The sequence below is a fragment of the Simochromis diagramma genome, unplaced genomic scaffold, assembly GCF_900408965.1.
Source record: "Simochromis diagramma unplaced genomic scaffold, fSimDia1.1 OVJJ01000669.1, whole genome shotgun sequence".
Taxonomy (NCBI): Eukaryota; Metazoa; Chordata; class Actinopteri; order Cichliformes; family Cichlidae; genus Simochromis; species Simochromis diagramma.
The window spans coordinates 2,731,272-2,803,360 of NW_024387458.1; the positions used below are offsets into that span (position 1 = coordinate 2,731,272).

Below are 72,089 nucleotides of genomic sequence, written 5' to 3' on the forward strand. Positions count from 1 at the left end.
ACACGGTTAGATTTAAACACATCGGTGTGGACAACAAAACCAGGCCTGAGTATATCATTAATAATAAGACAGGACTTTATAACAGTGGAAGGCATGTGAGCCAAATTTGGCCCTCCGGAAAAACTATTTCGCTCTGAATTTGAACTTCATTATATTTGCCTTTCGTCCCAAATCTGTGGTAGTTTAGAAATGTAAACACGACCCTGACTTAATGTCCGTAAATATGAATTTACAACTCGCTGCTTTTGGTTTTATAAATCACATGTTTTACAGCCCTCTCAAACATGCCTGCATCCACGGAAAACTGGGTCCCCCATCCAGCCACACTGACCTGGAATCATAAATCAGTTTCTGACCGTGCTGTAAAAAATGTGGGAATATTAAAATGCTCTTCATCTAGTTTCCTTTAAAGAAGATCTTTTCCTTTCCTTTCTTTTCCTTTAAAAAAAAAAAGCTTGGTTAGGTTATGATAAGTGTATTTGGAGGTTCAAAACACAAACACTAAAAACACTTAACGCTGCGTTATTAACTCAGTAGAAACTAAAACCTCCCAAATGCACCCATTTAAAAAACATTTTTAACCTTTTATGCAGAAAAATGATCTTATAGGGGACCTGCCTCACTTTTCTGTGCTGTTAAGTGATGGATGCTCATATTAAAAATGAACTAACAATATCAAGCAGTTTTTTTCTTTTTTAGATTACTTTATGCTTTTTATTTGACATTCACACGCTGATGGATGCATCGAAGAGCATCTTGGGGTTCGTGTCTTGGCCGAGGATATTGGGCGTTCAGACGTAGATGACCTGCTTTCCTTTATGAGCCACAGGAAGTAGAACAGGTTGCTTTGAGATCAGCAACAACGGACAGATTTTGATTTCACTTTGACTAAACTGCATATTCGACACAGAGGGAAAGTAAATGGATCCATAATCTGTGTGTAAATATCAAACTGTAATAGTAACTGCCTCTTATCAGCTATGCTACAGTGCATACATGTAAAGTAAATTATAAAGTCACCGCCCTGTGTGAGTAACAGAGCAGTCAAAGCTTTAATTAGTGTATCTTAATAATTTATTACACAACATAAATATACATTACTAATCATTAGTACACATAATTATAATTTCATTGATTTTTAACAGTAAAAAAAAACCTCTAATTAATTATGCATGAGAATTAAAGCAGCTGCTGCACTTTAATGTTAAGGAATCAATAATGACAGTTAATAGTTTTGTCCTTGTTAGTTTGAAAAGGGGACACAGGACTCAGACGATACCAGTAACCAAAATAAAGCAGAGCAGTGTTTGTGATCCAAACCACAAAGAGAAACTGACATAAGATATGACAACACAAAGGAAGAATATTCATCAAATACACAAAACAGAAAGCCGACACCATCACAGTCTGTTGATACGGGATTAAAACCTTTGCATCTTTTCCTCTTACCTTTTTTCACTATTTTTTTCACCCTGACAGCTTTATTTCTACTTCTCTTTCTTTTTTCTTCCCTTTTTAATTTCACATGGCCATAATTAACTTTGAATGAATATAGATGCATATGATTACCTGACTTTTCGTCAGTTAGTATTTATGTTCTTCCTGTTCTTATGATGAGGTCCTGTTGAATTTCTGCTGTGTGAGAATTTCACAATGCATAAGCATCTGTATCCTTTTAGGTTTGGCTTTATTTGTAGTGTTATTTATAACTGGCAGGGATCCTCACCAGGCTGACCTCAGGTCTGAAGCGTTTGGAGCAGATAGTGTCTCAGCAAATCAGACCCTCTCTTCCCCCCTCACCCGAGCCCCACCAGTTTGTTTACAGAGCAAATTGGTCCACGGAGGATGCCATCTCCATCACCATCACCCTTCATAGAGCACTGAGCCATCTGGAGAACAGGAAGCACTACATGAGGATGCTCTTCGTGGACTATAGCTCAGCATTCAGCATCATAATACCAAACATCCTCACCACCAAACTAGAACACCTTCAGGGCACCCGCATCTCTGCCGATGTCACCTGGACCCATGACACCAGTCTGAGCCATGGTCTGAGTGGCCCTCATCACTCTGTCCACTCACATATGGTCTCTGTACTCAGACCAAGTTCTTTTGCACTTCCAAGGAGTTTGTCCTCCAATGTGTGCCTTTGTCCTGTTTTATACATATTCCTCTGGTTTGTATATATTTCTTCGGTTTGTTATTTATTCCTGCACAGTTGTTGTGGAGCACCCATGATGTCATGTACAACGACAATTAAGGCCTATTCTATTCTATTCTATTCTATTCTATTCTATTCAGACTCAAAGTCTCCAGCTGATCTGCAGCTACATGATCTGCTACAGTGATAAAGTGCTGCACTCCTTTCCATCCCTGGTGTTTCCATGCAGTGATCCCGCACAGCAGTCCTGAATGTTGGCTGCAGTCAGTCTGCTCTCTAGTGGACGCAGCATGTAACTACAGTAAGTGTTACCGTCTTATACAGTAACACTTATACGTCTTTACTATGATTGACAATTAATAATATTTGTAGTTTGTACGTTTGTTAAACAGAGATCTCATTTCACCCAGTTAACTTGCTGTGATTCTTTAATAATTATAATTATAATTAATTATATATAATAATTAGGAGATTATTAGGGTATCAATACTAAGCATTTGCTAATTTTTCTAGTTAACAAGTTTTTTTTTTCTTGTAGATGGTTAGAGCAGTGAGTGTGAATTTAAACAGCTTTGTTGGAAGATAAATCGAGGTTATGCAACCAAGTAAGCACAAATGAGGAGGAAATATTTTCAGGGATTTCAACTCAAAAATGCTGCAAAGGTGAGCAGAGCCACAATGCATGGAAATATGCATCTGTGGTGTTTTGAGTACATTGAGTGCAAATGTCAGAATCAGAGAAACCCATATTATTCAACCCGTGTTATGTGATTAAGATTTTGCATTGAATGAGTGAATTTCCATGTCCAAAAATCAGGCTCCAAAGACAGCTGAAAGGACCTTTGGGAGATGGATAATGATTCTGTGACTGAAATTACTCTGTACAGTTTTGAGAGAGTTTTGTTTGCTTGTTAAAGATTTGAGATCTCTTTTACAAATGTAGATGTTTGTAGAGGGTGAAGGGTTGTGAAGTGTAGGAAACCTTTGATTGTTGCCCAATCCAAATCTTTGAATGAGATTAGAGGCTGTCATGAGCTTATCATCTGGAAATTGAAGCAAGACTACAGGTTTCCAATCTCAAGGGTTTTCCACCAAGCTGTCAAGGTGGAGATCACCGGGTTCTTGAAACACTTTAATGGAGTTTAATAGAAGAAGGATAAAGGATAGGTCTGGAAGTCTGACGCTGTTACAATCTATCCAAGAGTTGGGGGCTTCACTGAGATGAGTCCATCTGATGATCTGGTTAGCTAGTATTATTAAAAATGAAGTGCCTGCAGACCCATTTTCTCTCTTATAAGTCTCTCTTGTACATGAGACATTGGGTCGCAATGGGACTACCTGTATAAATACCTGGAGTGACGTTTAGGTGAACTAAATCTGACAGTCTGGACGAGACATTTATAGCTCGGTACCTGCTGTTGCCTGCTGGGAATGAGCAGTGTGGCTGTTGCTGTGCAGGATTCCAGGATTTCTCTGTTATTGGAAGAATTATTGATTTAAACCAGTTTATAGAAAGTCTGATATTTTTGTTGTTATGTAGTTTGTGGGTTCTTTTAGATACAGTAATATATTATCAGTGTCATGGTCCCTGTGTCTCACTCTGTTGGCATATGTTTCTCTCTCTCTCCTCTGGCTCCACCCACACACCTGTGATCGTTTCCTCACCTGCCGCTCACTAACCTGACTCTCATGGCCACTACTTAAGGCAGTGGCTCACTGCTTCTCATCGCTGGATCATTGTGCAACCTGCGTTAGTGTAGCTCTGGCTTAATTCAACTCTCTCATCTCTTGTGCTTTTCTAGCGCTGATCTAATCCTCTGTTTCCTCTATATAGATTACCCTGGACCTGTCCTTGTTTCCCTTCCTGGATTCCTGAGCGTGAGTGTTTTGGCAGAGTGGCGTGGAGCGAGAAGGAGCATGGCGTGTGTGATCGCAGTCGAGCGTGCATTACCCTTCCCTCCTTCCCGTGGACCCTTGGTGCCCTCTACCCTGCACACTGTATCTAACGCCTGGTGTTCTCTAAATAAACCCTTTGACTTTTATTCCAAGTTCTTTGAATCTGCACTTGAGTCTGTTTGGCCCACATGACGATCAGTGTAGAAATTAATTTTGTGTTCTAAACTAAATAGATTTTGATGCTGAAATTTTGACGTACTAAAATGGCAAGCAGTTCTATGTGGTGACTGTAGGTTTGCAGTTAAATATCCAAGCAGGAAGGACCGCCAGAGTTTGTCAAAGCCTTTTTCTGCATTAATATTGCTGTTGCTTTGGCTGATGAGGTTGAACGGTCCTCTAACATTGTTTTTCGCTTCCCTCTTTGTATCTGTTTAGTCTGATTCTCTCTTTATGAAAAGGTGTTGTACTTGTTTACGAAAGCATTATTTATGGAAAGAAATGTTGCTGAATTAAAAGAAGGCTGTGAGGATCACAGGAGGAAATTTTATCTTTATCACTTTATTATGTTATGACATAAATCAGAGATACCTGGAAGCCTGGAGGCAGACGACCAGCCCGACTGGTTGTAAATCTTCTAAAGGATGGAAATGTTTGCTCCCATGAATGTGACTGGATATAATTTAAGTAAATAATGTTACAGGAAGGCGAGGCCACTAAAAGGCTACTATCACTGACTGACCTGCTGGCAAACATCCAGACACAGAGACCTCGTTTCTATCCAGAGTCAGACCGTGATAAGAACAGTCACATGATCACATCATTTAGAATCGACTGCACTAAACACGATAAACATAAACAGCCAAGACATCGGCTGTGGACTCTGAGTTTTAGTTTGCTTTTATACATATTTAAAAGGAGATTATGAGGAGATTAATTAGAGACAGTTATCGATGGTTTAACTTACTCACGGTCCTGATGAAGCGTGCCGTAGCCTGGAGCTGTGAATAAATTGCTTGTGTCTCTGTGTCACGCACATGTGGTGAACGGGGTGAACAGACTGACACACTTTTGTAAATGCAGGCGGGAGGATATCCCTGATAAAACTGCTACGCTTTAAACATGTCAGTTCACCGGTCTTTATTTGACTTGATAAATAACTAAACACTGTCAAGTTTCATTTTTCATTTAAAGCCTGAACCATGAAATAATTACAAAAAAATGTAAAGTTTTTGAAAGTGGAGGATTTATTCTAAAAAATAAAAAAATGTAATATTAACCTGTAAATATGTCTTTTAATTTACATCATATTTGCTACTTCTGCCTTTTTTTTTTTAAATGTATTGCTTGAAAATGTGTTGTGCAATTTATTTTGGGGTCATTTTTGGGGAAAAAAAACTACACTGATAATGAAAAAGACTGAAAAACTCAACATCATAATGTCAGACATCCTCACCACCAAACCAGAACACCTTCGGGGCACTTCCTACTGCTATCCTGTGTAAAATATTAATAATAGGAGTCACCATCTTAAACCATCTCCGGGGGGTTAGATTGACTCTGGAGGTCAGGTTATGGGATACAGCTGTTACAGAGCCTCCAGATGTTTTTTGGCCCATTGTTGCCCTGCTAATCTCCACCAAATGAGACTGTGTGTGTCTGCAGGGGGCTGCAAACACCCTCACTGCTCTTCCTCCACATGCAGATACCATCCAATCATGTTCTCTGAATCACCCCAAAAACACACAAAAATACAAAAATACCAGAACTTCACTGCTCTAAAGTCTATGTATTGTGTTTCTGTCCTTCTCCTCCCCCCCCCACAGTGGTTTCTTTGCAGCCGTTCTGTCACAGAGGCCTGATTCAATCTCCTCGCAGCTGATGTGTCTGCTGCTTGAACTACAGGAAGCATTGATGTGGTCTCTGATCTGTTAGCGGCGGCCCTGTGGGATTTTGTAATTTTCTGGACTGATTGACTTTCATGTCTTAAATGAAGGATTTGAGTCGTTCTGGACATAATGGATTACTACAGTAACTGAATAGGACTATTTAGTCCACCACTAAAGCTTGACAGCACCACTAACAGTCCCGTGAGCCCACTCCAGAGGTCTCCCACGCCTCTGTTTGCATTTGGACTCCTAATAAGAGTTCTTAAGTGATTCAGTTTCACTCGGGGCCAGGCATATGTAATTTATTATCATGCTTTAATTTAGTCTAAATGAATGTAATGCGTCCTACGCAGCCTTCTCACATATAGGTTGTTTGTAATAAGCCCTGAAACAATCATCAGTAAGTAAAAGCAAAATAATGTGCTCTAATTCTGCTTCTTCAAGTAGACTTGCATTCACAGCAGCTTCACAAGCCCTGAATCTGACATCTAAATCAATAATTTTGTTCTTGCAGCTCCTTCTTAGCCTGTTTCCCAGATCCCAAGTTACCTGCTGCCATAAAACTGGCTGCACATATAAATGAAACTTGCCTTCACAGCTCCATCACTTAGTAACATACTGTGCTGTTTTCTGATGCCTCTTTTTCCCCCAGTCTGTGGCTCCATGTCTCTGATTGTGTGTGGTATGTTCTTTGAAAGCAGAACTTCTTAACAAATAAAAATTTAACCATTAGAAAAAAAAAATTGACAGCTCTCTCACAGACTTCGATATTTTCTTCTTCTAACCATCAACATATCTACACACCATTCCAACAAGACAAACACCCACATCATTACTTATTCCTTCAATTTTAAATATGATCATTTTTTCTTTATTAACATGCTGAACATTTTATCTTCGAAGCTGAGCATAAGGATTTGGGTGATTTTGACCAGAGCCAAACGGTAATGGATCGACAGAGCATCTCCAAAAACGCAGCTGTGGTGGGGTGTTCCTGGTTTGCAATCATCAGGATCTATAAAAAGGGTCCAAGGAAAAAACAGTGGTGATGCAGCAACAGGGTCATGAGCAGCCAAGACTCACAGATGCACGTGGGGAGCTGCTGCAGCTCAAACTGCAGAACATTCATGCTGGTTCTGATAGAAAGGTCTCAGACAACACAGAGCATTGCAGTTTGTTATGTATGGGACTGCACAGCCGCAGACCAGCCAGCATTCCCATGCGGACTCCCCGTTCACTGCTGAAGGCACCAAAGATGGGCACTTGGGCAACGGAATATGGCCGTCTGATCACCACGGCCCATCTTGTCAACATCTTGTTGCCAGATACTGCAGCACACCTTCAGGGTCAGGACTGTTTTGTTTTGTTATATATAAGTAAATATAAATAATTAAGATTATATGAGGTGTTTTTGTGTTTTTGTCTGTGGCCTGGAGAGAGACTGATGTCATCTTGACAACTTGGATGATTGGATGATTAACAAATTATCAGATGACTGTGTTTTTTCTTCTTTTTGAACATCCCAGCTCTACTCCCACCAGCCTCAGTTTTGTTAGTTCCCCGCAGCATCACTGCTGGATCAATGATGTCCAGCCAGCGTTGATACCCAAGGATAGGAAAGTCAGGATCAAAGCGGTAGTCATGGAAACAACCCCGGCCTGCTTCCACCCACAAATCGATGGTGTTGGTAGTGGTGGTGGGCTGGACGTGGTGAGGAGAACCCCCAGTCTTATCCGTCATTCGGGCGCAGACCCCATCATCCTCCGAACAACAGGAAGCAGAATTCCAGGATAGACGGGAAAGGACAGTCAGGAGAAAAGATGGTGAAACAGGCTGCTCGCGTCCACGCTGGGATGCTGTTTCTGGCTGTCTGCCTTCAGATGGAGGCTGCCGCTTCTGCTGCAGGTACGTTCAGCACAAATACAGAACATTTGAGACATGCGGCAGTTTCTTTGTGTTAAAAGTCAATTCTTGCTCTTAGAAGATCGTTGGGTTGTCTTTCTGTAATATTGCCTTATTTATCTGTAAATGTCTCTATAAATTGAACTGAATTCATTCTCATGGAAACAGATTTTGATTTTGATTGAGAGCAAACGAGTACTGAGGATGTGTTTTCTAGAAGTACATTTAAAGAGCCAAACTGTGAAAGGAGCAGGAAATAGTTTTCACTGAGATCACTTTTTACATTTTGGCGGCTGTATGAAAGAAAAAGTGACTTGACCTTCTTCTTTTTTTCTGGGACACAGTGATAGCAGGTTTTTTATTTTTCAAACTCAGGCTTACTGGTATTTATTTTTTTTAGCAGTTTTAAACTACTGTAAACTGCTTCTAAGTCCAGAGAACAAAACAAAATATATGTGGGGGACATTTTTTTAAGATAAACACATGATTCAGACCAAATATTTTGTGTAAGCTGCCTAAGAAAGTGCAAAAATCAGAGAGACTGTATTCACTGAGTGAATCTTCAAATATGTAGCCAAACACACTATTTAAAATTCTGTTTGCTGTGGTTCTCTCATCATCTGGACTCTTTTGAGGATGGTCTCCTCTCCTTCAGACTCCTTTGAACATCACAGCCGACAGACAGAAGTTGACAGCGTGCTCTGTTTGTGTCAGCGTGGGGAAGAAAGTGTCAAATATTTATAATGAATCAGAAAGAGCAACTATACTTTGAGAATATGAATCGAGGCTCACATCCCTGCAGTTACAGTAACTCTGTGGTCTAGCAGAGGAAGGAGGGGTGGCGGGGGTGCGCTGCGACGCAACCGCCTCAGCTGAGACAAAGCTTTAATTAAACATGACCCACAATCCTTCGTTATCCAGACAGCGAGCGCAGCTGGGCTGATCAATGGCATGGATTTGGATGATACTACCCCACTATCTGCCCTAATAAATAACTCACACGCAGCTTTGTTTTATTTATGAAATGCATCCAATCCTTTAAATCCACCAGCTCCTTCTGCTTTCTCAAAAAAACCCCAGGCATGGCGAAAGCTGAAGGAGCCCAGGATGGTGGCAGCAACGGGGACACCATCAGCCATTCCTTGGTCCTGGTGCAGCGTCTGGAGGCCCTCCTGATTCAGGGCAATGGAAGCGACGTGTCGCTGCGGGTGGAGACACCCAATGCGGACGAGGTGAAGGTGATCCAGGCCCACGCCCTGGTGCTCTCCCTGCAGAGTCCTGTATTTGAGGAGATCCTGCTGAGCCGCAACAGCAGCATGCTGGTCCTGAGAGAGAGCTCCGACTGTGCCCCTGTGTTTGACAAGTTTATCAGGTGAGGCGGGAACAGAGGATGCCCCTTCCCCCCAGCATCAGGGGAACATACACCTTTGTCCTTCAGGGTCACTTCAACTAAGTTTGATTGAGTTAGCACACCCTCTAGAGGGAGGAAGTGTGAAACTGCAGCTCTAAATATGAGCCCATCAATGAGTACAATGTAAAGCAAATTGACTAATGAGGAAACTGCTGTGCTGTTCAGTAGCATCTGCTGTAGTGTAGCAGCACCGAGAAGCCTGCAACAGCAATCAATAAGCAAATCTATTTTCATCTCAGCTGCTAATGAGATTAATCAAAACACACATTACGCTTATTTTTCTTATTCTGCTTCGATTAAACCTTCTTGTTCTAAAGAGAACCACTTCGTTTTGATGTTAACTTAAGGTGTATTTTCTGTTAACTGCCTCTGGTTTGATGTTTGGATCATTAATCTGCTCATCCAAGTGCTTTTTCTTTAAGGAAAATTTAATAAATAACAAAAATAACTGGATTCGTGACTACGTGAGAGCACTCTGTGAGGGGGAAATCATCATGAAAGGAGGCCACTGTTCTGACTTTTTCTCATTCTCAGTCATTATCAACAAAGAATGCTTTCCAGCTGCTGGAGCAACAAGAGAGGTTTAGAGTCACCTGAGGTCACTATGAGGTCTTTAAAATGTTACGAATCCTGATGATTCAAGATTTTGTATGTGAGGAAAAAGGATTTTTAAGTAAATTATGGATTTAAGGGGACAAACGAAGGCTAACATTTCTCTGTGTTAACCTAAATTGGGATTTATTATTATTTTTTGCTATCATTAACCAGTTAGTTTGCTAATACTCCTGTTCTGTCATACTTTAAAGCAGAGACTGTATATAAAAGATTCAAGCTGTGTCCCAAAACATAGGCCGCATCCTTTGGAGGCTGCATTTGTAGACCGATTACCTCACTGCCAGGCGATGAAGGCTGTCCCAATTCGAAGGCTGCTCCAAACGCGGCCGAAAAATGCGTCCTTCATTCCCCCGAATTTGAACGATGGGTCGGGCTTATCCTTCGTGGCCCAACCTATCCCAGAATTGATAGCGCGGCCCAGCCAATTCCAGTTTCCAACAATGACGGCAGCTACTTAGTTTTATTATTACTCTAATTACACTTTCTGGGTCACAAATAAACTTTTAAAATATGTTCAGACGAAAATGCAGCTGTGTAAACTTGAAACATCTGCTCGTTTATCAAGACATCACATATTTGCATAAGTGCTCTGATGTTTTCGGAGACGTCTGTTACCCATCAGATCGATAGCTATCCGAAGAATCAAGGGTCACTAGAGCCGGTGGGAACAGTGCCCCTCCCCCCCGCGGGTCTGTCGCTACTCATGTTGAACATGATATATAAGTCATTTATATAACTTCAAAATGTTATTGGTTGGCTTTCTTCGGTGTTTTATTTGTTCCTGAGTAAATCGGTTTGGCTGAGATTAAAATGATCAGATTAGATTACATTAAATAAACTTTATTAATCCTCCGTGGGTTTCACACAGCTGAATAAACGCCAAACAGAAAACTGATTAAACAGAAGTGTGAGATGGTTGAGAATTTACGCCAGTGTCCTGCTATATTTTAGATGGCAAGGAGCAGACAGCTGAGTTTATTAAACACCACTGAGACAGCGGTGACGCTAATCTGAAGGCTAGACCCTCCCATTTCACAGCCTCGCACTTCCGGCGTTATCGGTCTTTGAAGGACCCGGCCCACGTAGACCGCAAAGGCCGGGTCCTCCGAAGGATGCGGCCTAGGTTTTGATATACTAATCTTTGGGAAAGTTACCCTCAGCTCCTTTGATGTGTACAGTTGGTAATTTTGTAAATAATGGTCCCAGTTACCTGCAACCGCATTAACAGAAAAAGTGCAATGTTATAATTATTGTATTAACTTAATTTTTCTATGATACCTAATTTGAAAGGTATCATAGTCAAAACCCTAAACCTAAACCTAACTCTAGACTTAATGGCAGTGGATGCTAAGAGTTAAGATGTCTGCTATGAAAATGCAGCTTTTCCAGCTTTAGCATGACTCTAAGAATGTCTAAAATACACCCAGCAGTGGTCATAGAGTCAGCTTCTCTTCTCTGTGCAGGTATCTGTACTGTGGGGAGCTTTCTCTGCGTCTGGACCAGGCCACTCCTCTACACAAGCTGGCCACTAAGTATCAGGTGCTGAGTCTCCAGCAGGGCATCACCCAGTACATGACCCAGAATCTGGCCAGGGACACCCCGTCAGGCCACGTGGCAGGCTGGTACGAGTACGCCCTGCAGGCCGGGGATGTGACTCTGAGGGACAGTTGTCTTCAGTACATGGCCTGGAACCTGTCGTCTCTGCTGCAGAGCGGCGAGTGGGTGACCATCAGCAGCCAGCTGCTTATGTCCCTGCTGCAGCGTTCAGACCTCATCCTGCAGAGTGAGATGGAGCTCTTCTCAGCCCTGGAGGCGTGGATTATCCAGAACGATCCGGACGGTTTGACGGCTGAGAACGCTTTGAGAGCTGTGCGCTACGCCATGATCCCCCCACGGGAGCTTTTCCTCCTACAAACCCAGTCCACAATCCTGGCTCGCTATCAGGAGTCGGTGCGCGACCTGCTCTACATGTCCTACCAGTTTCACTCGGCCTCGCCGCTGCAGATGGCCAAATACTTTGACGTGAACTGCAGCCTCTTTGTGCCCAGGAACTACCTGTCCCCAGTGTGGGGGTCCCCCTGGATCATCAACAACCCGACACGGGACGACCGCAGCATGAGTTTCCAGACCCAGCTGGGGCCCAGCAACCATGACGCCAACAAACGCGTGACTTGGAACGTCCTGTTCTCCCCACGCTGGTTGCCCCTGAGCATGAGGCCCATGTACACCGAGACGGGCGCCATGCAGCCGACTCGCGTAGAAGGCGGGCGTCCTCGCATCATCATCACGCCTGCCACGTCCAGCACCGACTTTGCTGGAGTGAGCTTCCAGAAGACGGTGCTGGTGATGGCTCAGCAGCAGGGGAAGGTGGTGGTGAAGCACGTCTACAACTTCCACCAGAGCACAGAGGAAAACGGCGATTTCTTGGCCGAAGCTGACCTGTACCGCCGGACGTCTGAATATCTCATGGACAGCTCCCTGTTCCTCCATATTGTTGTGAAGCCACTGTACCAAACCCTCATAAGCACCAAGAATTAACCTCACTCCAACCCTCACTCATATCCCATCATGGAGACGTGGACCTGAGTCACTGGAGTCACTGAGCAAATAAAAAACAAAGATCCTGATTCAGGACTGCCTGAGAGCATTTTGTGAGGGTAAAATCATAATGGAAAGATGGTGATAGTCTTTATTCGTCTTGTCCAAGTGCTGAAAAAAAAAACTCACTAGAGGACCAAACAGAAATTAATCTGCCACTGAAATTAGTCCCCAAGAAATGCACCATTTCATCCAGGCTGAAGAGTATTTAATAAAAACACAGCATCCAACTATCTGAGAAAATTACTGCACCATAAAAACCTTGGATATTAAAGTTTAAAGTGACGTATGGGCTAACACACTAATAATTTTGGTCTTTTTATGGGATTTATTGGCACTCAGGAAAATGCAGAACATCACCAGCTTCGTCCTTTATTCTTGAGGTTGTTCCTTTGTCATACACTGATTTGTTATTGGTGCTATTATACCCCGTTTACACATAAAGGGGTCACAGCTGATATTCACTGCCCGGTGTGCACTGATCTAAAGCTTTGCTGATTAAATTATACCCTGATGTTAATGTTTGCTGTTAGCTGTTTTTGTTTTTTTGATTATATTTTGTGTTGTTGTAAAATATGGTTGAAAAATTGTAGATGGCTCAATTTTTTAAATCAGTAAATTGTTAATTCAGTGCTTACTGGAAAGTAAATTGATTTTTTTAAACATTTTTCTTCTACTTGTATGTTATAACTTATTTAGAAACCCAACCTGTACTCCTTCTCACCGATGTCGCAGCACCTCGTTAGCGAATCCATTAATGTGATCGATGCTGTTACTTACATCCACTGCTGCATTAATCAGTGTCGCCTGGTAATAAAGATTGTTTCCTAAGTTTTAAAAACTAAACCGAATATTGTCCTGATTGTCATCCGGCTTATGTTTTGTCACCACATGCAAAAAATTATTTTCTGGCAAATGTCAGTTTATCAATTGTTTTTTTTTTTTACTTTATCAAATTTATTTGTCAGATATAGAAAAAAAAAACATGTAAGTAAGAAGAAGCAACATATTCTTTTGCTTACGTTTAAAATTTTAAATCATTTGGCTCCCAGCTATCTATGCAAACTCCTTCCTAATAAACGAACTCCCTAATAAGTCACTTAGATCTTCCAATCAAACTCCTGACGCAACCGAGGTCTCGTTTGAAGTCCAGAGGTGATCGGGACTTTGCTGTCGTAGCTCCCAGACTCCTTATATTTGTTCCTCTGAGTCGATCCAGTCTTTTAAATTGTATTAGTCTGGCTTTTGATTCAAACTAGTTTGTTATTTCGAGGCTAGTTTTTGTTTCAAACAATTGTCATATTGTTTCCTGCCCTCCTTTTAACTGTTTCTTTTTATTCTGTCTTATCCTTTTGCTCTGACCGACTGTGAAGCACTTTGGTCAACTTTGTTGTATTATTATGTGCTATAGAAATAAATTTTGATTTGATATTGCAACTGCTTCATTTAAGCAGACCAAAAAAAAATGCTTGCCTTAGATGGACACAACGCGTAACATCCCCTCCAAATCTAATAGACTTAAAATAAATAAGAAAAATGAAAAATTATTATGATATTTTTTCTTATTAAAACCACAAAACTGCTTTATTACATGCAAATAAAAGTTTTTTTTGTTTTTATCACATGGATGTATTATTATGGCTTCATTAACATGTACTGTAGGATAATCCTGATATATTTCTTTGTTTAACTTCTACTGTGATTCTCAGGTGTAAGGCAAAAATTCAGAAAACAGATCACGTCGATTCCATCCTCCTCTTTCAAACTTACTAACAAAAACATGCTGAGACAACAGAAAGAAGAAGTGACATGAGCTCGGCACCGAGGTCTTGGTTTCATCTTCTGAAACGGAAAAAACATCATGAACTTTTCTGTAAAGTCAAGTGTTGTTGTGATTTCTGAAATATTGTTGTGTTTTGTACCTCGCAGCCCCTGTAACGTCTTATTAACGTGATATTATTGCTCTACGGTTCACAGCGTTTTCTGTCTGGATTCTTTGTATAGATGCAGACACCTGAACAGAGTGTTTAAAACACCTGCGATTCATTTGATCAAGTTTCCTTTTATGCAAATTTATATTTTTTTACTTTTCACTGCACTGACATCACTGCTGACTCTTCAGATGATAATTCTATAAATAATAAAGTGATGCACAGAGCTCAACAGCAGAAAGCTGCACAGAAATAAAAAGGAACAGTAATAATAATGCAGCAATAATTCTGCTGCATAATCAGTGCTTGAACTTTTGTACTTTGCTCGTTGCTCATATTAAACTTGCTCAGTCTCAAATAAAGAAATCAGTGCAGGCTCGAGTAATCCCTGAGCGCCACGGGTTTAAACCTTACTGACCTGCCACACTCACCTTTCTCCCACAGACTGTTTTTGCTCTCTCTGTGCTGACTTTGAGCCGTGGTATGATTTAATCAGCTAATTTAAAAAACATTGAACCAATTTCAATCATAATTCTTCCTTCGGATGTTCCCTATTGGGGTCGCCACAGTGGATCTGCTGCCTCCATCCCACCCTGTCCCCAACCCTCAGAATGTCCTCCTTCACTACATCCGTGATCCTCATTCTTTTCCTGGCAGCTTCATCTTTAAAATCCTTTGTCCATTGTATCCACGATCCCTCCTCAGCACACGTCTAAACTCTTTCAGCCTTGCTTTTCTAATTTGTCTCCAGTCAATTCAGTTTTATTTATTAAGTGGCAAATCACAACAACGGTTACCTGAAGTGGCTTTATATTGTTAAGCAAAAACCTCACAAAGGTCACAGCGTATGGCCCCTGCATGAGTCTGAATCTAATGGAAGTCTCTTCCTGTTAAAAGGGAGTTCTTCCTCCTTGCTGTTACCAAGAGCTCCCTTAGGGGTTCACTCTCTAATATCTCTAAGAATAATATAGAATAATAAGAAAAGAAGCTGAGAGTGACTTTTGAACGAATACAGATTGAATTTATTACAGAATGTGCAGATTTCTTAGCTGGTGCAAGATTTTTTTTATGTGTTTTACAAACTATTGCATCATGAAATCGATGCTGAAAATGTACAAAACCCACCAGAAATGAATATAACAGTCAGTGTTTCCCGGGTGTGTGCACAGACGAAACCCACACCCACTCTTTTTTAGGATACGTTACAAACTTCAGCGTCTTTGCGGTTTCGAAAATAAAACGCCGCAGCGCTCACTACATTTCCCACAAGCCTCCGCGGCCCAAGCAGGAAGAACGTTCTCTCGCAGGGGCTCACACTGATCCAAGTTAGGAGCTTTCAGCTGCCAGCCTTGGCCCATCATGTAAGTGCTGCGGAGAATTCTTTGCAGTGCATTTGCAGAATTACCTGATTTCCCGACGGCCGTGCATCCGTCCCGGCGCCCTGCGCACGGACGCGCACGCTTCGGACGCGAAAAGGCTCCAAGTGCATGAAGATCGAGGCTTGTGTTTTTGCATCTTTGTTGCAGAAAGCGAGCCGCTGAAGCTCCAGTGCGAGGGCGATGGAGGGAGGGAGTGAGAAAGAAGGCAAAGTCTTTTGTGCTTCCCCTCCCCCTCATCAAAGCAAAGGGGAAATGTCTCAGTCGAAGGGAGGTAAGAATATGAAACCGATGTGTGCAAAACTAGCGATATGCAATCACGGCTGCACGAGCTGCAACGTGCACCGCTGCAGGTCGAGAACGGCCGGTGCATTTTAAAGTTAGACGGCTAAGAAGGGTCAGTTGCATTTCCTGTTTGAGATCTTCCCCTTTGCACAGTTCCTGGTAAGACGATGCTGTGTGGACTCACTCGTACTGGCGCTATTAGCAGCGCACAGGCAGGGATGTAGAGCACGGGGCGCCTTAATAGTCACGAGATAGACGGTCTTTATTAGAAACTCTGCACGAGTTGACGCGTGGCGCGTGCACGCTTTTCGGGGTAAATCATGAAAGCCTTGTCGCGTGCAGGGCTCTAAATATGTGGTTTGGTGCATAGGGGAGGGGGTGGTGGGGGGTGGCATGACGTGACAACCTGCAGCTGTCAGTGGACAAGTTTGTGTGTTTGTAGGCTGCAAATTTATTTCAGGTCGTGAGGAGAGAAAATACAACAAACTGATGGCAAAGCGACCCGCGAGCTTTAAGGTGGAGGGTTCAGGAACAGGGCGCACTCTCTGGGCTTTGCAAAGTGTGTCAGCTGCTGCTTCTGTCCAGCAACTGGATATGTGTCAAACCCCTGGGTGTCCGCCGATGTGCAGCTTTCCCCCCTCTGCATGCCTGTCACACTTTTGACCCAACTTTACCACCCTGCAGCAGCAGGAGGTGGAGGAGGAGCTGTGCTCAGCTTCCCCCCTGCAGCCTCTTTAAGATCATCAGTGAATGGAGCTTGCAGTGGAAGAGCCAAACAGCTGCAGTGAGAGCAGCTCGGGCCTTTTTTCTCTCCCCTCACCGTGATTTCCAAGAAGTGCAAAGTGAGGCTGGTTTGTTGCACAACATGCAGCATTCTCTCTCTCTCTAACACACGCACACATGCACGCACTGAGAGGCTGCACAGGAGGTGAACAGGTAGGAGAGAGCAAGAGCCCCCCTAATGGTCAGATCCTGTTTATCTGCTCCAGTTGAGTGTCCACCCACACGGAGGAATTGTCTTGTTGCAGCCAGCTTATCACGTGGTGAATAATGCAACACGTTTTATTTATGTTTTGTAGATGAATGAGTTGGTTTGGGACTTTCCTGAGAGCAGAAGTCGGTTTCTGTTGTCATCCATTGACGTCGGTAGAAGCAGAAAACTGCACATGTGCAGTCGCACGAAAAGTGGATGTAGGCCCAGTTAAGATCTCGTCTTTGATTTAAAATGACATCCACTTGGTCACCTTTCAGCTGAGAGATGATTGGGTGATCGCTCTGCAGCTTTTCTCAGTAGGTGAATATATTTGCTGATGTCTGCACGATGACAAGTCATTATAACATCTGCTCAAAGCTTCTGACATCTTGGACCTGACAAATATTTCTCCTTTAGTAAAAACAGTAAAAACTAGCCTCAGACCGATCATTTAAATGAAATTCAAACAAAAAACAAAACAAATTAAAAAGATGTGTTGTTTCTCTGACTTTCTGTGGATTAGTATCAATACTAATAGATAAATACGCTCTCGTAGTACATTTGTAAATGATTAAATTTCTGATTAAAAACTCCACTGAGGTTTGCAAGAACCCTTCGACTGATCACAGAGCACACAGCGTTATCGCCACAGGCTAAAGACGGAAAAGTTGGCAGCATTGTTAACGGGGGCACATTTTGCTGGCTGGCTGGCCAGGTCGCGCCCCCAGGTGTGTGTGTGTGTGTGTGTGTGTGTGTATCTATGGTTGCGCTGAGCGAGTATTTTCACCTCATGCTGCAGAGGTGCGCTGTGTATTTGCATTTTATGCATCAAAAGCTGTTCCTTAAGCTACATTTTCAGACAAAATTCTGAGAGATATTTGCAGAAAGTGAAGTTAAGAAAACAGATTTTGGAAATGTTGGAAAGTGCGGCTCTTTCTTCTTCATGTTCTTCTTGGCTTTTTACATGCTGTGTCACATATGTGATTAGATTAAAACAGATTACAAAATGTGATCTTTTATAGACCGATGAAATTACAGAGCTGTGTATAAAAGAGTTAAAAATAGCTCCACCAACTACTATGGTAAAAATCTGTTCAGACATGAATACATCAGGATGAGAAAAAATACATTTTAATATGAAATAAAAGGACTCCTAAAGGCCTTTTACCTAGAACACATTTTGTTTATTGCAGCTTTGTACACTAGGGTAATATAGAGCAGTAATAAGTCAACTATAGCAATTATGTAGACCTTTGAAAATTTTTTTTTTTATAATTTACTTTGTCGCACATCATAGTACGCTGGTTATCTTTGGGTTTTCATAATTGTTACGGCTCTGATTTCTAGTGAAATTCTCATACCAGAGATGTTGGAGCCAACAAATATTTTGACTCGAACAGACAAAATACTGCTCAAATACAGAACTGAATAGAGTTCAGAGGTGCTTATTGAATTTTCTGACCTGCTATGTAAACAGGAGAATCCAGCGTTTTCTCGTGGGTTTATATTCTGTTTGTTGCAGGAGTGCATATGCACGCATGCAAGAAATCATTGAAAAATATCTATGAAGTAAATGTGTACGCTTTGCAACATAATTTATGGTTGGTTATCACACCCAAAAAGTCTATTTTCATGAACTATATTTCATCATTATTCATCACAATGTTGCGTTTATTGGTTACATTACATTACATATTACTTGCTATCAATAGCCTCATAATTTATGTTGTGATATTTCAAGAAAATTTGTAGTAATGCCATTTATGACGATATAGAGGTAACTGAAGTGCACAGGAACCAACAGTTATTAGTGCAAACTAAGTTAAAGGGAAGTTTCAACCAGCGACTGTCATTGATGATAAAGCAACTTTCAGCTGCTCCCTTATTTTTTTTTTTTTTTAAGGGGTCGTCACAGCAGACACATCAGTATGATAAACTACCCAATGTGCCAGCAGCAGAAAAAGTAGAGCAAAGTACCCTGGGTTAGGGCTGTTCGATATAACGATATATATCGGATGACGATATAAAAACATCTATCGTTTCATTTTACGCTATCGTTTGTTTCGTGGTGTCGCAAAATAAACTGTTTACGGCAATATTTTTTCATCGTTTTGATGGTCACTGTAGTGGCTATATTCATTTCTTAAAGTTCTCTCTTTCTCTTATATTTAATATAACCACACTACAGACGGACAAGCGCCTGTTTTTATGCGTTGTCGTTAGCAACAACGACGGTAAAACCATTGCGTGTCCGCTTGTTTATTTTCCACATAAACCTTTCACAATAAAGCTCAAGATCCTGTTGCGACTTTTCAAAAAAAACCCTGAATCACGTGAAAGATGCAGAGTATTTACAGATAAGAAGCAAAAAAGAGCCGTCAGGTGCTAAAAAGTAAACCTTAGACTCAATCGTTAGAACAGGCTTTTCCCCGCAGCACGCCGTGTAATAAATACTCACAAAGAAAACGGCGGCCGTTACAACTTATGTCTAAAAATGCATCATTTAATGCATCGGTTAAAACACTCGACTCCAGGTACACGACGCACAGCTGGAAACACTTCACGCAAGTCGAGCTGCCTGAGATTCACAGAATTTACAGAAAATGTTAAATCTTTGTGATTTATATCGTTATCGGGATGTTTTATATCAGGATATGAGATTTTGGTCATATCGCACAGCCCTACCCTGGGTAGTGTTTTCTCTGGACATTTTAAGTAAAAGTAGAAAGCAACTGCTTACTAAAGTAACTCTGGAACTGCACAGTATTGCCAGATAATAAAATTGAAATTTTTTATACTTTCCACCTGAGATGTTGTATCTTGGGCCGAGTTTTTTAACCGGTTGCTTTTTGACCTCCCATATAACTTCAGGTGTTCAGTAGTTTCCATTCACAGCTTGTTCTTCCTGTCATACGAGTTCAACTCAAGCTAAATATTATACCAGTGTTATTGTGCATGGTTTGATATGGCACAGCCCTATTCCATGTGTTGGGTTGATACATTTTAGTAATGCCACACTGTTTCTTTAAAACTTTCAGTTCCCTTTCCACTTTATTCCGCAGCTGTTCCAGACCTTTTACCAGAGCAACATAAGTTAGTGTCAGCAGAAAATAAAGTGAATTTTAACACATGCCATCTGTGTACAATATGAAGAGTTAAAAGGGCCCAGTGCTGAACCTTGTGGAACCCCAGAAGTGAACCGGAGTCAGTGTTATTCATTTGTACATACTGATGTGTATCATCAAGGTAACTATGTAACCATTTCTCTTTAGTTTCCATTAGTAATATGTGAACTACACTCATATGCAATGTATGTTCCTCTATGCTTTTAATGAATAACAAATACAGGCCTAAAATGAGACTTGAAGAGAACATTAAGGCCTACCTGGAGCCCACATTACCACAGCAAATGTCTCCCCTCTCTCTAAACACTGAAAGATTTACTGTGAAATGTAAGGACGTGGCTCCGGATGGGATTTAAATTACAGCGAGAGCGGCAGCTTCACAGGAAAACAGGAGGTAATTTCAGCTGTAATTATTGCCTGGGAGGGGCTCAGAAATTGCTCACATATGCATTCTAGACTGGATTCAAATGATTAGGGGAGGTAAATATTCAAATGTTTCATCTCCCCAAGAGAAACGACTCGTGTTCTTAAATGTTGGTCAGTCAAATGTTTTAAGAAAAACTAACGTTGACAGAAGTGTGACTGAAGAAGAGAATGTGATGAGGTTTGAGCTGCCTCTCCTTCTGTTTTGACGTGGCTAAAAGTCTTGCTGCTGCTTCTACTTGAATGTTGCCCAACAAGGTTTTTACCCTGACTGCTGTGCACTGTGCACAGTGACGGCCCTCCCAGCTCGTGTCCCGCCTGCAGCCCCGGCCGGCCCTCGCACCCCTTGCACAAACGTCCCGTTTGTCATGCAAATGGAGGCTGCGTTTTCAGCTGCGCGGATACTAAATTTGCTGTTTCGACGGACTGATTGTTGGTCTGCTTCCAGTTCTGTAGTGGCTTTCTCCCCCCTCTTGCAGTTACAGTAGAGTTGTTCAGAGCATTGTTCAGATGATCCACTGGATCCAGACAACAAATCATTCCTTTTTATTCCAGCCCTGTTGTGTAGAGAATAATGAGATATTCCAGAGTGTGTGTGCTGTGCAGAAAATGTCTCAATGGAAGCAGGATTTGAGATTTTCTTGCTGAGGCGAGATGAGAATGAGGGCGAGGATCTCATTACACAGCTCTGCACTGTAAGATAGTGAAGGCAAATAAACTGAGTGCAGATGGATGCAGATGTTAATGTACTCCTTGTAATTGCTGCATGTTTACCCGTGGGCTTTTTGACTCCAACCTGCAGCTCTTCTGTCTGTGCTGCTAAATTTAGAATTGCCTGAAAAATATATGAAGATTGATGATCAGTCCTCCTGCTTACATGCCAGCTCCATAAAACACTGAGCACCATGCATTTGAAATCATCCTTTCGCCCCTTCAGTGGGGCGATGTGTGACTGTCTGGATTTGAATGCCGAACGTCTGCCTGAAGACAATTTAATTATTCTCCAGCATTTCACTCCTCATTTAGACGACAATGTAGAAAAGTGGTTTTACTGGCAGCTATTTTCTCTGCCTAGAATTTAAAACCTGTATAAATTGTACGAGTTCAGTCTGAAGGTACTCTTCATGCTGACATTACCCAGCAGTCAACAGCTTTTATCCATTTATTTTTTTAAGCACTTGTGTTGAATAAAACAACCCATCACCGGTTGCAGTTAGCACCTCGGCAGTGGACGGACAAAAAGGACAATTTCAGCCGGGTTATGTTTGGTTACATGTTTGTGCACATACGGAAAGAAAATACATTTTTTTTGGTGGCTGGATTTAACAGAACATTTAGGTAATCACAGTTATAACATGTTTCTCCTTTGCTCGTTTGGTTCTTTTTGCATGTTTAATCATCAAATCATCATATTTTACTGAGAACAGTCTCAACCTTCAGCTACTGACCCCTGAACTGTCCCAGTGTCAGTTCATTGATGTCTCTTATGTTTTGTCCACCGTGCACTGTAACAGCTAGATTTCTCAATGAGAGTACTTCGTGCAGATGGCTGCAATTTTAATGACGCGGTTTAAAATGGGTTGTTTAGCCTTGATTTTGTTGTGGCTCGGTGTGTTTATAATTGTAATGGACTGCCCTTTACAGTACTGTTTTAAATGTACATTTAACTTTTCTTTTTCTCTAATTTGTGCACGTGTGTGTGTGTGTGTGTGTGTGTGTGTGTGTGTGTGTGTGTGTGCGATTGGATGTAAAGACAATGAACGGACTCTCATGTCCTCTGCCTTTGATCCTTGTTTTTCTTTTCTTTTTTGAATTGATGAGTAACTAAATGTAACCAATTCCATCAAAGTTGTTTGCCTGTTCATTCCACATGTTCTGGCTCCGGCCGTGGATCGAATTTTGACTTGGGATGGACGAATACATTTCCTTGGCATCACAGGGCAAAGTGTGATATTTTCATATTGTTATTGATGGCTCCAGGGCCATCAATGTAACTGTCTAATCAGGTTTTCATTCTGTCACAGCTTGGCACCTTGGGAGTGATAAAGATGCACGTGGCAGAAATGTGTCTACCGGTGTGTCGGCTACAAAGAAAGGCCAACCTGAAAAGTATTTTAATCCATAGTTAATGTGGCAAAACCTAACCAAAAACTGACAGCAATGAATATCTTCAGATTTACTCCCCGAGTTTGTCATTTATTTGACCCCCCATGGTCTTCTCTTTATGTGGCTTCTCTTTATCTCAACACGTTACATGTCCTATTTTAGTATTTTCCCTCAATTTTCAAAGCTTTAACATCAAAACATTGTGATTGGTCAGTTGCAGGAGCAACACAAACAGCCATATGTAATCTAAAACAGGTCAAAGATGTTAATTTCGGTTTATCTTACAAGGACGCTTAATGCAAGGACACGGTCTCCCATATTAACTGTATGGATGCAGAAATTATAGTTCATGCCGCATCGGTGACTCAGTCTTTTTAAGTGTTCTGGAGGTGAAGACCTATTTGTTGACCATCATGAGTACAAGAGGCAGTCAACACTCTTCCCCGCTGGTGGGTACATTATTAAAATAGCTGTATTTGTCATGTAGCCTGTCAGACTTGAGTCACTTTGGAATTGCTGTAAAAATGTAGCTGCTTTGACTTTGACTCTGAAAAGTGCTTGATTAAAAAAAAAAAAGCTGGGCTGTAGATCAGTAAAAGGATTCAAACCTCATGTTATTTACATTTTTAGACAGTATCTCAAGGGAGGGGCTGTGTTTTACGTAATATTTTAGTCCCTAGACTGAATTTGAAGGTGGAAAAAAGCAAGCACTTCGAGAAATTGTGATTTATTTATTTTTTTTGGCTATTTTGAATGCTTGCTTATACGTTTGTCATTACTGGTTTGAAAAATAGCCCAGTAATTAATCACTGAATATCTATCCACATGCACATTGGTTGGTTTTGCCCCTGGATTGTCCAGGATGTTGGTTCCCAACTACGTCAGTAATTTATCTATTTTTTTGATATACGTTGAATTCATGTCATCTGTAGTTGTTCACGTGAAAATATTCTCCAACTTGTTGAGCAACAAATTAAAAAATAGCACTAGGAAGATGCCAATCATCCAGGTCATGGTAATCTAATGCGCTTGGAAAGAAAAGCGACTGAACTAATTTAAGTTTCTTAAAGATGCTTCACCTCTCATACAATCCACCTACGATCCAGTTTTGAGATCCTTCCCAGGCGCCTTAACGCCCGCTCACATCTTGCCTCAGTTGATCTCAATAGGTCACATGATGGGGTGAGGCAAGGTCTCACAATGGTTTCACCTGAAATCTTGGCTGATAATGACTCACACCGTTTTTCACACCTTGACTTGTGTGATGGGGCACATGATCGATAGTGGGTCAACGGCCCATTAAAGGGACAAAGAAGCTTCTGGATGAGAGGTGAAAAGTCCTCAACAGACTTGAAGTCCACTCGCTTTTCTTTCCAGTCGTCTAAGAGAAGCTTTAAATGGTTTTTATCTAAACTTGTGACGCTAGTTTGACCCCATGGGACAACTATATTGGCAAACCAGTCAGTTAGCCAGCCAAGTAGACACAAAGCGAAGTGTTTAAGCCAGCAAGATCTTTGATGTCCCCACGTATTTAAGCCTTGGGAGGCCTTGCAGTCTTGCTCTCAGGTATTTGACCTGGTTTCAGCCTGTTGAAACAGCATTTGTGCTCTGAAGTGACCTGAAGTCGACACCCCGCTTTCTGCGAATCATTCAGGTTGAACTGAGTGCAAAGGAAGTGTAGCAGGAGCCAGTGACGACATGATTCCCAAAGGAGGTTCCAACAGCTGTAACCTAAAGGAGCTGCAATCTTTGGAAGTGTAGAGTATCTCACAAACTGCCAGAGCGGTCGGAGGGGGGACAAACAGCCGAGGGGCTCTGGCTGGAGTTATTTTCAAACCAGCCACCAGCCGCCCTCCCCTCTGTGCTGCTGTCTTTTACTGTCCTTGTGTCAGTATTTGTTGTTTGCTTCCTCCCTCCCTCTGTGATTGATCTCTCTTCCTCTGCCTCTGTGGAATTCCATTGAGGAACTCTTGGGATTGTTGGAATTCCAGCCGGAGTGCATGTGTGGGTTAGCAGCTGGCACCATGCGTTCCCCCCGTCATCCGGGCTCATTAGCCCTCAGGCCCTCACACATTGAGGCTTTCTGTATGCACTGTGCCACTGTTTCTGCAGCACTGTCTTTCCTGCAAACATTCTTCTCTGCATTATTTCCTTTTTTCTTGCTCTCAAACTGTCATGCATGACATGCAAGGCCGGTTGCATGCTCATGCTGGGTGGGGCAGAAACTGGAAGCATTGTCTCCCTCGGCTCTTCTCTTGTCACCGTCACTTCTTGAGACGGAAATAATTGCGTGTGTTATATCTAATTACTCACCTTCCTTGTTCTCGCCGGTTTCAGTGGGAACAAGGAGTGTCTCCGTGCAGGCGCTCATCTCCCGTGGCCTCCCTCTGGCATTTCACTGCATACTTGAGCTCATGTGCTGCAAATCACCGGGAATGATATGTACTGCTGTTTTTAATTAACCCACACTGCCACTACCACAGTGTTCAAGTTTGATATTGAGCTCAGCAAGAATAAAAGGAGTTGTGCATGTCAGTTATGTAACATAATCTGAAGAAAGAATAGTTTTAGCTTGCTCACTACACTTCCTTGTATGCTTTGAAATGCCTTTTTATGCAAGTACTTTACTGACGGGCAGTCTTGAGTTATAAGCACTTTAGTTTATCATGCTATGCTATGTTATAATTCCACTCCACTACCTATCAAACTGAAATATAGTAGTTTGCACAAGTCGGCACCAAAGTCAATGAATTACCAGGACTCTGCATCAAAGCAGGAAGAAAGTAGCTAAATGGAAAGACTGTGTTCACACTCTTTCTCTTTGAGGCATTCAGATCTGACAAGTTTGAGTTGTTTCCTCCTTTCAATCCAAATTCTGTATTACAGTTTCCATGCTGGCTTTTAAGCCTTTAACTTTCCCTTAACATGGATTTTTGGTTTAGCTTTACATTGTCTGTCTGGCTACAACCTAAGTGGTAGCTCTCGCTTTGCAGCAATTTGTTCTTTAACCTGGAATAAAATGGACTGTATGTATAAAGTTTTTGCTTGAGTGCTAAAGTTTTCTAGTGTGTGTAAAAGGTCTGCATGGTTAGAAAGCCCAAAGTCCACTGCAAAGCGAGCTGTTTTATAGGAAATGCTGTTTGCTTGGCTCGCCTTCGGATGTGAACCAAATAAGCTCTTTATTTTTTATTGCAATATCCAATGTTTTAGGAGGTAGCACAGTTAATGTGTGTAATGTTAGCATCATCGTTAACTGTCTGCATGAATGCCAAAGCTGTGTGGAGTATGTGTAAACTTTAAAATCTGATCTGAAGCCAGTGAACACTGACCTGTTGAGGGCTACTTTGTAGTGCAACCTAAACTTAGCTAGCATTGGCTAGCAGAGACTTTAGCTGTCATGATGCAGGTAATTTGGGAAATGCTAACAACGCTGCATGAAAATATTGTGTACCATGTAATGTAGCGTTTTCTTTGTGTTAGCATTTCTTTTTTGTGTTAGCAGTTGTAAACTGTTAGGTAGCCTGGACTCATAGAATCTGGGGTTACGTTACATAACCAAGATATCAAGGCGTGGCCCTTAAACGATGGGGTATAAAAAGTTGCAGTGTGAGGAAAAGCGTCTGAATCTCTTCTGGTAGATGTAAATTTAAACGAGAGACCTGCCAATGAGCAGGTCCCTCATTTAAATTCATTTCCCTCATTTGTCCTTTTACTTGAAGAGTGTAGCAAAAATTGTGAAATTGCTGATTGTCAATTTTTGGCACTATAACATCCTTACTTGAAGCATAATTTAAGGATGTGGTCTTGTATTTTGTTACAAAGCCGAGCTTGTGCATTTTCCTTCCAGCCACAGAGATTACATAATGCTCTGCCCCTCCAACCCTCCACCACCTTCTCTCGGCTTCTTTCCTACACCTCTGTTTGCTCCTCTCTTCTTGTCATTTCTCATCAGAGTTGCAGCAGATTTTGAGCTGTGCAGCCCTCAAAATGCATCTAAAGCAGCGCTTTAGATGCATTTTGCACCTACTGCCCTTATTGTTCATGTTGGCCCTGCTGCATGTTGCCACTGATTTTGCTGGAATATGCCATGCATGTTAATATTCCCGCAAAAGTGTGGAGAATAACGCTGTCTCCTGGCTTTGAGGAACATGTTGTGTCTTGTCTCATGATCTCCTTGCTGCTGTAAGGCAGAAGCATTTTTCACTTGTGGAGGAAAAAGGATGCTGTCGCTTCAGTGTGATCACACAGTGAGGCTTTTGTCCTGACACTGAGGTCAATCATCTGACAAACTTCCAGGTCTGCTTAATGCATACAACAGTGCTAATCTTTCCTTTCTCTTAATGTGGAACTTGTCGTTACTTCCGCTACAGAGGTTGTGTTTTTATTTGTTTGTTACCAGGTTACCTTTTAAATCCAATTCAAGTTCCATCAGGCTGAGAAGCACGGATGAGTTGTTGTTATTGCCGGTTCTTGTTCTCACCTATAGAGAATATTATGTTAAAAAGTGCTCTTGGCCTTTTATGCAAAAGTTAAATATGAACTCATTACTTCTGTTCTGCTGTGGTTTTTTGAATAGTGATAGAATCCACCCATTTCTCCTAAAGGGAAACACTAGTGTTGTGTATGATTGTATCTTTTCTTCCTGTCAGTTTTAAATTTGCATTCACAAATCTTTTGCAAGTAATAATAATTAAAAACAGCGTTAAACTATTGAAATGAAATGGTCCGTGTCCTGTCAGCTTTCATTGTTTGTGTTGCACTCAGTGTGAAGTTACTGTAACAGCAGGAAGTGGAGTTTTTGTAGTCATTCCAGTCAGCTAGCGAGAAGCATTTGTGGCAAATTAGCAGTCATGCTTTGGCGTCTCAAATCTCTCCATCATATAAATATCACTTTATCTCCTTAAATATCTTTTGGCCTTGTCCAGGCAGCACTCTCTTTGAATGCTGTTTTAGTATGCCAGCTGATGTTAAAATGGAGAAAAAACAGTGGCAGTTGTCAAGTGGATGGTTTGATTCATTCATGCTTTAATGCTGTACTTTTATTTTTTTTGTAGTTTCTTTATAATATACTGCTGTAAACATTGTATATTCCGGTAAAATGTAGACATGGAGGGATCTTTGGATCTTCATCAACGGACTGATGTGTTAAAGCAAGTCAAAGAGAAATTACATGTTTATTTTTATGGTGCTGTGAGCGCAGAGCAAAAGCTGGTAAATCTGAGCTTCTATAAAAGGACTGAATTTGTGAATATGCTTCATTAATTGATGTATTTGTTACATTATAACAGGAATAAATTTAGGATTTTCCTCTGTTGTATTTTTATCTGTTCCTCCTTTCTGAGCACAGTTTATTAAGATCTCCGTCATACAGGCCTCGAGACTGGTTGGTGACCTCCCAGAAACCGGTAGTTTTTTAGGAAAAAAAGTGTATTTCCTGACCGGCTGGTGATTGGTTCCTGGAGGTTTCTGGCTGTTGCCAGGTGAAATCACCACAAATCTCAGTGTGATTCGTTTGGTTGCCTACCATTTGTGTAGAAGATGGCAATGCGTCTGGAAACACTCGCCATTTACTCTCTGAGATGTAGTGAAACTTTTAAGTTGGAAGGGTAGAATGTTCCCCTTCAAAGGAAAGGCTGTGCTAATATTGTAACATATTTACAAAGGTGGAACTTTTACTTTTAAGGCAAACATTCTTCTTTTTCAGTTTGCATCAAACTTTTCAGGTGCAGTACAGGTGTTTGAGCATTTGCAGACAAGTCGCTGTCCATTTGTTAACAACCAAAGTTGTTAAAAGTTGTGACACTGTATGTCTCCTTGCAACCTTGCACACTAGCAATTGACTGGTAGACTGGTTGTTTCCAGATTGTTGGCACCAGGTCTCTAGGCATGTGGTTGACACTTGATATTGAACTTACTCTACAATAGCTTGTGTTGTATAACCATATCCATAATAACCATGTGGTCTCTGTTAGAAATACTATAACTACAGTCCCTCCCCCCCAGTGGGAGCATCTTTGGTGCTCTTGGTATCTTGCCTGTGCTATGTTTCTTATCAGGTGAATAAACGAAGGCATGTTTTACAATATATCCAGTAAATGCAGTCCTCACTATTTCAGGCAGTGTTTTGCTGCCAAGGAGGAAGGCTAAGATTAGCCAGGTAGCTGCTGTGATAAGCATCAATGGATGTTGCAGACAAGTTTAGCTAACATAAACCAGAATAAAAGTGTTTTATCTAATGAAGCCTGTTTGACTGAATGATGATTTAGGCTACTATTTGATTCCTAAAAGGATTGTTTGGTTTTTGGATCAAATACTCTCCTAAGCTGTGTTTCTTCTATCTGATCTTAAGGTAATGTGCACGCTATCCCATTAAGTAAAATACTTTTGTGAAGGGAAGAAATCCCCTAATTTATTCCAGGGCTTATCTGTCCACTTGCTTAATCGTTATGAACTACCCATTAGCTGTTTCTGCAGCTTAGCTAAGTTGCCGTTAGCTCACTATTTATATCTTACTTGCTAACATATCACAAACAAAATCATATATGGGGGAATGGTAGCTGACTAGCTTCCCAAAACTCTGATACTTATCTCAGTGTAATATCAAACAGTTCATAGACTGTAACAAAGCAGAGATTTGAAGCTAACATTTGGAGTGGCTGCTAAGGGAACGGTTAGCCAGCTAGCTGTAGTTTTGGCTATACAATTAATATACAGGTACAGTTGTTGTTATTTTGCTGATACTCAGGTGTACAGTATCTACACTGGTCTGTCTGCTGTTGGAGATATACATTAGATACAGAGGAATATAATAGCAGAGGATACTAGCTTTATACTACACTGCAGTTCACTTCACAGCACCATTGATAAGAATTGTTTATGGGGATTGTGCAACATTCCTGTAATTATCTATGCAAGTATTTGGGGGGAAAGGGGGATTTGTTTAGTTGCTAATGTGATAAACCACTTTAATAAAACATAATTGTCTCCTGGTGTGCTAAAAGCTACTGAAACACACTGGCTGTGTTTTTTTTCAGGAGTGGAACTCATTTGAAGCTTTTAACCAAGAATTCTTTGACTAATACCTAAAATTCCTGCCAGGAATGAAGTATTTCCTGAAGCTGCCTTGGCTGCCAGAGACCCACCAGACTTGTTAAGGCACATTGAAAACATACTTAAGTATGTCTCTACAAGGCTGTTGCTTAAGTGTGTTGTGCAGACTCCGTGCAGGTGTCATCTCTATGAGTGTTTTCTGGTCTTCAGTGTGAGTTGTTAGCACAGTGCTGGTTTCCAGTTGCTATTGTTGTCTGTGTAAATGCACGTAGGATGGGGCTCAAAGTGACATTTTGGTGTAACAAAGCATCTTTGGAAAGTGGAGACCAGGAGGCCGGCAGCAAGAGGCCACCGGCGGAGGGCCGCATAGCACAGCGGCATCACACCCTGTTAGGAAAAAATGTGGGCACACAGGAGTGTGTTTGATCTGACTTAAGCTTTTTTATTTATTATTTTTTTAAATTACAGATCCGCTCACAGTCACTTGTGTGTGTGTTTTATCTCAGGATAGCAATGTGAGAAATCCGAGTAATTGCTCTGGCAGTGCTCGTCAGCTTTTTGAAGAGCCACACCTTGAGTTTTCCTTTAAATAACATGTCACGACATCAAAGGGCAGCAGACTCTGTGGTTTCCTTAAATGTTACCTTTGAGCGCGCATCAGCTGCTCCAAGCATCGCATGCTTTTCCATCCATTCACCGGGAAGTACGCAAGCAGATCCAACATGACTGCCTGGCAGCAAATGCTGTGGTTTGATTACCCTTTGACAAGCAGCCTTCATGCTTTTGTGTCCTCATAAATTTATTAATGACAGTTTTTTGCATAACTCTGCCGAGTTATACACATAGAAAAACTACAGCTTCACCCACTTTCTTAATTGTTCTGTCTGTTGTTGTCTCTGAGGGTCTAAAGGAACATGTTCAAATTTAGGATCTGAAGTTTGTATTTTAACATTGGGGTTGAATTTTGCCCCCAAATGTGGGCGATGAGCAGCAGCAGTGTATTCTGAGCAATGGTTAAATTAAGCACATACATTACATAAGGTCCCACAATATCAGTCACCATATGTAAAATTTGGCAGCACCTTATGATAAGAATCATCAATAAAAGGTGTTTTTTTTAGGTTTATCTGTAAACATCATTGTCAGGTTTGAAACTTGTTTAAAAGGGCATATTATGGGCCATGTGATATGGCAGTGATAAATCACAAGACGGTGAACTCAGACCGCTCTTCTTTTCCTGTTTCAGCCACTGTTTACTTTCATTTTCACTTGCTTATCTACTTTTGCTTTCACTAACAGCTGAGTTTGGTTTTGGGGCCAAAACTCACGGGTCAACTTTGAGAAGAGGTTGTGGTTTGAGTTAAATGTGTCCATTCACAACATGAAGAACGGTTAACCCATGTGTCAGAATATCACGCTGAGCAGATTTTCCTATGCATCTAATCGTGCTGCAGCGGGGCCTGCAGATCGGCAGCTGTGTTTGACTCTGTGGGAATGAGAGCGGGTCATCTTGTGGCCATTTTTCTGTGATAGTTTGACGGTTTAAGAAACCTTAACCAGTCCGTGCACGTCTCATTCACACATGACTTTCAACATGCCAGAAGTGTGAATGGCGACTGTGTCTTTGGGAGCTGCACAGTGTTGCTTTCTGACCGCAGCCACTTACAATAAAATGTGCTAACTTTGTCATTAGACTATTAATAAGAATTTCAGCGCTCGCTGTTATGCATATAGCACGTGGCTTTCTTCGGCGTTTCGGATACACATGTGGGTGTAAACCTCTATGAGTAAAAAAAAAAAACCCAAAAATCATTACGAGTACAGGAAGGAAGGAATTACGCAAGATCTACAGACATGTCTGTGCTCTCCACATGTTCATCATAAAGAAACAGGACAAGGACAATTCCTTATTTCATCCTCCAGGATGCTGTCTGCACATGATATAGCCTGTTGGATATATGGCTGTGTAATTATTGAGTGCACTTTTTGTGTGTGCATGTGTGTAATGTGCATTATAGACTACCTGTTGCCACATTGAAGTAGTTATTATTACTAAGGCCACATAGAAATGTGTCCATACACACTGAAATGAGCAAAAGTGTCTTTAGATTAATAAAAAAACAAACTGAAATGACACGTTGAGCTCAAACAGCTGTTGTTTTGTCAGTTTGATGAAACTCACAACCCAGATGAAGAACAACAGTACAGACACACGTGTTTATTGCAAGGACAGAATAAAACCTGGGCGTAGCTTCGGGGTCAGAAAAAGGAAGCCTGCGTGGAAGTGCATCAAAGCTGCGTTCTATCTGATTGCTGTGGTTGCAAAAAGGCTTCTGGTTCTACAGAAGTCTGTGAGCCGTTTCCTGCCCAGTTTCCGGTTCCAGTTACTCATTTTGGTTCATTAAAAAAAAAAAAAAAAAAGTCCATTCTGAAAATATTTCAAAATGGAGGGTTTGTGTTGTGAAACCACACATTCATTGGCTAACAAGTGGTCAATTACAAGTCTTGTTTTTTTGTTTTTTTTAAGGTGAAGGTGATGAAGAGGCTCATCTCAAGGCTCTAAAACGAGACGATGTTCTCTCAGTAACTACAGCCATCTATTATGGAGCTGTAGTTTACCTATTTAGTGCTTTTCTACTCTAAGTGCTTCTTAGTGCTCCTTTCACACGTTCATACAGTGCATTCATTCATTTCAGGCACTCACTCTGTTACCAGTTATAAATTATAATGAAATAAAAAAAAAAAAACTGAGCAAAAGTAAGTGAAACTTTTTAATGACTGTTAACAAACGATTTAACGGCAGATTTGAGACTTTTCTGCGTGCGACTGCTCGCCTGTCGGATCAGTCCAGCGTTCACGTATCAGGAATTTGTCACAGTTCATTAGCTTACCAGCGGTGTGAGTGGTGTTTAGTGAATGCACATAAATGTGTGTTTGCAGCAGGATCCACACGACAGCTGGAAACAACGAGCTAAACTTCAGCTCCCGTTAATGTTTATTCACCGCAGGTTATTTTCATTACATATTTGGTCTTTATTGTGGTCAAATTTAACTGACAATTTACTCTGTAATTGATGTGAAATTGTAGAGCAAAGTTTCTGACTCCAGACATTTCTGTTATTTTTCAGACATGCAAATTTGGATATTAGTGGGTCACTTCCTGGCCCGTTGAACATGCATAGACACCAGGGTTTCCTGTCATTTGTTTTGAGCTGCTAATCTGAAAGCAGGTGTCTCATACCAAAGGTCAGACCTGCATGTGGGTGTAAACTGCATGGTTTTGCTTTTTGTAGAGCAGGCTGATGGGGGTGAGCAGAGGCATAATATCTATCCATTTCTTCCCCCTAAGACCCGTCTGGAAATGAATCTGATGATGAGCAAACTCCTTCTGGGCTAAGCTGCTAAGAGCCAGTCTGAGGAGGTTGGAGCCAGTTGCTACCTGCAGACGAGGAGAGCATCGACACACTCGAGGCGTCTGGCCGTTAAACTGTCAGTGTAGCATCTCCACATGGAGCAAGCACACCTGGGCTCCCAGATCTCCTTTTCTCCTTCGGCTTCTTGTGTCTCAGTGTCAGTTAGGATCTGGATTCACCCACTGCATCCAAGCGTGAGTACTGCTGTATCAGCAGAAAATGGAAAAATGCAGACGTAAAGCACCGCATTGTAGATTGATCCAGCCCAGGTCAGGGAGTGCTAACTGCGGGATCTTTCGGTCCCTTTTGCAGCAGTGGGCGTTTTTGGCTTTTCAGTGGCCGGTTGCTGTTGAAGAAGTATGAGGTCATCTGTGTTTGAACAGTTGATCATCCTGGAGTGCAGATATATGCAGGTATTTCTTATGAATTTCCCGCTTTTAATGTTGTTGACAGCTGCACGTCGGCTGAATGGACAGAAAAATGCACATAATCAGGCTTACAGAGCGAGCGCTCTGGTGTTGCCGAAGGGGGTAAACAAAGGCCGAGGAGGATGATGAACTGATCTCTTATCCTGAACTATGTTAAGAAGTTAAGTATGCTTTCATCTTGGGGTACGCTCCACTGCCAGTGAACCCATCCTCCGGAGCCTCATGAGTCTGCTCTGTGCTGCTCTGAGCTTCACTCAGACTCCACTGTTACACAAGTTTGCACAAATACAGGGAGTTGCAGCAGATATGTGATTTACTGTAATTCAACCAAAACTGTCATCTTGAGGTTTTTGCTTCTAGAAGTGTCGAAAGAATTCTTCTCTTGGTTTGATGTCACAGATCTTTGATATTTGTTTGTATTGAAGTTTTAAGACAATCTCACAGTTTTGCAGTCATTGCAGGTAAAATGTAGTCATTTGTATGACTCTCAGACTTTATTATGAACAACTAAAATACATATACAATGTTGCCAGATTGTGTAGTTTCAACCCACATCTTGGCAACCCACAAACCAGTTCAAGGAGCTAACCTCTGCACCGGCAGACAGATCAGGTAGACGATGAAGAAATCGTTGCTTCCACACTTCAGCTCTGTGTCACATGTGCAACAAAGTTGGAAAGATTTTCACCACTTTGAGTTTCATTAATCACAAATCCCTAAGTGAAACGTGATGCAAACAAACAGTCCATTAAGTGAATTAAAACCAAATTTCTCATGAAGTTGGTCATCCTCCAGGTGGGACCACTAAGGATAAATTCATTGAAATCACTTCATCTCAGAATCTTCAGGAATGCTGAGAAGGCTGAGAGGTGGCAGGCGGGTGGATTGTTGCTGAGCCAGCAGTAATGAGCTTGTACTGGACTGCTGTGGCGATGAGAGCCTGTAACCTGTGAGCTCCGGGTAGTCACCAAAAGAATAGGGTTGCAGGCACGAGCAGGACGAGCTCCGGGGTGACGGAGTAAGGGCACTCAGACATGCTGAGGGAGCTCGGAGTAGAGCCGCTGCTCCTTCATGTCTAAAAGAGCCAATTGAGGTGGTTTGGGGCACGCCCAGCTGGGACGAGACGCCAGCAGGAACTGCAAAGTGCTGCTGGGGACAAGGACGTCTAGAATGCCCTGCTGAGCCTGCTGCCACAGCAGCCTAACTTTGGATAATTGGAAGATAATGGATGGGTTTTGCTTGTCAACAATTAGTTTGGGGGGAAAAAAAAGCTTTTGCTGTTCTTTCACTGGGAGACAGAAATAGACTCCCCGGTGTCTGTCTCCCTCTGCCTCCTTTCTCCTCGTTCGTGCAGAGCTGCACATGCACAGCTGCCCTGTTGTATCTGAGCAGCTCGCAGCTCCACAATTAACTTGTACCATTAATGCTGGCGGTCAGTGTGGCTTGAATCATCAAGCTGTATCAAATACTCCCCAGTTGTAGTCAGTGGTTCTGACGACGTCTCCTGGTGTATTTTATTTCAAACTGTAACTCTCACAGCTTCTCGTGTTGTTTTGTGTTTGTTTTCAGGTAAGAGGAAGCGGGTGCTCAAGCTCCCCAAGGAGGCGTTTGAGCAGGCTACCAGTACCAGCTCAGTGTAAGTGTCATTTCTGCAGAATGTTACTGAAACATGCACGCATGCTTCTATCTGTGTGATTATTTATCCCGGTTTGCACGTCTGACCCTTTCTTAAATCAAGTCAGAAGGCTGAATATGTGAAATGAAAATCTGTGCAGCAGCAGGAAATAGGAGGAGGAAGTTACGCTCCCACTAATACCATCTTTCTCTGTAAGCACGCTTTTACAGTCAGCCACACCCTCAAGCAGCGTGTGAACATGAAAGAGTAAATTTCTTTGGTCTTAATTACCCTGATAACTGCACGTTCTCGCCACAATAAAAGCCTCTGTTTGGAGCTCTTTCTCCACATTTTTGATAACATGAAGCTCAGTCTGCAGCTGCCTTTTGATAAGAACAGGTTTTCTGCAACAAACAAAAAGAGTTAGTGTTCAGTGTATTTTTAAAGTGAGTCCTCTTCATTAAGAAACCTGCAGCTGCAGAGGCGTTTCTGGTTCAGAGCCAACTTGTAGATGAAATGTCAGAAACACTGTGGCTGCATTATTGTGTTTAACTGTGCTTCTCATTGTTTTTAAATTACAAAAGTATCTGTTTAATAGTGTAGTATTTTTCTGCTTATTTTAATTTCTTATTTTGTGTATTGCATCTTATTTACTATATCTAATTAATCTAATATTTTTATATAGTTTTGTTATTAGTTGTTTACTATGTTTTTTTCACTGTAGTATAAACAGGTTAAGCGAATAGTATAAAGCAGGGATGTCGAACTCCTGCAGGTTTTAGAAAACACCCTGTGTCAACACACCTGGATCAAAGATTAGTTCATTACCAGGCCTCTGGAGAACTTCACGACATGTTGAGGAGATTTAGCAATTTAAATGAGCTGTGTTGGATCAAGGACACATCTAAACCCTGCAGGACACCGGCCCTCGAGGCCTGGACTTCGACACCTGTGGCATAAAGGATGGACGCAGTTTCCAGTCCTGAAAAGTGGAGCTCTCTTCCACAGCATGTCTTTATCCTGTCTTCCTTCTCTCACCCTAACCAATCACGGCAGATGGCCCCGCCCCTCCCTGAGCCTGGTTCTGCTGGAGGTTTCTTCCTGTTAAAAGGGAGTTTTTCTTTCCCACTGTCACCAGACTGCTTGCTCATAGGGGGTCATATGATTGTTGGGTTTTTCCCTGCATGTATTATTGTAGGTTCTATCTTATAATATAAAGCACCTTGAGGCGGCTGTTGTTGTGATTTGGTGCTGTGTAAATAAAACTGAATTGAAGCCAGGTCTTGTTACATCCTGTCTCAAAACACTCAGTTTTAGGTTTAATACCAAACAGATGTTGCTGCTTCCGTCTCTTATATACAGTCTGTGTTCTCTCCACTGGCTCTGATGGGGAAAAAGCTCAGTTATTTATTCCAAGATTCTGACTTTTTCAAATTTTAATCGCTGCTCCCAAAGCAAAGGACATTTACCTTACAATACGAAGCACTCTGAGGCGACTGCTGTTGGAAGTAAATAACATAAAATTGAAGTGAATTGAAAGCCAGAAGCATCTTTTCATAGTTGGTGTTGTTTGCAGAAGAATAAATTCTGCTGTTTTGTGCCTGAAATGTGCGACGTGTCCTCTAAAGAACAGTTTAACCTGCTCATATGTAACCAAATGTTTTTGTGTTTCAGACCCCCCAGAGATTTGGATTCGAAAGCTTGTGTAACAATCGGAGAGAAGGTAATTTTATTCCTTTGGCTCATTTACTGTCTTCTTTTCCACCTTTCCTAATCCCATTCAGGGTTTGATGCTTGTTTTTCCTCCTCTCGTCGCGGTCTCTTACATAACTTCTTACTTTTTTCCTCCTCCCAGTGTAATTTTGGTCGATCCACATAGGTTGGCTTAATCGCGGCTCTGTTGGCTGTAAAGAATGTCCTGATGAACATTACAGCCCAATTGAACACTTCTGATTGTGGTTAGACTGGAATGCTTTTTATTGCCCATCAGGCAGTAAAAATATTTATTTTAAACTCCTCAAATAAGTGGAATTTTCCATTGGCAGGGCTGGCTGCTCGTTCTCTGTTCGAGTTGGCCACAAGTCAAAGAGATTTCTTTTTTTCTTGTGTTTGAACAATTGGAAACAAAAAAAATTAGGAAGTATCCCGCTGCATCGTGGAGGAGACTTTTGCATGGCTTAAAAGAGACATGAGCGATTCCTCGCCCTGTGGGTTTGGTGTCCACTGGAACTTGTCCTCCATTTGTGCAGAATTTCGAGGTGAAGGCAGATGACCTGGAGCAGATCTCCGAGCTCGGCAGAGGAGCGTACGGCGTGGTGGACAAGATGAGACACGTGCCGAGTGGCCTGATCATGGCTGTTAAGGTAAAAGGAAAGACGATTTCCAGACTTCAGGGATGTTTATTTAACCACGAGCCCATTAAAGCAAAGTGACAAACACACAAAACACACTCGCTCCTCACCTGATGCTCTGCTTTTGGAAATGGAAGCTGCTCGTTTTATAAATGGAGATCCAGTTATTCCATGCAAAAACTGCAGAGCGCACAGGGAAGGAGGTCAGGATGGGACTCATCATCATCTCATCATGATGTTAATGATGATGATCGATCCGTAGGCCTGCAAAACACCTGTACATCAAACCAAAATACAAACATACTGATATATATACACACATACATGCGCAAACACAGTCGACACAATCTACATGACATAAAATAACAACTCAGTACTGGAGTAGGAAGATGTATGCACTCATTAATCCACTGTTGAGTTACCATGTGCGTCACACTTGGCCCACAAAAACAGAGACAACAGCAAAGTCTGTGTGTAAATATAAATATAAAGGTCAGTATAAATATGTAGACTTGAAAATTACAAAACTGTTCCATAGTTTTTGTTCCACCAATAGAAATACAAAAGGTTTAATCTGTGTTTCCCCCAATCTGTGTCAAAAATCTGAATCTGTGCGTTCAGCAGTTTTAGAGTTTATGAAGGATTTTTGATTCCTGCTTGATTAGTGATCCTGATTGCTGTTCTTTGAAATGAGCATAAAAGTGCAGTTGTGTGTGTGTTGATCGCACACATCACTCCACGTATGGCAGTGAACAGTAACATATGTGGAGTGGTTTGTAAAGCAAACCTAAGGATCTTGTGGACATTTGTTGGGTTTCTCCTGCTGGGCTGACAGATCAGGTGTTCTTGGCCGTCCAGCTGCCAGGTTACTCTGACTCTGAATTCTGATTTTGTGTTGGTGTCAAACCTTTTTTCTCCTTTTTCGTCACCACCTTGGGTATTACAGCTGGAGCTTTGCTTTTATTTATTTACCGACCATTGTTACTCCAGAGGAAACACTTTGCAAATATCCTTCCTGGGCATTTATTGCTTCATTCATTCTGTTGCATATTTCTCTTGCATTAGTTTTTATTGCAAAGCTAAAACACACGAGTTTATTTATTATTTAATTTCAGTTTATAATGATAGTGATTGGATGGTGTAAATATTGTATTTCTCTGCTCCTCATTATGTGGTATGGGGAAGTTCTGTGGAACTGAAAAGCTGAGGTGGGGATGTAATCACATTCAGACTCCGTTTAGTTTTACTTGATTTTAAACTTTGACTTGAGCTGCTCTGCTCTTTCCCCCCATCTGCAGTTTTTGGCCTTTCTCTAATCTCTAACCCAGATTAAAAAACGTCATGTCTGCCGCTTACCTCACGACCAGCAGTAGGATAATGCTACCTGTGAAGAGGCTGCACATTTCTTGCCTGTCTCCCTGCTGACATCACAAAGTGCGACTGCTTTCGCTCTGACGGTTTGTTTCTTGTCATCCTTCCTCAGCGCATTCGGGCCACGGTGAACACTCAGGAGCAGAAGAGGCTGCTCATGGATCTGGACATCTCCATGAGGACAGTGGACTGCTTTTACACCGTCACCTTCTACGGAGCACTATTCAGAGAGGTAGAGTCACAGAAAGGCTGCTGCTCGTTATTCATTTTCTTTGTGCGTTCGTGGCAGTGTGTCTTTTTGGGGAGAGGAGTGAAGGAAAGTATCTTAATATATTCCATAGTGCAAAAACAGTGAACTCTCCGTTGTTCAACCAGTCAGGACAGAGTCATTCAAATCTCTCACAGAGCGGTCTTGAAGAAGTAATGGATATAAAGACTAAAACAGTTTAAGAGTGGGGTCGGGGGGCACCTCTGCAGACTGTCTGATGCAGAAACTTCCTGCAGCAGTGAGTGGATGTTCAGGATTTCCTCACTGGGTCTGAATCACTGGAAAATCTGTCACTTCCTGTCTGTTTGGAATCCGGCCGGCGCCTTTTTGTTCTGCCTTTTTTTTCCCTTTTTCTTTGTCCTGATCTGTTTCCAAATCTGCCTGTCTGTTGCCAGGGCGACGTGTGGATCTGCATGGAGCTGATGGACACCTCCCTCGACAAGTTCTACAAGCAGGTGATTGAGAAGGGCCTGACCATCCCCGAGGACATCCTGGGAAAGATCGCTGTCTCAGTAGGTTCACTTAAAGCGGCATAATGTGAATGATTAAAATTTAATGCGAACACTCAACTTAGCTTAATGACACATACGGGTTATGTAACGCTCATTTGCTTATTGATGGCCTTTCTCATTACAGATAGTAAAAGCTCTGGAGCATCTCCACAGCAATCTGCAAGTCATACACAGAGGTAAGAGCCTTAGATTGGAGACCCATTAAACTCTCACTGCCAATTTCCTCTCAGCTGCACGCGGCTGCTTCTGTTTTCCGCTTCCATTATCCCTTCAGACTCTTGCCAGATCTTACTGGAGAGCCACAGCAGTGCGTCTGTGTTAAAGCAGTTAAACGAGCATCCGTCTCTGGTTCTGGGTCAGAAAACGGTGGATTGCAGCCTCACGTGTGCGGTCGTCAGGCCGGCTGGTGCAGCCTCAGCAGCGATGGGGCGCTGAACTGGACCGAGTGCTTCAGACCGCTCACCTGGCGGGGCTGCATATGACAGCACATGTATCGAGCGCAGTTAGATTGAACGTTAGCTGTCGGATTATTTAAGACAATAACACGATTCTGCTAAATTTATGAAAATGTTCTTTTTGTCCTTGGAGTGAGTACATCCCATTTTGGGTTATTTAGACTGAAATACTCAATTTTGCTCTACATGGGCCTGATATCCACTGACGAGGACATTATACTGCTACTGTTCTATCAAAATTTTAAACGAATATCCTCATATGTGGCTCTTATTTTTCATAAAGACAAAAATAAGGTAAAAAAAAAAAAAAATCTGGTAATTCTTTGTTTTTACATTCATTGGGCCCCAATATGCCCAAATAGCAAAGAGAAATTAAAAATGCATGCTGTGGAAGAGTTCGGGTCTTAGGAGGTTAAAGGCCGGTCTGTGAAAATATTGTGGGACATAAACCGGTCCATGGTGCATAAAAGGTTGGGGAACTCTGGGTTGAAGCATCATCGCTGCCTGATCTGCACTGGAACACAAACGCATCTCAAAATACGCACAAATTATTATTATGTTCAAATCACTGTCATTACAGAGACGATGCTGATATGATGTTGTGTTGAAATGTAAAAGAAGGCCTAAATTAGTTGAGGTTTGTCGATAATTTGAACAAATCTTTAAAATAAAAATGCTCAGATTTTTCATAAATAGAGTTTTTATTTACTTTGTGCTACTAATTCTTACTCTGCCTTGCAGTTCATAGAGTACAAAGTTAGCTTCCTAGATATTAGTGACCAAAACAGTCTTTAGTTGTTAAGAATAAAAACACAGTTTAATGTCACGTAATGTAATAATGATGTTTTCACGTGTTGGGAGAATCGTTGCACCACTTATCATTAAATGTTAGTACGTTTTTGTCAAAATAAATTATGAAATTCTTAAATAGCTTCACAAATATGTGATAAATGAAGCGTGGTTTATACAATGGCTATCTGTAAAATACATTGATACATGATGTTGGTGTTCGCTGCAGTGGATAACAAACAAAGTTTTTTATTTTTTAAATTTTGCTTTTATTTTCAGTTTTTTTTAACTCTATTATTTTTCTCTAATTATTTTTTGTATTTTTATCAAAGTATTTTGTGATTATTTTTTCACAACGTACCAAATACATATTTTGCTACGTTTTGCAAGCACCTGACTTTAAGCCTGGTAGTTTTCACTTCAGATTTGCCGTTAATTTAACATTTTGTTAAATGTATAAAATAGATTTAGTTAAAACACACATTTGAGGATGAGCAGCAGAAGCTTTGCCGAACTAATATGTTGCAGCCACAGAACTAAATCTTACAAACCTCATGCTGGTATTTTAAGAGTTGATCCTTCCTGTGTCAAACCTCTGTTACCACCGTGTTACTGTTGTTGGGTCAAAGTTGTCAAAGTCACCGCTAAAGCAGCTATACGTCACAAAAATGAAGACACCCGTCGGTCTGTAACAGCGACCGCAGTCTGCAGCTAGGTCAGCCAGCTGCTCTCTCAGAGGGAAACAGAACTAACAGAGCGACTGTTCGCTAAAAGTCCTGTTTGTTTGGCCGTCTTTCCAGATGTGAAACCCTCCAACGTCCTGATCAACACTCAGGGCCAAGTGAAGATGTGCGACTTTGGCATCAGCGGCTACCTGGTGGACTCTGTGGCTAAAACCATGGACGCTGGCTGCAAACCCTACATGGCGGTAAGCAGCGCGACGCTTTAAGGAATGAAGTGAAAATAAAATAAAATTCTTTCTGTAATTAAAAGTTTAAAAAGTTCAGTGTGAGCTTTCTAAAGAGCCACCAAACACAGCTCAAAATCTTCTCACTTTGTTGATTGTTTGATTGATATTATTTTGTTATAACGTCCAACCTGAAGTTGAGTGTGTGAGCTGACAGCTCCATGCAACGATACGACGTCTGCTTGTCGTCATCTGAACGCCATTTCTGGAAACTTTCACGATGTTCTGTGGCGAGATCAGACAGTGCAAACATCAACTCTGCTTAATTTATCTTTACTAGTTATGAACGCTGGGCCTCCCAATACAACCACGCAGTATTTATCAGTCCAAACTTTCCAAACCGGAAGGTAACTCAGCAGGTGAGGAGCAAGACCAGGAGGATGCACAGTGTCCAGTTGTTGTCCAGACGAATCATGACTTTGAATCAGGAGGAGAGCCCGATGCACTCACTGCAGGGGCACAAACTCGAGGAGACACATGAGGGCTTCAATGACGCGATCTAAAGACAGCAGCTGTGTCCAGAGATGCAGGAGAAGATGACCATGAGCAGGAGGTTCTTCAAGTTTAAAACAACAAAGGCTTTGGATTCTTGTAGGACAAGTACTGAAACTTTTACACCTGTTAATGAATCAGAAGTAGTTTACAAATGGAAACTATATGAAAAACTTTCAATTTATAGGTATTACAGACATTTTTTTAGGCTTTTAGCGTCATTTTGTTTGTGTACCTGTTGTTACGTCCCTAACACCCCCCTCCCTCCTCCTGCTCCCTGTTATGCATGCCGGTGATGTGATCGTCCGTTCGTCTGGATTCTAAAATGGACTTTGACAGTCAAAGGTCACTTTGACCTTACAAAACACAACTCAGGAATTCATACGCTTTAGCCAAACGTCTCAGAGTTTTAACATTTACAAAAAGTTCACAGGTCATTTTACTGCGACTGCGTTCTGCAAAAGCACACAACTCGGGAACAGCAGGCGAGACTTTGACCTTATTTCACAATTGTTTGAATACTGATTTGGTGGCCACCTGTTAAATGCCTTCAAGGGCCTCGCTCGCTACATGCGTTTTATCATCTGGAAAGGCAATAAATATAAACCGCAGCAGGTTGGCTGATGCATCTAACTACGAGGCAGTAATTCTACACTTTACTAAAACTGAAAGCTTGGAAGCGTTTGATTGTTATAGGAGTGTGTGTGTCCTTGTAGACAAGAGAAAACTACAGTGTGATTGAGAGAAACGTGGCTCTGTTTTCCTGGATTGAAGAAGCGACTCTTTGGATTTCCAGGAAAACTTTCTTATAAAAATGAAATAATGCTGCGTCTTTCGGAACGATCAGGATAACTCAAAATTCCAAGAAAGCCTCCCAGTTTACGCAAGGATCCAGTCTCATGGAAGCACATAATGCCCAGCCTGTTCAGTTCAACCAGTGTTCTTGACCACCGGAGGAAACATTCGTCTCACGCACCTCATTCAAACATCATTTGGTACGCTTCAAAGATTTAAGGTTATGCTTCTAAAATACATTTTGGCCAATACTTGGAATCACAAAGAATTAAAGGTCAGGCTGAAGAGCAGCAGCACCTGGATTTAGTCCATGCAGGTCAGAGAAACTAGACGAAGATTGTTAATAATAATAAAAACGTTACATACATCGCCAACTTTAAGCTGTTTTCCAGATAAAAATCTGCTGGTGCTCGTAAAAGTCTAATCGAATTCAGTCACTGGGTACATGCAGCCCCTGGACCATGACGGAGCCTCCACTGTGCTTCACAGACACTCCTGTTGTGCTTTATGTCTGTCAAACTTTCAAAGATTATTATAAAGAAATGTGAACAAATGTTTTTCTGTCTGCTAGCAACAAAGTGTCTACATACACCACTTAAAATTGGTTCTTTGCTAAGTTGTCAGTAACATGTAGACACCACACTGGTTCAGCCTTTGAATTAGGTGCCCTTTTTCATGCTTCATTTCACTTTTATTTATATAGCACCAGTTCACAACAAAGTGCTTCAGTGATTCATAGGTCAGTGTTCAGCTGCGTACCAAAAGCATTCCTCTGAAAATGGTCAGATACAAGGACTGGGCTGAAAAACAGCCAGTGTCCAAAGGAAACGCTAAAATATCTCCAGAGAGCCGGAGAACTATTGTTCAAGGCCGCTTTAAACAAGTCTGACTGCCTGGATGGTTGTTAATGACACTGTTATTGCTGCAGTGTTGGTGTCTTCAGAGGTTTCTTTGAATTTTGAGGATTTGCGCTCATAAAAATGCAGCAGCACCCACGTCAGCCTGAATGTTGACGAATGTTACGACTTTAATGTTTTAAGTATGATAATACATCCTGGGATTGGATATGTGAGCAGGTATCCCGCTTTGGACGGACAACAAAGGGAAGTATTTTTACCTTGGAGGGAAAACGTAGACCAGAACATACTTCCTGTCGGTTTTGGCTGCAAACGTAGATTTTGTGCATTAAAAGTGTCTTTAGATCTGCGACCCCGAGTCCCTCATTATCATCCACACGCTTAATGAGCCAGTTACTCTTTAACCACTCGGCAGGCCGCTGGTTGGCTGAGGGTATTTAGAGCCAGGTACGTTGCTCGGTCTGTGTGTGCACAAGAGCTTTGGGATTACGGGGCAGCGGGGCTGGTTATCCTTGACAACGGCTGCAGTTATTGACATCATCATGTGACCTTCTGTCTGTCCACAGCCGGAGAGGATCAATCCTGAGACCAACCAGAAAGGCTACAACGTCAAGTCGGACATCTGGAGTTTAGGAATCACGATGGTAAAGCCGCCTCGCGCTCCTGCATACGTTTGTTCACCTTTTCTGCATCGCTGCAAAAAAACACGATTATCAGTTAAGAATGAAAAAGTCGTGAAATATTCATAGCTTTGCAGCTCAGGCCGGACCGAGGAGGATGTTGGCATCAAGGATTCAGCAGTTGACTCGCGCTCGTCTCTGCCTGTTCGATCGGCTGTTCGAGCAGCGAATGTTCCAGCACAGTCTGAATTTGAAAAGGGCACTAAATGGGTTTTAAATCAAAGAGGAAAATTGTGATTTCAGAGTAGTGGAAGTTTTTTGTAATAATTGTAAAATGAAGAATGAGTGGTCCAGACTGAGCGATCAGCGTGTGGAATAAAACCTGCCGGGCGCTGATTGTTGGAGCACCTGTTGTTCCTCGAAAGCTGAACTGAAGCAGCTGAGGAGGTTTTAGTGTGAAACTCATTCATGCTGCAGTAGCAGTGAGAGGAAAAACTACAGTAATGTTAAAAACGGTAACGGATGTTTGGGAAGCCACGTGTGTGCCGCTCTGCTGGAGATGAGTGGGATCTTTAGAGTGTGCTTGTTTTGGGGTCAGTCATTAAATGACGCTGCGGCGTGGGATGGATTTGGGTGAAAAATCACATGAATGCAGCTGTGCAGATACGTTTGTGTCAGGTTATGTGTTTGTGCTCACTAAAGCACTAAAAACGCTCCTTGACCTCCTTTTTTTTTTGTCTTGTTTGGCTCAGATCGAGCTCGCCATCCTGCGCTTCCCGTACGACTCGTGGGGGACACCTTTTCAGCAGCTGAAGCAGGTGGTGGAAGAGCCTTCGCCCCAGCTTCCCGCCGACCAGTTCTCCCCTGAGTTTGTGGACTTCACCTCTCAGTGGTTCGTGTTTTTCTGGTTTATTTTCTTGCTTTGTCCAACTTTCTTCCAGCCTGATCCACGTCTCAGATTTACACCCAGATCTTTACACAGGAGAAGCCCGCAGAGTCGCGAAGCTGCTACAGATCACAGAGAGATGTGTACTGATCCCAGCTGAGTGGGCTTCAGATGATTTCCCCTTTATTCGATTGGCTTCATTGTTGCTGTTTTTGTTATTCTTGTTTTCACAGGATGGGACTGCATCTGAATATGCTGTAAACATGCAACTGTGCACTTTTTACGGATCCCTACGTACTAGTTTAATTACTCTAATTATGTAATTTTGTGTCACTGTAATTTACAAGAACTGAGCTGCAAATATTGTTTTGAGCATAAATGCTGTGTGAACCGGTGAGGGTGCACAGAGGTGAGGCGGGAGGCTGGCAGGTTTGGGGGTCATACGGGCAGGATGGCAGGAGAGCGCAGGTCGCTGTTAGCAGATGACTGCATGAATGTGAGACATGATGGCGGTAAAAATGAGGCGGTGGTTAGTTGGTAACGAGCAATAATAAATATTCTAAAGAGAAAAACACGGGTCTTTGAGAATGAACTGCTCAGTGGTTTCCATGTTTAATAGTTGTAATAGTCTCTAAACACTGAGTATAGTTTTTGATTATATTGTTTTCGTAATTGTTGGAAACGAAAATAATTATGTTTGAGATATTCATCAAGTTCCTGTTGTGAGTAAGAGCACAGAGAGATGGAGTATAAACAAAAGTAAAGAGAGAAAAGCGGGATGTCTTTGCGTTTGCGTATCGTTTTTGGATGTTTGTCAAAAGCCAAGCGGCTGTTTCGTGCATCCTCTTCTGTAACGTTACTCCTCCAAACTGTAACCGCACCATTGAGAACGAGATTATTGTGTTTGTGCCTCCAAGATCAGATCTTCTACATGCCAAAAAATCTTTGGTTCTGTTCTTTCTTTGTTGCTTAGTGACACATGCAGGTATTTGTGCAGCGAGAAGACGTACGGCGAGTGAGCTGAAAGGATTTTCTTAATTTAAGACGGGCATCACAACCTTGCCTTTAAGAAAAGGGAGGCCGTGATGATGCAGGTGTAAACCTCACCTTACTCCAGTGGAAATGATGTTTGGTGTGCAAGCTGCAGCAGCCAGGGATCAAACCACCAACGTTCCGATCAGCAGATCTGCTCTTCCTCCTGAGCTACAGCCACCACAGTTGAAGAAGGAATGAGGAAGAAGTGCAAAAAACCTTCAGAGATTAAAAATCACAGATGAAAAGCAGATTCAGTGGACAGATTTGGTGATTTTTACCCTTCAGCTGTAAAAGGTTGATGGGGTATTGTTTCACTGGTGGGCCGGCGACATGGACACCTAGGTTTGTGAATGCAGTAACTTAAGCAGGAAGTCACCGAGGATTTTCAAAATTATACCACAGGTGTAGATACTAAAGATCCCGAAGTTTGAATCTCAGTGATCTCAATCTTTGTCCAAGTTTTCTGAAAGCCTTGTGAATGCACTGACCTGAGAATGAGGTTTTATTTATACAGCGCCAAGCAACTGTCTGTTTTTTTTTAGGTACTTGAAGATGTTTCACACCAGAGAGGTTTCCTAAAAGCTGTTGGGTTGTCACCTTGGAGGTGGTCCAGGTGGATGTAGGGCCATCTTAAATCGTCTGTCTTCTCTGTCCAGAATGCAAATGTTTGGATGCTCAGGAGAGTCTCTTCTGCTTGTCAGTCCAAATATATCGCTGAGCTTTGTCCTGAAGATCTGACTCGTGTATTGTTCAGTGATCAACTTTTAGATGATGTGAAGAAGTGTTTGGGAAGACAAATGAAATGTCTTCAGGAAGCTTAAAGAAGTCTGGCAGCCTTTGGAAGACTGAGAGCTTACAGTGGCATGCAACAACAGCTGGAACATTGACAAGAATATCTCCTGTTACCGGTTGTTCCACATAGAACTGAAATACCAGCCACCCCACCCACAACATGCTTAACATGCAAATAACTGAAGAACCTTAGTAATGTGGAAACTGCATAATTGTGGCAGTGATGTGAATACTGAACCCAGCACTGCCAACACCAGCAGACTTCTTCTTCCTGTCACTAATGTAAAGTGATGCTGCCTTTAAGCAAAGCCAAATTATTCAATTGTTTTTCTTTTCTTTGTAATGGTTGGTTTTTTTTTTGGCTTGTTTTGAACTTTTTGGGGGCCGGCTATTTGCTGGAGTAGTCCATGTTCATCTGGTTTCCTGTGGGAGATTCAGGCTTAATGTGCAGCTGCTGAATGAACGTGATGGTCAGACGCCTGCCTGATGGTGTTCTGTGAATCTGAAATGCTTACATGATGTACGGCTGCTGACCTGAAATAACACTCGATCACACTGAGAAACGAGTCGTCCTCCAGTTTCGATCATTGTTTCCTGGTGATATCAGAAAATGATGCCGCACTTTGAGCAGTACTCAGAATTCAGAAAGACGCTGATGTGACTATGTTCTTTGGTGCTTGGGTGACTCATCGTGCTTGGTTGTATTTTTTCTGTTACCTTGAAACCCTCGGAGGCTGGCAGTCTGCGACTTCTCAGACGCTTTCATAGAATAACACTGAATCAGACGCTGGAACAGATCTGTGGCAAGAGTTGGGAAGTCCACCATTTAATCTTCATCTTTGCTTTGTTTTCTTCTTCTGCAGCTTAAAGAAAGTTTCCAAAGAGCGGCCGACTTACACAGAACTCATGGTGAGTGTTTCTGTGTTAACAGATTATAAGCATGACTTCCCTGCAAGCACCTTGTAATGCTGTTAATCAAACACTGGGGGGTGCACTTAGATTGTTATTTACAAACCCTGTATTTGACGCTTGAAGCCAAGATGCTTCACTGGTCTCATCCATGGAAGGTTTACTAAAGGTCCAGTAAAAGCTCAGAGTATCAGGGGGTGCAGGTGTTTGAATGGCTGCAGCTTAATCAATTAAGCACAAAGAGACCCCGAAATGGATGCAAACGAACAACAAAAGACACAAAAATGATTTTTTTTTTTTAAATGTGCAAAATGACCATGAACCAAGACTTCCTACAAGCTCTAAAATGACCAAGTGATGCAAAATAAAACCCAAATGACTGGAAATTAACAGAAGACACAGAATTAAGAGCTGCAAAGTCACCAACAAAATGAATAGAAGCAAAATGATGCACATACATGTGAAATCGGTGCATAAGGGCAACAATCGGATTGTTTACAACTAAGATTCATGAACCGACTATAAACAAATACAAAATGTCCACATAAAGATGCAAATCGTGCCGTTGAAAAAAATTCAATTCAATATAATTTATATTGCGTCAAAGTTTGGCAACCAGATACAAATTGACCAGAAAAGGTAACAAAGGTGTCACTACAAGAGATGACAACAAATGAGTGTAAAACCAAGTGTCAAAAACTAAAATCAGATTGAAAACAGGTGCAAAGAAATGCTCTGACCATAATTACAATGCAAACTGCAACACAACAACACGACAGCCTCAAAGTTCAAGGAATTGATGCTTTAATTGCTTTTTTCTGACTTGGCTCCCGACTAACTCGGTGTCCGTTTCCTCCTCAGCAACATCTCTTCTTCACCTCCCACGAGGCCAAAGAAACCGACGTGGCTAGCTTTGTGAAAGTCATCTTGGGAGACTGAGTGCACTGGAGGGAGGGGGAGGAATCTGTTAAAAAAGAGGAAACAAAAAAAAAAAATCCAAGAAAAAAAAACACCAATCGCAACCCCCCCCACCATCCCATTTACCCGCAGGACTCCCTCTCACCCCTCCCTCCAGTGGCAGACAAACGGAGCCCAGAGGAGCCGCTGACGAAGCAGAACGAGGAGTCTGTCCCCGCCCCCCACCTGGCCTCGGCCCCCCCTCTGTGCATCACCTGGCACGGTGGGAGGAGTTTGGGAGACGGGAGCCTCACACAGAATCTGGAGTAATTTATGATGTGTGTATGCAAAGCCTCCCCGTTTGATTCGATTTGCCCCGCCGCTGCGCTCCTCCTCGAGCGCTGTTGTTAGCGCGCTGACTCTGTGGCCTCCACAAGGGTCGAGTCATAGTTTCTTTTTTGCTGAAAAGCAGAAGCGAGAAGATGTGCAGATTATATAAAAAAAAGAAGAATGATATAATCTATCTGTGTATAATCTAAATGTTTGCATACTCGAAGCAAGTGTTGCATCAGATTATTAATTGACTGCATGTACAGAATTTCTCTCTGGGTAAAGACGGGCTCATGTGGCCAGTGAGGAACAGTTGGAGAGTCCGATTGTTGACTTCAGGGGCTCCCCCCAGTGGTCACAAAGAGGTACTGCACTTACACTGCTTTCCCCCCTGATTACAGTGGAGGTCAACTACACATTTTGGGCTCTTGGCTGCCTGTGAGCGTGAATGTGTGCGAGCTGGTGCATGACATGTGTGTGTGGGGCATGTTCACAGAGCTGCACGGCTCCAAATCCAAGTAGAAACGCAGTTTTCGTGCTCCGCAACATTTTTTTTATGGATTTTCTGCAGCCTCGCTGCCCCTGTAAGAGCTCAACAGGCAGAGCAACACTCTTACGTGGCTTTAAAAGTACAGGCGACTGTGCATCTGCACATCATGTTCAAATGTGACGCATGTAATAAAGAGCTTTATTTTAAAACTAGTTAGTATGGTAGTCTAGTACAGGCATAGACTGTATATTAAAGATGGAAATGGCCACCATGACGCCACCGTGTCAGCAAGGTTCTGTAATTTGAAAGGCGTCTAAATAAATTGTGAAGTTGTGCTTTTTGGTGTGACTGTACCCATGTGGTCGGGATGCCCCATCAGCAAACTCAGCGATGATTGCTGGTTCAAACACGTCCATTTATTTTTAATGTATTTCTAATTTGACCCCTCAAAAGACCCCAAACAAAAGATGTGAGAACAATGAAAGTTGCGAATAGATATCAAACTGTTACATTTTACCGTGATATTGTAAAGTAATGTAGCCAAAAGCACCAAAGTCCAATAGATATGAGATTCTGAGGTCCAGCAGCTTTGGCTGGTTTGAAGCCACTGACTGCTCCGTCCCTGATCCTTCCTGCGTGAAGCTGAATCGCAGATCTTTGAGACAAAGCCGGAGCCGAGTCGCAGCCGTGCAGCTTCGTGTCGCTCACACACACTTTAAATGTCGGGGTGTGTGTTTGCGTGTGCGTGTGGGCTGTGTGGGGGAAGATTTTCTCCTTGTTGTCTGTACTGAGCCAATCACAACCCTCTCCACTCACCATGAAAAGAACTGGATACTATTGCTATTATTATTATTATTAATATTAATTATTGTTATTATTTAGATCCAGGTTTTTTCTCCCCCCTTCGACATACTTACTGCAGTTTCTCTTATTTATTATAACTGCTGTTTTCCCTTTGGAAACTTGACCGAACCATTTGAGACTCTCCTCACGTGTTTGTGTGAGCTGTGTATGGTTTTTGTTTTTCTTTGTGTTTTTTTTTTTTTGTCGTGTTCTTCTTGGCTCAAACACGTGAAATGCTTTTAATCTGTAACTTGCAAGCCTTCTGTGTGCCTCTATATAGAAACCGTCTAAGGAAAATGAGATGTAAAGAATGATGCAGGGATCCGCTCCCTCCCTCCTCACACGCTGCATGGCATCATAATCCCACTTTGTGTTCCTTGTTGTACTGTAGCTCATGCTCGTTTTTTTATGTTTTTATGCTTGTGTTCATCTCTCTCGTTGCCTTTGTTCTTGGCCTCTTTCTCGCAGTGATTTCTGTGGAGGCCGAGCTGACGCCTTCTAGATGTCATGTAAGAATTACTCTGATGTCAAAACGGGAAACTTCAAGTGTTTTAAGTGGCAGAGCGGCGAGGCTTTGTCCTGGTTTGAGGATTTACGTCATCCTCACGCCTTTTAAATATTATATTGCTGAATTATCACGTGATTTCTTCTAATTTTGACTTCAGTCAAAAACTGAACCAAAAACACTTCTAATCTGTTCTGACAAGACCCCCGACTCTGCTCGACATTACAGCATCGATAAATCGTCACTATACAACCACAAACCCTAAAACTCGGGGGTCCACCTTCAGTCGATTTAGCTGTTAGAGTTGCAGTCAAACTGGACATCAACATCATTTAAAGCTGTATTAAATTATTAGTTTGTACAAATTTGAAAGAACTTTTGGGCCATCAAGGGGCACAGCACCCTGTAAACATATCATTGATATTTATGGTCATATACACGCATCATATTTGCTTCTATCTATTCATGCTTAAGGTCATCACAACAAAAGGCTTCTTCCCCAGACACTCCTGTCTGCCAACACTCCCTCAGACGTGGTTTGCTGCTAATATCAGAACAGATCCGGTATACACACCTGCAAACAACTCAAACAATCTCAGCTGTAATCAGAGCTAACTGAGAGAAAGCAAACTCCAGCTAACAAAGTGGAAGGAGATGATAATGCTCCTAATGCCTCCTTACCACGTCCATTAAGAAGACTTCAGTTTTCCATTCCAGCATTCCTGTCTCCAGGATCATACTGTGCACGCATCCGTCCAGGTCTCAGATATTGAAACACAGACGTGAGACGTGCAGCAGCAAAACAGACACACACCCCTCCCTGAACCCGATTGAAGCTGACTTAGGACCCAGTTGGACTTGATTTATCATTGTGTAGAGGCTTCAAACACACAGGAAATGTAGTCGGAATAAACAAACCTGTGTGGCACTGGGCCTTTACCCGACTAGCTGTCCTCCCTGAAGTTCAAAAACATGTTAAACTCATAGAAGACGTCTGAATAATGATGAGCTTTGACTGAAAAGTCAGAGGACACGTTTCCTCAATACTAACTCGGCAGATATTCCTGGGAGGCAGCACTGGTCCGACTTGCTGCCTGAGCATGCGGATACAACCACCAACTCCAACACAGCGATCCGGGACGCTGTGAGACCCATGTGGGTGTCTGATCAAGCCGTCTGGTAACCAAGTGAACAGCAGAAACGTTGGCGCCTATCAACCTTTCGCTATTCAACCAAACTGAAGTCGATGCAAAGCTTAGACAGCTCAGTGAGTGCTGAGGGCTGTAAACTCCTAGATTCATGGTTGGGGAAAAAATGTTTTTTAGCTTTTATTTTTTGTCAACCAGGACATTTTTACGACTGAGCAACCACATTTACCCGAAAACATCATCTGTGGACCTCTGGGGCTCTATTTAAAAGAAATAATGTTCTCTCTGCTGTTTTGCCAGACTCCAAAACAAAGTCTCCTGCCCTCAGTCGAGTACAGTTCGCTCTGTCATGTTATCAGGGAAGTTTCCTGTTTTGATGCAGAGTAAAAACCTTCCTTTCACCCTATAACCTGCTCCCCGTTGGGCTCCAGTCCCACAACCTTTGGCTTAGATAATTCCTTGAAGTACTGCGAACACGCCCGCCTCACAAAGCTGTCTTATTTTTCTTTATGAAGCTCTCACCGTTCTCTATTTTTCATCTATAGTTCTCATTTTCCGACTTCACCAACTGTTTCTCTGTGGTGAAGCTGAATGTGAGGACTGGCAGCAGACAGAAGTCATCGCGGCGAGGACATTTAAGGGCTTCCTCATTAGTGCATCTCTGTAGCGAAGATGGAAATATACTGGAGAGACTTTTAATTGCCCCTAGTGTTTTTAGGCCATGATGAAATTAACAAAATTCAAGTCACACTTTCTGGAAGCAGAGCAAAATTATCCATCACAGGTCGAACCTCGAGATTCTTTTTTTTCCATTAGTGAAAAATGGTTATTAACCTAACTTAGCAAATGTGACCAAAGAGCTGGAGCCAGGCTTAGGAGGCCGGGAAAGGCAGTCGAACTCGTCATGGCACGCGTAGACTCGGAGCAGTGGATTTAGGTTTGTGTGGCGTTCGTAGGTGTTTTAAGTGCCTAACAGTACATATCTGTGGTGTACATTTACATTGAAACACTTGTCTGTCTTCGTGATTGATGCTTAAACACTGTTTTGGTCCTTCAGTTCCTGTCCTGGACCCACTGACACTGCAATTTGCTGTGATGTTTTGCACTGTACCGAGGAGTCATATCACATTGTCACATTTACGAGTGTGTTACTGTAAGGAAGCAGTCATTCAGTCGATGAAGGGTTGCCCTGTGTGTGGTCATTTTCCATCTTTTTTATTTTTTTTTGTGAGAGGGAGAGTTTGGAGTTAGAGGTTCTGACTTTTATTTAACTGAAATTGTGATACTGTAAAAATTCTGAAATAATACCAAGCTTTTCTTCAACTGCTCACTTTGTTTTTGCTGCTGTTTGCACTCGTCGGCCATGCTTAGTCTGTACAGCTGTCAACATCAAAGATGAAGGGTGACACTGACCCGACGGAAACCTGTTACAGAGCCAAGGCTTTTATTGTGAAAAACATTTTTGCAAAAGCCCGCGGATCACGTTTGGTTATCATGTTACAGGTTAGCAGCCTTGTAGTGATTCTTGCCCGCAAATATAGATGGAAACATTTAGTGCCACCATATAAACGACACCAAAACCCTTTAGTCTAAATAAAAATGAGCCATTTTCACACAAACTCTCAGACTGCAAGGATGCAAACGTAAAGCTGAAGCCTCGGTTTATTTATGACCCTGTTATGTTTTTACACAGGACTGTTTATCATACCTGACCTGTTTCATTTATCTATGATTTACTGCCTTACGCAGCAGTAAATCACGGCGCTCGTTCTGTTAGCGCTGATTCACCACAAACATCACAATGTAGTTGTTAAACTCTTTGCTCCACCACGAGGCCAATTCCTCTAAACGACACTCTGTAGGAGAAGCGGTTTAAAAAGATGTGGCAGCATTTTTACCCACAGAACTGTACGGCCGGGGTTATAAATGAGGCCACTCAGTCACCTGAAGGTTAAACACAGTTTGCTGTGAGTGTAGAGCTGACTAACTGGTGATTGGCTGTCAGGAGACAGGCGGCTTCCTGTTGTCTGCTCGGTGCGAGGGCAGCCTCGGCCAGCACCCTGACCTGAGTTCACGTGTGAAAATGGCTTCACTCGGCGTGACTGAACGTCTGCTGAGAGCTTGTACAACTTTAAGTGGGTTTAGTGTTAAAATCAGTGGGAAACATTTAAGTTCATGGTTGCAATTCAGAGGAGATTAAATTAAATATTTTATAGCTGCCACTGTTTGTACAATATGAACCCATAAAAGACAGAATTCTGACATTCCTGGAAAATCATTCTGGATTGCACGCTGCTTTCCAAACATGTCCACACAATGTGCACATGGTAAATTGCATTTTTTTTTTTAGTAGTTTCACAAATTTTTTTCCACAAAATAACTGAAAAAAATTCTTTAGATTTGTGTTGAAGAAATAATTTTAATTTTGTAGTTTTGCTTGTTCTGCCAAAACACAAGAATATATAATGTATGCAGCTAAGTAATGGGACACGTGCTACTGACATACAGAAAGAAGCGGGAGAGTCACTTTATGTGGTTGCATCAAGTTCTTCATAACTTAAAGCTACTTTAGTTTCTCTTACACTGAAAATAAACATTTTATTAAATTATATATTTGGGTTTCCACAAAGGACAGTTGTACATACAGCACACACACACACACACACACACACACACACACACACACACACACACACACACACACACACACACACACACACACACACACACTAATGAGAAACACAGCAGGTTTTGTCTGAGACCCTTCTAACTCCACACAACTCTTTGTTTCCTCTGCTCAGCGCTGACATTTCTGGTCCACAGTTGATTCATGTTCACTTTTCAATAGGCTGTAATGAGAAAAGAGTCGAGTTTAATCACACGTCACATGGGATTTTCCTCTGTGTGTGTGTGTGTGTGTGTGTGTGCGTGCACATTTGTCTGTCCCATCGTTGTGCTGGCCAGAGAGCTCTGCTATCTTTACTCTGCTCTTCCTCTTTGGGAAGATGCTGCCAGATAAAACAGTCATCATGCTTCTCCTCCTTCGTCAGAGCTGCACCCAGAGAACGGTTTTCCTTTTTGTTTAAGTGCTCCTTTATACATGCCTGCCCGCACGTGGGAATTCCCATTCGTGAGTCTAATTGTGGCCCGCTCTCACCTGCTGAGTAAAGCTTTGTCGCTGTGCATCAGCAAGGGTAGGATGTCCGAGTGGAAACTGTCCTTAGTGAGCAATCTGTTTTCACATCCCTCCACAATTCACCCTCTTAACCTCCAAGTTCATCCGTGCAGCGTCCAACAGCAGGCATCCGTTAAATCCAGTAGACGATTGTTCTTTACTGGAACGCCACACATTTATTTATTTCATCTTTTTTTGATTTTGAATGTCAGACAGAGAATCAGGAAATTTTGCTCACCTTCTTCCTCGTCCTCCAAATGCGTCAGCAGATGAATGAAATGCATCAAAAAAGCCTGCTTTGTGTGGGAGGCTCCTCCGGGCCTTTGGACGTGCGTTCGGCCGGATTATATCGAGTGTAAATCTGTCGTCTGTGAACCGTGCTGAGCCGTCTGTCGAAAACTACAACGAGACTTGTGAACCGTGGCGCTTTCTGTTTCTCAGTCGCAGGTGGTAAACTGCTGGTACACACAGCTGTATGTGATGTTTGCGGTGTTGTGTTCCTTTATTCGGGGAGGGGGGGGGGGAGGTTGCAAAATAATCCAGAGATGCTACTGTATGTGGAAGAGAGCCTTTTTTGTTGCTGTCGGGTGGGTTCGGGGGGTCGGGACGCTGTGCCCCATGGGAAGTGAAGTTCTCAGTATATTTACACGTCTTTTAAGCCTCTGCTAAAGACTGATGACTGTTCATTTAGAGCTCAATGAATTTCTATAAATATTTTAAATTGCTCAAACTGATTGTGTGCAATTGTAATGATGGAAATTCAATAAAAAGGTATTTTTACACAATAAGCTTCGTTTGCTCTGTTGTTACAATTAGTTCTAGAAGGTGAAAGGTCATGGAGGCAGAGATGGCAGACAGTTTTCAATGGGACCGTTTGGTTTAACACAAATGCTACAACTGCATTTATTATACAGAACACTTGGGTAACTTTAAAATTAGGCTAAAATACTAAAATGCTCGTATTCATTTTGCATGGCTTTGCAGACAACAGGGCATCTTTCATTTAAATTACAGTTGACCGGAGCAACCTGCTAGCAGGTAAGGAAACTGCAAGGAGGAGGTTTTTGGAGCTGCACCTCTTTGCAACCAGTTTCACCTACAGCAGCTGCCAGCAACCACTCACCAACCAGACGTGGATACACACTTCTCGCAGGTAACTGCCCGCCACGTGCTCAGTGACCTGTTTCTCTATAACGCTGTGTGCAGTGATTGCACCAGTATGATTAATGCATGCAGCTTGATAACCAAGCTTGCTAATATTAGCTGCTAACTTTAGCCCTTCCAAGAATGCCCAAGAAAGAGGAAACTCCTCAAAGCAGACGCAAAAGTTACTGGAAAGGTTTTACATCTTGTCTGGAGGAAAACCACTGAGGCGAAGGATGTCCGCTGTCACCACGACTCAACTTCAGATAAATGGAAGGCAATGGATAGATTGCGACGGAAAGCCGCTTAGTAATAACTCTGCTTCCAAGAAGTACTTCTTGCTACTTTATAAAGAATCTAGCATGATTGTAACCATAGAACATTTTCTGTTACAAACATGCAACATGGAAAGAAGCAGGACAAAAGTCTGACATCTTATAAAGAAATGGATCTGAGCCCAGACCCCCCTGATTAAGTTCTCTCAGGTTCAGGTGAAGCACCTATGCTCAAAAAAATGAAAGGAAGACTTTAATCAGAGTACAGCATCAAGCTGGATATTGAGCTGGTCAGTTAAGTAGCAGAGGGGATTGTTTACCAGTTTCAGATGCTTTGGTGTCAATGAAATTAACATGTGCACTAGAGGGGCAACGATGAGACAACCACCAAAATAGGAATGATTCCTGCCTTGTCTTTTCTGACTGTTTTTTTTTTTTGTTTGTTTGTTTTTTAAACTAGTTTTGCGTTTGGTTAGTATCGGTGTTACTACTGGTAGCATGAGGTGATACCGAGACCCTACAGAGGTTGCACAGATCTCTCCAACTCATCCAGGATGGCACATCAATACTTGCCATTGCCAGAAGGTTTGCTGTGTCTTTTAGCACAGTCTCAAGGATGAACAAGGTGAGCAGTGCCAGAGCTACAAAATGACCTCCAGCAGGACACCGGTATGAACGCGTCTGACCAAATGATCAGAAACAGACTTCATGAGGGTGGCCTCAGGTCCGATCATCCACTAGTGCTCATCCTCAGGGCTCTGTGCTCCTGACCAGCACCATGGAGACATGAGTGTACACATTAGTTTTGACCCTCTCACTGAGCTAACTCAGCCAGTCCCTCAGCATTTTTGTGCTCTCTGCTCATATTACCTTCATGTTAAATCACTTTTTGCTTTTTAAAGAACTTATTTTAACTCAACAACAAACAAAAAAGGAACTTCAAGGGCAAAATTGCGTTATACCTCTTCACTTCGATATGTAGTCTGCAAGTAGGGCCGACGTGGGCCGCGAGTTTGAGACCCCTGGCGTAAACCGAACAGGAGCAGGGTGGAGAGAGACAGCCAGAGAATGTTTTTTGTCCTGCCTCTGGCCACGCTTCTGCTAAATGGAGTTTAGTATTTAGTTTGATTAGTTTAGGGATCAAGTGATCATTCCTCTTAGATTGAACCAAATTGCGAAGTTGGAGAGTTGTCGTTAGACTCATTTTTTGAACCCATTTGTTAGACACTTTTGAAAAGGGTGAAGGAAAAGTTGTTTTTTGTTTGAAGACAGTTTGAAGCTCGTCAGTGATGGCAGGAATTCTGCGAATAGTGAAGTATCTGATTTTAAGGGGGCTTCCACAATAAATGTGTACTTTGATTTTCTAATCTACTGTAGGTCTGTAAACTGATTTAAATTTGTCTGCGGACGTCTTCAGGATGGTCTTCTTGTTCAGCTTTACAACACTTTCAGTTACACATGGAGCTCCTCTAGTATATCAAAGCAATGACCCTTCGACGGGAATTGAATTTTGAAGAAGACGACAAAGTCGTATTGAGCCAAATCTGCTGAGTAGCGTGGCTGATGAGAGATATTTAAAACCACAAGATGCTCTGACATGTAAAATCAAGAAAAATTTCCTATTCTGCTCTATTTCTAGATCACAAATTAAATTGAAGCGCATTAGTGCCACTGACCACGTTAACTCCACTGGACAAGAGGTCATATTCGCTTGAGTTGTATCCTTCTATTGATGCAGCATTCAGATGATGCTCAGGCGGATCTGATCTACTCATCAGCGGCGTATTAGTATCGCATTGTGATATAGTTGAAAACATGGCAACTAAGTTTAAGTATTAGTTTGTTATTTGGAGCAAACGGGGTTTATGAGCATCTGATCATTGCTAAGCTGAAGGTTTCTATAGGGACAATGCTTGGACTGCTAAAGGCTTTATCGGATCAGCTAAATCAAATGCATGACCAGAGTGTCAGTACGTCGAGCTTTATTCACTGAGAAATAGAAAAAATAACTTCATTGGGGATTACGGACGAAAAGTTCTGCCAAAAGAAGGCAGGAATCAAGGACAAAAGCTCGAGGTTCTCAGAGACCACTGACATACCAGTTCATAATGGAAAAAATGTCCTATTTACTCATAAATTCTAGTTTGAGTTTAGTGACCACAATAAAAATGGAGATGCAACAGTGGAACAAGCCCACGTTGAAACACGGTGGTAGCTTCTATCTCGATTTGGACATCTGGACTGGAATTACGGACATTTCCTTTTTACGATTCCTCATAAATGTGATCTGATCTTTGTCTAACCCTGAATTACAGACAGACACTCTCTCAATAAATTACATACAAACAGTTATACTTTGCGTATCTTTACTGAACACAGTAAGAAATGATTCGCTGTCCAGCCTGAGCTACAAATTCTTCAAAAGCGTCTTAGAGTCAGATGTTACAAATGAAACTCAAATTAATTCACCGGTTCAAAACAACAGTCACCTCTAGTATACTTTTGTAAAGTAAAGACCCTACAATAAGGGAGAGAAAATCCCAATATCAGATAACGGCCTATGAGCAAACACTTGGTGACAGCAGGAAGGAAAAACTCTTTTCACAGGAAGAAACCTGATCCAGCCCTAACTACATGCTTTTAAACAACTGAAGGTTCTGCCTCCCATTCTACTTTTAAATACTCTACAAGTAAGCCTGCAGTCTGAGAGCAAGGTGCTCTAATGGGGTGATACGGCACTATGAGGTGATGGATGAGATGTGTGAGCTACTGAAGTGTCCCTCACATAACTAAAGTCGTACAAAGTTACTAACAAACTCTGCTTATTTCCAGAACTGGATGAAAAACTTGATCTCAACAGCTTTCAAAAGATCTTTAGAAGATTCGTTAGAGATGCATCAAAATCTCTAAGAGGCATTTTTTTCAAAATAAGACAAACTCTCTACAAATAATGTCGTTTTGTCATAAAGATCACACTGAGATCAAAACATGTAATCTAGAAAAAGATAAAAATAAATAAATAAATAAAAAAAAACACCTCTAGAAGTCTTACCATAGCTTTCATGTGTACACTCTTAAACAGTGAATAGGACTGATGTTAATGGAAGGACACCACAAAGGAAACCAGCTGTTTAGCACACCAACATGTAAACCTCATTCATTAACCTCACACAAACCTTCCATTCCTGTGAAGCACGGTGGAGGGAACGTCAAGGTTTAGGCCCACATCAGCACCTAAAAGCAATATGTTTACTTGGGAACTATTGGGAACTAATATATTAAAAAAGGTGATAAAAGTCGTCAAGGACCTGATGTTAAACAAGCAGTTTATGGTCACACTTTTAATAATTGCAAACAGTGGGATCTGGCACTGCCTCGATCCGTGGAGCACGTCCCAGTTTTTGCAACCAGCAGATTTGGAGGTAAAAGTGTGTGAAGAACAATTCAGTACTTGAAAAGCCCTTAATCCAGATGCTGTGGTGGAACCTGAAGTGAGCTGTTCAATCATCCGAGAAATGTTGATGAACGGAAGCAGTTTTGTTGGAGGAACATTCAGATCCGTAGCACTGGGTAACACCGCATAACCAGCAATCTGTGTAGGGTTAATGTTTTGCTTTAGCCACATGTTGAATAGGCACAATTTAAGAAACAAGATGTTCGAGAAGCGATCCATCCACAGGAGACCGTCCTTTGTTTATTGATTTAATAGCTCACCAGAAATCTTCTAAAGTACTAGAAACACAAGTGAGAAGCGGACTCAGAGGTGAAATGAAAAGCACAGAGTTGTTGCTGTTAAACAGTTTCAAATTTTAATTCCTTTTTTCAGTCTTGATTAGAGAGGTTTACACAGAACTGAACATCTACCATAAAACATGTTGGGTTAGGGGTGTGTTCAGATTTGTTACAGCCAAAAGCTCAAAAAATGAGATGTTACAATTTAAGTTTCAATCATTTTGTCAAACATAAGGCCAGAATGGGCCTGACGCAAACTCTAATCCAGCCCCTGGACAGCTTTTTCATACTGATACAGATCTCTCCCACAGCCATTCATACTACAGCAAATTTTTTCTGCTATTTTTACATTTATTTCTGACAATTTAAGCCCAAGACTCATACTGACAGATTGCTTTCTGCATTACATACATGTAGAACAATTACAACATACTGTGTAAATTTTTAAACTTTCATCACTGTGCAGCTGAACTACTTAACATTAATAAAATGGGGATTTTGAGTGGGCTTTCCAGCTTCCATCAAAGATCATGTTTGTCTGTAAATGTGATTTAAGTAAAAAACAAAACATATTTTCTAAGGTATAAATGAAGAAGTAATTGGTCATTCGTATTACTTCTCAAATCTATTTTTAAAAGACTAAACATCACAGCAGACTTGCTTTCTTATCTTTCTTTCCTTTGATTGGGCTCCTGGCATGCGACCGATGTGTTTGTATAGTAAAAAGTCACGTAGTGCAGCAGCTCCAAAGCGCTGCGCTTCAGTCAGGGCTGGGAACTGGACCCGTTGAACTTCCCCGCGTGTACAGTGTGAGGATATGCTGTGCAACAAAAACAATAATAATAAAAAATAAAAACACAGAATCTCCTGAATACCCTGAAAAACATGGAGCTGGATGAGAGCGTGAGGGGCTACGAAAGCAAAACAAAGAAGCTAAACAGAGTGCTGAGAGATGGCTGGACGAAGAGCGAGGAGGCCCACGACAATGTGAACCACCTGCTCCTGCATACTGCCTGTTTTGACGCACATCCCCCCCCACGCCCACTCATCCACTTTAATGTTGGGAAGACGAGTGTATTTTAAGCTTCATTCTGCACCACACAACATCTTCCTTCCTGCCATCTCTTTGCCCCTGGGGACCAAAGTTCAGCCTACAGTTTGGAACCCCCCCATCCTGCATTCGTAGAAACTAAAATAAAGCCTCAAACATGCGCCAATTTTATGTTTATTGTTCAGTAAACTTCACCACATTGTTTTTTTTTATTTTCATCAACAGTTTTTTTCTTTGTTTAGTTTTTAATGCCCCATTAATGAGTTTTATCCTTGAATCACTCACGTCATCTGAGCTTCCTCTTTTCCTCAGAGTGTGTTTACTGTGTCACTGTTACACAACACTTTGATTTATGTATATAGAGGTATTCAGATTTATTGTTCATTCACACAGCAGGTGGAAGGTTTTGTGTTTGCAACCACAAAACGCCCGCTGAATGGACTGATCTTTGGATGGGTGTGCAGGTGCTTAAATAAGAATTTGCATGCGGCGTGTTACTGAGTTACGTTCATACGGTGGATTAAAGGTTTTCTGTTTGGCAGCTGACTCACACATGCTTTCAACATGGTTGGAAACATTTTGGATGCAAACAAAATTGAAATCCCAACATAAGAAAATATTTCCTGAAGCCTCCCGAGCACTGAGGAGGATTTACAATCTCATCATCGCTAATTTAAAACATAAAAAACAAAACTTCAAGAAGTCAAAGCATTCATTAGAAATATGGCAGCAGTTGTCTATAAATAATTGCAAATTACAAATAATTACATGTATATTAAATTAACTTTAAAGTGTTAGTGAACAGCTTCTGGTTTTCATTGTTTAATAGCAAATTAATGCACATAACTACAGACATTAGTTTGGTAAAATTTTAAATGATATTTAATGTCAACCATGTAAATGTAAAGATTTAAAGTATCTGTATAACAGCAAAACTTTGGCACAATTGGGTCATCGAGTAGGACACTGATCCCAAACACTGCAGCAAATCTGCGACAGAAAGGCTAAAAAAAGAAAACCTCAATGTGACGCAGTCAAAGCGCAGACACCAACCCAGCTGAAATGATTTGACGGGAGATGCTGTGCATGAAAGCAGGACAGCGAAATTCAATGATCATGAAAATCATGCTTATGCTCACACCAAAGGGAACCCAACATGTTCATAACTGGCTCAAACAGAAGTTTCAGCCTTCAAAATAAATAATAAAACAAAAAATAATCTTTTGTCTCCTATGAGGAACAACAACTAACAAATTCGGAGCCTGTGATTAAAGACAGCTCCACCTAGTGGCAGGTCTGTACGAGCAAGGAAGTCACATGTTTGACAGCAAGAAGGTTGGAAGAATCATTTACAAGGTAAAAGACAATAACAAAATATTCAGGAAGTTCAATTCCAGAAGATGATTGCTCATAGGTGTGACTGTAAGTGTGAGCTGTTGTCTGTGAGCCAGACTGGCGACCAGTCCTGGGCAGTGTTGGTCAAGTTACTTGAAAAAAGTAATCAGTAACTAATTATTCGCTTACGTCAGTGTCATGAAACACTCTCGCGAAAAAAAATCACGGTTTTAGTAACGCAGTAACACAGCGTGGTTATGGGAAAGTAACAGTTTACGAGCTGTTAATTTGATTAACGATCAGTGTGGGATGTCACTTTCCTGCTGCCATGACTTCCTTTTTCAATTCTTGCAATAAAGACCTCTCAGCTCTCCTCTCTTTTGTGTCTTTTCTGGCAGTTCATGGTCATATACACTAGGGATAGGCCAGCAGGGGCCTTCCAATGAAATGTTTGTGTTCCAGATTTTTCCCTAATACCTTACAGTTCCGTTGTATGTTGCAGTGCAATTAAAGCTTATCCAAAGAAATACGACCAAAATAATAATAAGTAAATGAAACCACCCACTATCATTTTTTGTGTGTGCTCGTTTTACCAAATGAGCATTAAATAAGGCCCTCTAGCTCTGTTAGCCATCATATGGAATCTTAAATGAAACCTCAAATGACATGAAATACTATATAACCAAAAAATGTTCAGCGGAGATGGAAAAAACTGGCCCCTGGATGAACCTAATTGCTGACCCCGGATGCACAGCGTTCGTGCTGCAGGATCTGAGCCACCAATTATACGTAGAGCCCAGCAGGAGATTCCTCGCCGCACGCCTGCCATCCTGCTGCTGTTGCTGCTGCGTGCACTGGTTTGAATTTCTGAATATAAGCGACTGGCTTCCCATACCGACAGCTGATGATGTCATGGAAACTCTTCTGAGCAGCGCACTTAAAAAACTGGAGAATGATTTATAATGAAATGCAGCCCCTGGGACTTTTTTTCAAGGAGGTTTGGGTTCGGCGCTGGACTCTGAGGGGGGAAAGGTTTTTTAATGTTCATTAAATTTATGCTTTTAGGTAACGAAAAGCAGCTTTTACATCCTGCCATGTCCAGCCTGCAGACATGTGCGGCCTTAAAGGAGCCCCCAGCTTCTAACTGTAGATGTAGCTCATCAAAGACTCACTCAGCTCTCTCTTTCCGCTCTGAAATGAGCTTAAATGCAGTTTTGGGAATATTTTCAGTCTTCTCAAGGTGAGAAAAGATGTTACATGAACAAAAAAGCTCTGCTCAAAAATCCCAGATCCTTAATCTCCTCAGGCTGCTAATAGACCAGGCATGCCAAAAAACTCTTTGTGAGGAGAAGAGCTGACACAAAGGAGGGGAAGAACTGGACTTATTTGGAAGGAGGATGAGGGCCGGCCCTGGAGGTGGTGGTGAAGTTGGAGGTGGTGCAGAGGGGGAGTGCGGCCCATGCACCTGCATTAGTGTAGCTTCTTGGGAAAGAAAACAGGATCTGGAAGTCAAACAACATCCTGCAACCCCCCACCTCTTCCTTTCCTTCTCCTCACCTTATCCCAGAAATGTTTATGCGGGTTTTCCTGCTCCTCAGTGTAGACAGAGAAAGAGATGAATCAGTCGGAGTTAGACTTGTGTAAGGGTGGGATGGGTAAGGGGGAACTTCCATCTGCCCCTGACATGTTCATTCATCTTTTTTATTCAAATAGTCCCTCTGGGAACAAGCGCCTGTCTGATCCTGATGTGGGGAATGAAAACACAATAACACATCATCACTCTGCTCTAATCTTAAAATACGACTGCTGACTGTGACGCAACTTCTTTTATAGTAAAACTGATCCCTGCTCTGGGAAAAAAAAAATTCCAACAACCAAATACTGTACCACTTGTGAATCACATCCAGCCGTGCACACGCTTCCTGGTGCAGGTATTACTTCCTTGATGTATTTTGTTTGGAGTACAGGGATGGGAGGTAAAAGAAGAAAAACAGTGACTAAGGAGATTTTGAAAATGCACTAAACAAAGCAAAAACGAGGAAACCTGCTGCAGTGATACGTGCCTAAAGTCAGTCCATGCTTTCCTCACTTAGCCCGTAATTCAAGATAGCAGTCAAACAGTGAAAAACAGGAAAATGGAATTGGACGTGCTGCTACAAAAAACTGCTACAAAGAAAACAACAAAACACAGTAAACATTCTTTTACGTGTCTTATTTTTATATTTCCATATAGATGTCCTCAATAATATTAAATCCTTGCAATCGTAGACTTAGTACCTGTAAAGATTCCCCATTATTGGAAGCTGGATTTGAAAGCTTTGAACTGCTACATCACAGCGTGTGTGGAAATATACAAAAACAGAACAGTACGGAATATACAAGCTGTTCAGTATAATAATGTCATTATACATTATACACCAAAAATATCCATTGTAACATTTTTAAATGATTAATTTAGAATTAGACAGTTTACATTTCAATTCAATTCAGTTTTATTTATACAGCGCCAAATCACAACAACAGTGGCCTCAAGGTGCTTTATATTGTAAGGTAGACCCTACAGTAATACAAACAAAAAAGAGAGAAACCCAACAATCATATGGCCCCCTATGAACAAGCACTTTGGCGACAGTGGGAAGGAAAAACTCCCTTTTAACAGGAAGAAACCTCCGACAGAACCAGGCTCAGGGAGGGGCGGGGCCATCTGCTGCGACCGGTTGGGGTGAGAGAAGGAAGACAGGATAAAAGACATGCTGTGGAAGAGAGACAGGAGGTTAATAACAGATATGATTCAATGCAGAGAGGTCTGTTAACACATAGTGAGTGAGAAAGGTGACTGAAGAAGAAATACTCAATGCATCATGGGAATCCCCCAGCAGCCTACGTCTATTGCAGCATAACTAAGGAAGGATTCAGGGTCACCTGGTCCAGCCCTAACTATATGCTTTAGCAAAAAGGAAAGTTTGAAGCCTAATCTTAAAGTAGAGATAGTGTCTGTCTCCCGAATCCAAACTGGAAGCTGGTTTCACAGAAGAGGGGCCTGAAAACTGAAGGCTCTGCCTCCCATTCTACTTTTAAATACTCTAGGAACAACAAGTAGGCCTGCAGAGTGAGAGCGAAGTGCTCTAATAGGGTGATGTGGTACTACAAGGTCATTAAGATGAGATGGGGCCTGATTATTCAGTCCACAAGTCTCTCCCAGCCGGAATTTGCGTGGAACTGTCCATAATCTGAGCCACTTTTTAATTTCCTTTAGATCGACTGAGCTGACCCAGCCACGTGGAGCCATAAACCAGGGTAAACACAATGCCAATGCCAAGCCTGGATAAATGGGTAGGGTTGCATCGGGAAGGGCATCCGGTGTAAAATCATTGCAAAATCATTCATGGAGATGAGTTTTCCATACCAGATCAGTCAGGAACTTGGTTAACAACAACCGGAGGTGGTTGTTGTTAACCAAGTTGGCCAACTGGGCACTGGTGGAAATGGTGCTACTGTTGGCTGAAGATAAAGGAAGAAGAAAGAAGGAAAGAAGAGCAGGAGTTTGGAGGTGAGAGGAAGGCCTTTAGATGTAAAGTGAGAGAGCTGACTGATATAATCGAGGCAAAGGAAGGAATCAAGATTTAATGTCTGTGTGCTTCCATGGTGCAGAAAGGAGAGAAGAGGAACCAAAGTCAGTAGAAGCAAGAAATACATGTGTGTGAATGAGAAGGAGACAGGTGTAACAGAGGCAGAGAAGGTAGATGAGTTGAAATACCTGGTGTCAAACATCAATGCAACAGACAGGCAGGAGTGACAGAAGAGAGAAGAACGAGCTGAAGATGAGCACATCAGCTCAGGGTGAATGTTTTGGAGACAAAGTTAGAGGCAAGGCTGAGCTGGTTTGGACGTGTGCAGAGGAGAGATAGTTGATATATTGCAAAGGATGGAGTTTCCAGGCAGGAGGAAACGAGGAATACCACAGAGAAGATTTATGGATATAGTGCCGTGATGTGGTGCTCCAACATGCTTGGAAATATCATCAAATTGCTCCTGGCTGTTACAGTAGCTTATTGTTTTTCCTCCAAATCATCAGCATTTATAGTAAACCACAAAATGCCTTTGATGTATGTAAGTTATACCCTATATGCTGCATGAAAAAATGTAGATATCAGGGTCATGGGAATGTTGTTTAACTGTTTTTTTTATTATCAGAAAAATAAAACCTCTTCTCTTTATTGGCTTTAAATCTAATAACTTTCTCTCAATACCTTGAATTTCATTGGATTATTTAAAGTAAAAGTCTTTAATAGTGAAAAACCCGAAAAAGGCCCACAGCTTCGGCCCAGCAGCACTGCCTGCCGTAATTCATCAGCATATTGATTCATTTGCAAAGACTGAGTCGCACAGCTGATGCAATGCATTGAAAAAACTTGGGGAGACGCTTCTTGCATAAAGTATTGTTATACTTTACTGAACTAACCACACATGCACAGAGTGCTCCTCATGCCTGTGGACCACAGAGGAAGCAACGGCCCACGGAGGAAGTGAGCATGTAACTTGTATGTGGGGCCAAGGGGAAGAAGAAGTGTTAAAGTTATTAGCCGAGTGGGAACGGTGCATTTAGGGGGCATCCTGTGCACAACAAATGCTTCCTGATCCTGCCCACAATGTCGCAAAACAAGCAGAGAAGGACGGGCAGCGGAGAGCAGAGGAAAACGGAGAACTCGAACCTCCAGACGTGAACCTGCTAACAACAACACACAGGTGGAAAATATACAGCACCCACGGGAAATTACAGCCAGCTTCAATAGAGGTCCTCACACTCCTGAATGGAAAGTCTATGTTTTTCATTTTAGCAGGCACATTCCTGAATACACACACACACACACACACACACACACACACACACACACACACACACACACACACACACACACACACACCTCCTGACTTGCAGCACGGATAGCTTATTAAACTGCAGAGAACATCAAATTACTGGACATTATGAAATTATTGAATAAAATCTGTGATGCAACAGAGCAGCGGGATTGACAAAGCCATGTTCCTGGCTCTCCGCCGGCCCTTATCAGCCGCAGGTTGTGCAGCGCTGTACCTGAAGCCGACAGTGATCTGATGAGGCTCATCAGAATCGAGATAATAGGTGCAGGATGTTTTCATCCCTGGATCTGGACATTTGCGCCTCTCTTCAGTCTGGGTTTTCTGTTTCTGGCTTAGGAACTGTTTTCATCAAGGGTTTTAGGCTTAAACTGAAAAATGTGAAATAAGCTGGAGAGCGGGAGAAAAAGAGGATGTTTGCAGTCATCGGTGAAGTTTAGGAGTAGAGCAGTGTTTAAGGGATCACATGGTTAATGGGAGAGGGGTACTTTACATATGTTGAAGAAATCCCCTTTATTCAGAGGGAAATGAAATCATTCCAAAAAAAATAAGAGACCATGAATAGAAGTAAAAATGGACACATAAGTTAGGAGTCCTAAACGTGCTGCAACCAAAAATAAAATAACAGCTGCACCTGCATGAGCAGGAAGTAACTTAAAAGTAAAAGCTTTCCCGAGACGATCAACTCAGTGAGCAGCAAATACTTTCTTCTTCTCAGGAATCTTGCTTCCTGTCTGTTTCTGGACAGTAATGTCAGCTGTGCAGGAAAGGCAGGAAAAACTGAACAAGAAAAATCTGACGTGCAAAAATAAAAATGTCACGTTCACCCTCCTGTTGTGTGCACCCCCACGCCCCTAACTGTAGTGTTCCGGTCACAATTGACCAGTTAGTTTTAACAGCTCTTAAATTAACACGAAACATTTTTCATCACCAAATTCAGGTCAGTGGGTAGATCAATGGGTCATTCAGTGGGTTAGAGGCCAAAGGGGGTGGGGTGGGGTGGATTCCCATTCATTTCCTATGGTGGTCACTACAGATGTAACAAAGTTGATTAAAACACTCAAAATTCAATGAAAGAGGTGCTTATCACTTTTATGTGTTCAAGTGCACAGTGTGGAGGATGTCATAAGGCCTCGAGGGAATCGGATGTAAAACACAATATTTATGAGTTTTTAAAATTTGTAAATCTGTCAGATTATAACTGAACACGACAGGAAGGTTAAGAAAAAAAGTCTGTTTAGTCACACCAAAGCAAAAACAAAGGTGCTTTATAATATTTGCATTTGCAAAATAAAAGGAGAGTTTTTCCATTTTGCATTCGACTGTAAATTGTTTATAACGACAAAGATTTTATGGAAAAGTCATCATCTGAAGATGTACGCCTACCTTAAATATATTACTGCATGCAGATTTAATACAATTTAAAAAAATAAACTGAGCTCTGCATCACCTGAGTTAGCTAATCTGCTACAAATCTGCAGCTAGGCCATTATCTGATGATAGTAAAAAAAAAAAGATGAGCTTGCCAAGTTTGCAAAGTCTGGTCGTCTCTTATTAGACTGGATGGAGATAGTTTGAAATGTCTCCATTTCAGCTAATGTTAGGCAGAAGAAAAGGCTGGATTTAGCTGAATGCCTTCCTGATTCAATGCAAACAGAGCAGCGGAGAGAGGAAGATGCAGACAGGAGAGCAGACAAGAGGAGATGCAGAGATGAAGGTGGATCCAGGAGCAGAATCTTCAACAGTAGCAGCAGGAAGAGGCGTCTGTGACTCTGGAGCTGATTCAGGAACTGGGTGGTTCTAAAGCAAACATGGCTGTAGCTAATGCTAGCAGGCTCTGGAACAGGAAAGGTGATTTGAGGTTGACTTGGCCCTGAAGAAACTGGAAATGGAGCGTTGTTAACCAGAGTGCAGGGTGAGCAGCAGTGAGAAGAAGAGGAGCGGGACCTTTGAGGTGCTGGATAGCAGAGAAGATGAGGAGCTGGCAGGCTGAGCAGCCATGACCACAGCTAGGGGAGCCAAGTTTTAAGGGGTTTAACTGCTCAAGAAAAAACATCATGTGACCATGATGTTTTTTTGCAAAGTTTTTATTTTTGAGTATGAAAGCCATACAGAGGTGGGAAGACAGGCAAATAAGGAGAAGCAGTTACCAAAATGAAGCAGAGTTTTCGTTTTGCTGGTTAATGTTGAAAACTTTGTACGTGTTTAAGCTTCCCTGCCATCTGATTCCTAAAGCCGGTCTATTCCTGTGTGTCCGGTCAGACACGTATGGGCCTGCCTGTCTGGTCAAGAGGGGCTGTAGGTGCGCCTGCTGTGCCTACGTGATGTGACCCAGTGCCAAAACATGCGTACCACCCCTGCCAAAGGCCACCCCTCTGGCTTTTGTTTGGTCGGCTGGCACTGACAGGTTCAGCTGTTATCAGAACTCTTGTAGCAATCACACCTCACACGCCCTGGAAAGAGAGGATGATGCACGCATACCAGGGCCACCCTGCTGCTGTTTTCGCCCTCGCTCTTTCATCAGTTACTTGTTTTTGTGTTAACAATCAGAGTGGAGCTTAATGCTGCAGTTGTCTGAAATCAACAATGAAGCCAACGTGAACTCGGTCGCAACCGATTCACAGTGACCACTGAAGAATCCTGATAATAGACCATCATTAGAACAAAGTGAGCTGCAGCCTGTCCCTCTGCTGAGAACAACTTGCACATGACATGTGATCAAAGGCCACACACACCACACCATAACACACCTGGATTTGATCCATGTGCTAACCTACAATGAAGAGCATTGGCAAAGTCTCTTTACTGGGAACTTAGAACACGAATTACTTTAGGTTTGAAGAGGACAATGCATCACTCTAGGCTTCAGATTCTCACATGGTGCATGTTGTGTGTATAATAAACTTCCAGAATAAGACCAAGGCCAGCAAAAAATATTTTATCATTATTATCCAACATTATCCAAAGGATGCATTATGATTATATCCACAGTTTAGAAATGAGCCCACAGGATGTTTGAAGCAACCAGCAATACTTTACCATCCATCCAGACATTGGCAACAAGCATTTCATACATGAATTTTTTCCCCTAATGCTCAAAGGTTCCTGGGCAGCTCAAAAAAAGCTCCAAGAAAACATATCATACATAAATGATGTATAAGAGAACTGAATGCCTAAAAATACCTCCAGAGACCTGCCTGCTAAAGTGGTCGAACTCCAGTTTCAAAAAGTTGGGCTTGTTGGTTCTAAATGTAAATAAAAACAGAATGCAATGGTTTTTAAATCTCATAAACAAAATGCACAACTTTAATCTCAATATGAGCTCATTTTGAGTTTGATAGTAGCAACATGTCTCATAAAGTTGGGATAGGGCCGTGTTTACCACTGAGCAGCATCCCCTCTTCTTTTAACAACACTCTGGAAACATCTGGGAACTGAGGAGACCAGCTGCCGGACTTTTGGGAGGAATGTTGTCAGAGGATTCAACTAATCTACAGTCTTCTGTCCTCTTTATCATATTTTTTGATGTTGCTCTAAAACCTGTACATACCTTTCAGCACTGATGGTGTTTGGATGTGAACCAGCATCTTAAACTTGAGACACCAGAAGCATAAAGATGTTTCAGCCACCAGCACGACAGCAAAGAATGATGAAAGATCTGAGTCCATAATGTTGAGCTCCAAGTGTTGATGGTAATCATGTGCTCTATTTGTGTATCACAGATATAATTAATGCACTTTGATATGGCCTCCATCAACGTCGACCTTCACACAGACGATTTGCAGACCACCGAGTGTGACCAACCTGATATCGTCCGCTGAGCCTCGCTCACACGTCTCACAGCGGCTGCTCCGAGGTCGCACAAGTTCAGGGCCGCCGAAGTAGGAACTGAGGATTATCTCCACTCTCCCACATTTCAGCGCAAGGCAGCCGTGCTATGCCACAAACGTGAAACTCTACCCGGTAACAACAACGCACCTCCGTGCTTGAAGGG

The 72,089-nt window shown here is 42.0% G+C and overlaps 2 protein-coding genes across 4 annotated transcripts; both read left to right on the top strand.

The window, feature by feature from the left end:
- The first annotated feature begins 8,804 nt into the window (after nucleotides 1–8,804).
- LOC120723010 (BTB/POZ domain-containing protein 17) lies at nucleotides 8,805–12,972 on the top strand. The gene is made up of 2 exons (XM_040014238.1): nucleotides 8,805–9,217; nucleotides 11,335–12,972. Exons 1-2 carry the CDS (start codon nucleotides 8,865–8,867, stop codon nucleotides 12,407–12,409), a joined length of 1,428 nt encoding a protein of 475 aa, XP_039870172.1. The 5' UTR covers nucleotides 8,805–8,864; the 3' UTR covers nucleotides 12,410–12,972.
- A 2,689-nt stretch (nucleotides 12,973–15,661) lies between these two features.
- Nucleotides 15,662–54,100, top strand: map2k6 (mitogen-activated protein kinase kinase 6). Of its 3 annotated transcripts, XM_040014241.1 has the most exons (12): nucleotides 15,768–16,050; nucleotides 35,149–35,215; nucleotides 36,869–36,917; nucleotides 37,444–37,557; nucleotides 39,029–39,148; nucleotides 39,580–39,696; nucleotides 39,821–39,872; nucleotides 41,741–41,868; nucleotides 44,618–44,695; nucleotides 45,424–45,563; nucleotides 48,248–48,293; nucleotides 49,155–54,100. In XM_040014241.1, the coding sequence occupies exons 1-12, from the start codon at nucleotides 15,960–15,962 to the stop codon at nucleotides 49,230–49,232; spliced, it is 1,080 nt and encodes a 359-aa protein (XP_039870175.1). In that variant the 5' UTR covers nucleotides 15,768–15,959; the 3' UTR covers nucleotides 49,233–54,100. The 3 variants fall into 3 exon arrangements, with proteins under 3 accessions (XP_039870174.1, XP_039870175.1, XP_039870173.1); XM_040014240.1 differs by lacking the exons at nucleotides 48,248–48,293; nucleotides 49,155–54,100 and adding an exon at nucleotides 15,662–15,761 and having other exon boundaries at nucleotides 15,927–16,050; nucleotides 45,424–48,240; XM_040014239.1 differs by lacking the exons at nucleotides 48,248–48,293; nucleotides 49,155–54,100 and having other exon boundaries at nucleotides 45,424–48,240.
- Nucleotides 54,101–72,089: the final 17,989 nt, after the last annotated feature.

Bases quoted from the DNA above. Each gene is read 5' to 3' on its own strand.
- LOC120723010 (XM_040014238.1), top strand. From the start codon at position 8,865: ATGAAATGCATCCAATCCTTTAAATCCACCAGCTCCTTCTGCTTTCTC. The intron at 9,218-11,334 runs GTGAGGCGGGAA...TTCTCTGTGCAG, and splicing joins GTGTTTGACAAGTTTATCAG to GTATCTGTACTGTGGGGAGC.
- map2k6 (XM_040014240.1), top strand. From the start codon at position 15,960: ATGGAGGGAGGGAGTGAGAAAGAAGGCAAAGTCTTTTGTGCTTCCCCT. The intron at 36,918-37,443 runs GTAATTTTATTC...CCATTTGTGCAG, and splicing joins GTGTAACAATCGGAGAGAAG to AATTTCGAGGTGAAGGCAGA. The intron at 39,873-41,740 runs GTAAGAGCCTTA...CCGTCTTTCCAG, and splicing joins TCTGCAAGTCATACACAGAG to ATGTGAAACCCTCCAACGTC.